Genomic DNA, 71436 nt, shown 5'->3' on the forward strand with positions numbered 1-71436 from the left:
AAGCCCAGGCAGAGGGAGGCCCACACCCACGCCGGCCCTCGCAGCCCCTCCCCGTTCACAGGGAAACTGGAAGCTGAGATGGTCCCGGAGGTGGACGCGGTCCCGGAGGCGGACGTGGTCCCGGACGGCACGCGGCGCCGCAGCGAACGTGAGTACCCCGCCGCTTGACCTCTCGCCACTCCCAAAGGGCTTTGGTTGATGCCGAGTCTTAACTGAGGTTACAGCGTCCACGTCACATCGTAACCGGACACGGTCAGCGAGGGACACTCGGTCTCCCGCAGATCGGCTCGCGCGCACAGCGTCTCTGTCCCGGGCCGTCTGCACGGACACCTTTCTTTCCAAATCCCGTTGAACGGGTGGGTGGGTTTTGTCGAGGGGCGAGAGCTAACCTGCTTTCTCCTCGTAACACAGTCGTTAAGAAAGTCTCTGCCCTTCCAGCCACATTGTTCAAGCGTAATTCGTTCATTAAAAGCAATTTAATGTTTTCCTGCTCTGTTCTCCTGCTAGGTTTCAAGGTTTGTGCTCTCCCCGCTCTTCTGTCAGGATTCTCATTAAATCTCCCCTGCTTGGGCTTCTGTTACAATGGCTGACTTTGGCATCTCCCTCCCCCCTCCCTTAACACAAGCTTTGAACTTAAAAGCCTGAAAACCTTGTTATTTGGAACAAAAGAACTCGCAGAGTCTCACATTGATCAGGTCATGTGTTACTTATGTTTTGCTTTAATTTTGCAGAACGGTTGTTCGTGAACAAGGTCTTCTGCTTCTCCGGGGATGGGCTGGTGTCCGGGTCCATTCTCACAGGAAGCAGTCATCCGCTGACCACGCGGCCATCACACGACAACCGCAGACGTCACAGACAGGAGGACGACCTCCGGGACCCGGACTGCATCCCCGACCCACTCCTCGAGCCCCGCGGCCTCTGTCGGCCCGTGGCACAGCAACCGAGAGGGGCTGGAGGGCTGCGTGATGGGCCCCGGGTCTGAGGACCAGGAGACGGGAAACATCTCGGTGAGATCCGACCCTGGTGTTTCTCTGTGCCCTCCTGCACCCGGACATGCACAAAAGGGACCGCTTTTGGGTTTTGTTGAGCCTCGGATGCTGTGGTGTCCTGCCCCCCGTCCCTCTCACCACACACGAGCAGCGGTGTTTTCAAACACAGGTGAACATTTGACAGGCGACTGGTAGGCGGACTTGGTGACCAAAGCTGACTTGGTGACTTGTCACCAAGGTGACGCCAAAGGTGACTCGGTGTCCAAAGCTAGAAAGAGCTGACGGACCAACTGGCCCGGCCCAGGGGTAAGGGAGACAGCATGGCCCGGCTGGGCGTGGCGGACCACGGTGTGGGATCAAAGTCTGCAAGAGAACCTCGACGCTGCCATCTGACCAGCTGGGTCTCAAATTCTGCTGTTCACCTTGGATAAGTTATTAACCTGACCAGAGCCTCAGCTTTGGCCAGAAAAGGAAAGATTGTACTTTATTGCTTTTTCATTCCAACTGAAACACTCCCCGTTTGCAGGAGGCCAGCAAAGGGAGCCCCAGGCAAGGAAGTTAGTGTGGGCCACCGTGGATGGCCATGAGAGCTCATGAAGTCCTCAGACATCCTCGTGTTCTCAGGGTCCCTATCTGGGCCTTCCAGGCAACCCCAGTAGGGTAGGCCGGGCAACTGCCCATTTCACAGATGCCGAAACTGAGGCTTAAGGAGTTTCCAGGAAGCTCGGGTCACTCAGCTAGAAGCAGCAGGGTAAGAGCTCAGACCCAGGACTCCCGACGCTGGCCCCGGGGCCCTGCACCCCGGCGAGGATATTAGCGGACCTTGACAGACAGTACACCTGGGCGGGGGGCAGGGGGTGGCCTATCCTGGGAGGCTCACCGGCTGGAGAAGGAGGGAACCAGGAAGACGATTGCTTTCAGCTCACCCCCCACCGGTTGCCCTGAAGAGCCCCTTCTGCCCCCAGAGTCCCTCTTCCTAGGATTCCCCAGTGACTGAGACTGTGGCCGCCTGTGCGGACGCCTTGCACGGCCGCTCACGGCCACTGTGGCGGACTAACTCCCCCTGCACCAAATTCGGGGACGACGCCTGGGTCCGCTTCAGAACAGTAATCCCCGCAGCCCTAAAACATGCAAAATGAAAATAAATCAATCACCTCATCAGCATTTCACGGCACGTTCGTCATTTTTTATTTAAATGCTTAATATCGTAAAACAAGCTTGGCACGCAGAGGGAACTGTTGATTTCACCAGAAGAAATGTCTCTCTTTTAAGTGAAAGTAAATACTAATTAGGTTATCCCCAGAGAGGAAATTAAGATGAAGGAAGCAGGTCCCAAGTTGGCCAAACCAGGCAATTATTCCCTCAAAGGCGGCAACGCGTCACAATAAAGCCTAACGACTCCCGAAGTGATGTGGAGCGCTGACTTACAGGCCACAGCGAACACCCTGTTCTCCCCGAAGTGGCCTGCAGGTTAGAGACGCCCGGGACGGGGGAGGAGCGAGCCCAGAGGGAGGAGAGCCCCTCCGCGGACCCCTTCCTCCTAACGTCCACCTCCAAGCCTCGGTCCCGGAGCTGCCTTCCTTCCTCCCTTGCTGCTCACGAAGACCCGTTGTTCAGACCTTGAAATGAGGGAAAGTGAAGCAATTAACATCTCGGCCGTGGGCAGACTCAGCCATGCGTGACCATTTTTATGTAACGTCTCCCCCAAATGCAAGACTGAAAGCCATTTATTAGTTCACACAAAGGGCATCTCTGAACAGCAAACATTCAATTATTTCAATGTTTACTGTTGCAAAAACTGCAAAAGGAAAGGTACATTCAGCAGACACGCTCTGAAAGGGCTTCTAAAAATGAGGCTTTTCCGCCATTTCAAAGGCACGTCCTGTCGCTTCGTTTGTTCGCCACAGCCACACGCCGGGTGCGATGGTAGGTTTCTGTCTCTGTCCCGCAGACTGCCCCCGTCCCCCCGTAGGTCCTGGCCGTCCGATCGGGCCGTAGTTCCACACTCATTGTTTCAGTGTCTCGCCATCACTGTCCCCGAATTAGGTATGAAGCGTCTCAGATGACGAGGAGAAATGACGAGTGGAACTGGCAGCTTCCAACGTGGAGTCCTTTTTCCCAGGAATACACGGCAAGGCTGTTGCCTTAACAGCCAGCACCGTGGCCCCCGTGTGTCCTGCTCACTCTCCGCCCCACTACGTGCTGTTCCAACCAACCCACTCGGGGCTTGGTGACTTGCTTGGGCCAATGAGGTGTTAGCGGCTGGGACTCAACCAAAACTTGAAAAGTTTCGAGCATTTCTCTTCATTCTTTGACCCTTGCCAACACCTCGAGCAGATATTCAAAGTTACGTCCCAAATGTGAGAGACGCCTAGGGAGCATGGAGGCCGTCAGACCCTCACCCCCGCCAGCGGCCCCAGGCCCGCCGTGGCTGCATGCAGACAGGAGCCCCCCAGCTGAGGCAGCTGAGCCCGCCTCAGACCAGCGTCCCAGCCCGACACCCACACACTCATAAGGCACATCAGTTCCCTCCAGCCCTCAGGGGTCGGGATGTTCTGTTACGCGGTGTCCAGGTTGCAGGTAGCTGATACAAACGTCACACATTGGCCAGTCACCAGGCACCTGCCGTGTGTCAGCCGCAGTGCCTGGTTCTTCACCGGCCTGGCTCTGGTCTGCCCAGGGACGCCAGGATGCAGGCGTCATTATTCTGATTTCCATAGATGACGGGTGTCCGCCTTACACAAGTAGAGCTCGTGAGCAGGAGGAGACGGGTTTGAACCCAGAGCAGCCTGTCCCCAAAGTCTCTCCCCGCAAGCCACCAGCCTCCACACAGCCAGATGCTCCCTCTAAGCATAAACAGGCTGGCCAGTCTCCAGCCACTCAAGCCCACAGGCTCCGAACCACGCCTCAGAGCACTGCGACATCATGCCCTGGAAACGTCCCCTGGAAATGCGGGATGAGCCCAATGCACCTGGAGTGTCTAAAAGCGGACGTGCAGGCGGACGTGCAGGCTAGGCTTCTCGGGGCTGCCCGCCCGGGTTTATCAGTGTGGCCCATCCTCCTGTTACACCGTGTAATGGGGTCTCTCCAAACAGCCCCACGCATCAGACACCGAATCCCCCCAATCCTCCTTCAGGATTACAGGATCCCGACGGTGGGGGAGTGGCTGTCACCCTCTGGGGCAAGTCTCCAAGCTGAAATCCCTCGCCTGTGACATACACAGAATTTGCCTGCATTGGATCAGACTCGTCCGATTCCTTTGGCTCTAAGTGCCTTGCCAGGCAGAGGCGGCCCCGGAGCCGAGCAGGAAGGCAGCTGCTTCCACCCTGTTTCCCAACGTGGGGGAAGCCTCACCGGGGCCAGGGGTTGGGCTTTTTTCTCTGGCACCCTTTGGGCATGGTAGTAAATGTGGTAAGTGAGTATCTCTTGAAGAATGAATAAAATCCTGTATGTACGGGAACTTTCCAAGCGGACGCTAAACTGCGTTTATCAGGGCTTTCCAGTCCAGCCGCATATTAGGATCACCTGGGGTGTTGGGAAACGTACGGATGACCAGGCTCCCTGCTGGGCTGATTGAGCAGAGGCTTGGGGGGCATAGCTAGCGCTGGCACCCCACCCCATCCCACGATTTCCGTTTAGGCAGGGAGCATTAGCCAGCGCTGTCAGGACACCGGCAAGGGGACATCATCCCCCCAGGGAGGTCGTCTATGGTGTCTCCATGAGAGGGTCCAGCAAAATGTCCCATGAGTGGAAATAAACCCCCTCCACACCTGCGACTGCCAAGGGGAATCTTGTTCACACAGGTAAGAAGTCTCGGCTCACTCATGAGCTGGCGTCACGGAGACATGGCGTGAGACCAGGACTTCCCAACCCACCGACGCCCTCTCCAACCCTGAAGCGCCCCTCGAGGTGCTGGCTCGTGGAATCCCCAGCAGTGGGCCGCCCGCGTGCCTAGCCGGCCTCAGTGAGCCCGCAGGACTGTGAGCCTCCGAGCAGAGCCCCAGCCAGCGGGACGCGCCGTCCCTGACAGCATGTAGACCGTGAGCACTGCTCCTTTCAGCCCCGTTAATGAAGCATCGGCGTCACGCCAGCTTTCATCTGTCAGATAAACACCAGCAAGCAGGGCAGACAGGCCAAGCCAGACCCTGCTTTGAAGCATGAGCGTCATGTAAATCAGGAAACGAGAACTGGAGGCTTTCTCTAGTGCAGACTCATAAGAGGACATTAGTGGACACGTGGCCGGAGCCTCAGGGCCACGCACTTCCAGTCTGAGGGGGATGCGGGGCTGTGTCCCCGACCAAGAGCCTAGAGACATCCACAGACCCTGGGTGGCTGACCCCATCTGAATCCGGGCAACTGCTGCTTGTCTCCCTCATCATGTGACCCAGCCAACAAGAAGCTATGTTGAATGACTAAAAGAGCAATTTCTAAGCAGGGGAAAGGATTGTCTGTTTTATGGAAATACCTTCCTTGGTTGGGTGAAGGGACACAGCTTCTAGGTCCACTTTCTCCATGAACTTCTCCCAGGACATTTGGCCCTGAAAATCCACGTCCGTAGCCATCTGACCCCGTTCCTCACCTGGGAAAAGAGGGCAACAGGCTGAAACGACCTACATCTCTGAGTATTCGCCATGACTGGTGAAATATGCCAAGTGCTTAGTTATTCACAAAGCATCTCATGGGTAGAAGCAATTCTCCACATGTCACTCCGCTAGCAGGTGGGGACCACCATTACCCCATTCATCAGATGAGGACACCAGGGGCAGAGAAACGAACCATGTAACGAATGAGTGGAGACTCCAGGTCCAAAGGGGTCATCCATGACCCCCATGGGGCCTCCTTCCAGCCGCAGGTCGCTGGGACTCTGCCGTTGACCGTCTGTCCCTCTACAACATGCTTCCGTGGATGGTCCCTCTTCGGTGGCACTTGTGGGAAGTGCACAGCCTACGAAGGACTACCTGCCACCAGGCATGCACACAGGGACTGCTGTTGCTTCATGATATCCAGGATCTTCCTGTTCCCCTGCGTGTTTTCATTGCCTCTTGCCGGCTACTCATGGTCAGTTGGCACTTCCGGTCCACTTGCTCCTCCTCCCTGAGTGCCGCCTGTCCCGCCAAGGCTGACAGGCTGAGAACTACATTTCTCAGAACCCGTAGCGTAGGGAGCTGGTGCTCAGAGGGCTTCCAAGATCAAGATCCCTTGCGGGCACAACAGCCTAGAGGACTGAATTCCAACAATGAAGAAAGCTTGCAAGCAGGTCCTTCCCCACGTGAGCTTGCAGATGAGACCTAGGCCCTGGGTGGAAACCAAGCCAAGCCCACCCGGATGCAGCCCTGACCCACAGGAATGGAGCGGTGCTTTGTCAAGCAGCAACAGAGAATGACCACCTCACATCCAAAACTACACATAAGATGCTGTTCTGCGGATCAGACGCTCTCATCAAGACGTGGAAGGCAGAGGGAGGGCCTCTTCTGGCTTCCTCTGCCCAGCTTCAGCCAGTGCCCTTGTGAGGTCGCTGGTTTGCCATGCGGCGATACTGGTGGTCAGGCCACAGCCCAGCGGCCTCCTGGTTAAGACAAATTCAGCAGATTCCTGAGCCTCGATGCCCAACCAAGAGACCCCTTCCCGTGTGTTGCTGGGATCGATAGTTCCAGGACGGTCTCCTGAATTCCCGCCTCCTTGCTGGTAGAGGACGGGGGCGCTGCCTGGCAGCTCATTTCTACAGAACAGGCTCTGCTATTTGTGCCCGCTGGCCGCGCTGTGAATCTCTAGAGCCCACTTCCCACACTTGCCCGGAGCTCTCATGAGACCCAATTCCCCATACGAGGTCGCCTTCTGCCTCCAACACCTGCAGCGTCTCTGTGTCCCGCACGGAGCCCTGACAGATCCGCCTGGCGTCTGGACTATTTCCTGCAAACGGAAGGGACCCCTTCGCCTACCACGCACCTGAATGCTTTTCCTCCATGCGAATGCTAGACAGTTTGAGTCTCGGTCACGCATGTATTAGACGACACAATCCTGCCTCAAGTCCATACAGAGCCTTGGTGTTTACTGAGCTGAGCTAGAGAAATAACTTTCTTCCTACCTCACAACAGTTTCCAGAGGCAGAAGACGCCCCCCGGCCCTGCCCCCTGTCAGAGACGAGGAAACCAGTGCTCGGAGGCAGCGTGTGGGGAGCCGGAGTCAGACGTGGCGGGGCAGGGCCTCCATCCAGACTCGGCACCGGTGTTAGTCCTTCCCTCTGGATGACAGCATTTCCCGGGATTTATTGTACTGTGGCTTGCTGAGTTAGGTCACACGTAAAGCCTCCAGTTTCTGCAAACGCTGACGGCCGGGGGGGGGGGGGGGAGCATCCTTAGACTTTCCTCTCAAGTCCTTGCCCACAGCGCTTGCCCAGCGGGGAAAATACCGATGTGAGAACCGACTCGCCCATTTGCTCATTTCCAAAACGTGAGCGCCAATCCCTGGCAGGGTCAGGGACAGCCCGAAGACCCTGACCAAGGAGGAGAATGGGAGCTCAAAGAGAGACACACTCTCTTGCTTTCCTCCTTTCTTCGCACAAAAATGTCGTCCGTCAGCTCAGCCTTGCCCTCATGGGTCTGTGCTCGTCCAGAAGCTCCTTCCCCATTCATCCGGGCGGATGGAGGCTTTCTCTACTTGGTAACCAAGGCTACCGCACCGACCAGGAACAGCCCTGTCCAAGCTGGGGATGCTGGTATGAACAGGATCTTGTGGAGGCCCTGGCGATATGTGACTGGCAACAAGAAGGCCTCCCAAGGTCATGGAAAGTCAAGGTCAAATGAAGGTAACGGACTCCAACACCAGCTCTGGTTGAGAGTTTATTCATAACCCGAGTGTTGTAGAGACCAGAGTTAGGAGCAGGGGGTGGAAGTGTCTGTGAGACAGACCTGGGGCTCTATCAAGTCCTCTGCAAAGTCCCTTCTCTAAAGTTAATAGGGACCCTGTTGACCTGGACCACCTGACATTTCCACAGGGAGCAGCTGTGACCTCTCTGGGAAGTGGAATCTTAGCCCTGATGTCATGGGACCTTCTAAGCCCCTTTTCTGACCCCTAGGACCCCTTGCAATGCCATCTCAAGGGCCACTGGTGGGACTGACTTTCTGGAATGATCTTCCTCCCTCCCGCCATTCCACTATGGAAACATAGGCTGAGATGTACTAGAGCCGAGCTCCTAGGCCAATGACGTCGCCTTCCAGCCGGTCTGTCCTGGGAGACAGGCAGGCCCAGAGGTGTCTTTTTCTTGCAACCAGGCAAATGCGAACAGCGAGATTCATTGTTAAAGTAAACGGCCGTGAGCCACGTAGGAGCATAGCACGAACATTCTGGAAGCCGTGAGAATGTCACTGGGTCTTTTGAATACCTCACCATCTCATCTGCCTCCGACTAGGAGGTATGGCAAAGGACTTAAAATGAAAACCAGTTGTGCCCCAGAGCCCAAGCCTATGCAAGCAAACAAGGCTAATTACCTGCCGAAGCGAATGGCTCCCATCCGAGCCGGCTGCTGGATCACTGCGCAAAGGGTGTGGGAAGGAGACGCACCCGAGGTACGGGTCGGAGCCCAGGAAGGCGAGATGCTCTCCAGAAGCAGTGCACAGGCAAGAAGTCCTTTTAAGTAACTTCTCTTTGAGCTGCTCCAAACAAGGCAGCCAGAGCGAGAGGGCTGCTTCCTCTGAAGGTACCCGGAACAGCTCAGAATCTCGTTCAAAGTGGCAGAGGAAAACAGGCCTGGATGACGTTATGCGCGCACACGCTTTGATCTCAATCAGGGCGCTCGGCGAGGAGTGGCTGGTGTCAGTGTTCCTGAGACTCTGACCCCAGGAAAGACACGCCCCACCCCCGCCTCCTCCTGCAGACGCCACCGAGAACTGGTGTCCAAAGGGCCACGTCTGCATGCCAGCAGCATGCAGGGGTCACGGCGGACCCCGTGAATTGGGGACAGCTCCTCGTAGAAACGTGAGCCGGGCTCCCTGCCTCTCACTCACCCGCCCGCCTCTCTGCTTGGTTCTGATCTCCAGGAGACATCACCCTGCCTGGAGAGAGCTGCGTTCAGCAGGGTTTGGAGTCTGAGGCATGTGATGCTGGATGAAAGGAAATGGGTCCCTGGAGCACGGCAAAACTGCCCAAGTCAGCGCTGACAACCCTCTTTCTCCACGCTCACCCCCAGCTTGGCAGCCCATCTGGTCAGCACTCCCTGGGAACAGACGGAGAACCCAAGCCTTTCTCCCCTTCACCAGCACTTCCTGGGCCCAGGCCCCCAACACCCTGGCCGTACCCACCTCAGCCGGGAGTGCAAGAAGAGCTTCGCAGGCTCTACTTAGTCGTGCGTGCTTTTAGGGGCCATCCTTCCATTCATCTGTCTGTCTGTCTGTCTATCCATCCATCCTTCCTTCCTTCCTTCCATGGATCTATCATCCACCTTCCTGTCTATAAAAATGGTCACTAACATTTTTACAGATAGAGATACCTGCCCTAATCTATGTCATTTATGTAACAGTCACTAAAATATTTTTATATGTGCCATATTTGATATAGCACATAAGAGCTCAGTCATCAGAATTTTGCATCTGTGTGCATGTACTGTGATGGCGTTAAGACACAGCCAGGGGCATAAAGAAAGAACCACGGGGCACCTGGCTGTGGGCTGAACGTGCGCCTCTTGATTTCAGCTCAGGTCATGACCTCAGGGTTGCGAGAGCTAGTCCTGCGGCAGGCTCCGAGCTCAGCGGGCGTCTGCTTCCTGTCCTCTCCCAGGGCCCCCCCACCCCGCTTGCATGCTGTCTCCATTTCTCGGTCTCTCTCTTTCAAATAAATAAAGGAATAAATATCATCTCTAAAAACAATAAAAAGAAGGAATCACGACTAAAAACGAAAGGCGAGTCGTCCCTGGTCTCCCCAGAACGGATGCCAGTGCTGAACGGACGGTCAGTCCCACCTCCTGGGACTGTCGTGGTGCAGAGATGTTCCACCAGGACCACGGCGCTGAGAGGACAAGCTGGGTGGGGAGAGTTTGCCCACGGACTGACTTTGAGGGGGTGGTTAGGAGAGGTGTAGCTGGGCCAGTGGCCCCAGGGGTGCGCTCTCTGCTGTGCTTGGATCGGGATTTTAGGTCCGGCAAGTACAAAAGGCCTCTGGGGAGTCCCAAGGCAGGTGCGCATCCAACTCTCCTGGCGGGGACCCCAGGGCACCGCCGTGCCGTCATTCTGTTACAGAAACGTCCCACAGCGCTGCCCGGCCCCGTCCGTGCCCTATTCACACTTAACCCCATGGCCTGCCTTGCCCCGCGCATCACACCTGCTGCTGGCCCGCGGGCAGGGGCCATCCCATGGTGCTCTCGGGCAGGCAGGCCGCCGCTCGGCTGGGAGCTCTCTGCGCCAGCCGCTCCCGGACCCTCCACGCTCGGGACCACTCGGTTGCTTGGTAACAGTTTTCCCGGCTGCATTAGAAGGAGAGCTCTGAGCAGAAGATTGCTTAAAACCTGACAGCAATTACAGGGAAGCCAGACCGCTGCTTTCGTTTCAGAGGCACACACCGGCTCCCATTCAGTTAGTGGTTTGATTATTAAGTGGACTTCGCATGCCGCTCAACGCAGAGGTGCGTCAGGCGACTGCACACCCCGCCCTTCCGAGCATCCCACCGGAGTGGCAGTCCCCGAAGGGAACGGGTCCCGTCCAGCAGGGTTTTCGGACTTCTCTTGGCTTCAGAGCACGTGGGAGCGGAAGCCGCCGTCCCGGAACACACAGGTCACAGCCCCTGCCCAGGGACCACCGTAGACCTGTCCCCTCCCAAGTCCTCGCCCAGCCCCTTCCCCTCCGCTCGTAGCCGCGGCCAAGCGTGAATGTCCTGGGCTAACCATGACTCGTCAAGGGCAACCATCATGGGGCTAATTACCACGCCGTGAAGCCCTGTGAAGTCCGGGCCCATAAACCTTCCTCCATAAATGCTCCCCCGGTCATGGCCAGCTGGCTTGGACGCACAGGGGTGGGTCAGAGCTTCCGTTCCTTTCAACCCGTCCAACGGGATGTCGCATTGACAGAGTCAAGCTCGCAGAGATATGGGCACGCCTGGTTTAAGAGCAAGCCCTCGCCCCATTTCCACCCTCATTTGCCTGTTCACACACTGCACACAATATGGCTACAGAACGCTGCTGCAGCCGTGCCTCTTGCGGCGGGTGTGTGCGTGTGTGCACATGTGTGTGTGAGTGTGTCTGCATTGTGTGAATGGAACGTATGCGCATGTGTGTGCATGTGTGTGCATGAGTGTGCATGTGTGTGCAGGAGTGTGCATGTGTGAGTGTCTGTATGTGCAAACATGTGTGCACATGTGTGTGTATGTGTGCAAGTGTGTGCGTATGTACAAGTATGTGCACGTGTGTGTGCATGTGAGTGTCTATTTTGAGTATGTGAGAGCACGTGTGCACGTGTATGTGTATGTGTGTGAGTGTGTGCGAGTGTGTGTATGTGCATGTGTGTGTGCATATGTGCAAGTGTTTGCACATGTGTGTGCGTGTGTACGCGTGTGTCTATTTGTGAGTATGTGCAAGCATGTGTGCACATGTGTATGTGTGTGCGTGTGTATGCATGTGTGTGCCTGTATGCACATGTGAGTGTCTATTTGGGTGTGCAAGTGTGCAACGTGCAAGTGCATGTGTGTGTGCAGATGTGTGTGTGACTGTGCATGTGTGTGAGTGTGTGTGGGCGTGTGCTGTGATCCCCACGAAGTGTCTGTCCTGCAGGGCTCTGTGTCTGGAGGTCGTCGGTGGACACCTGCAGAGCTACCCACACCGTCTGCCCACGTCAGCCGCGGTCGCTAGTCCAGACCGTTCTCCCTCCCATGGGACAAATACTTCGTTTCCTCCATGATTTCTCTCCCCACTGACAAAGCCGCCGTGGACAGACAGACAGCCTTAGCCACTCTCCGGGTGGGCAGGCACAGATGCCGCTGGAGGGCAGGTGTCCGGTGTGGAAATGCTGGTGCAGATGCCTGATTCTCCGGTTTTCCTAGGTGACCCTCCAGTCGCAAACCCTCCCAAGGACAGAGCTCCCTGCCCCCTGCGGGACTTCCTGGCTGCCCCACGCCCTTGCCTTTACCCGACCCAGACTTGTTTTTTGTTTTTTTTTTGCTTTTTGCAAGTATGATTGGTATGAGACAGTGTTCCGTTTCTGCTTACATGGTATTTCCCTGGGTTCCACTGTCGTGGACTGTCCCGTTTGTTCACTGACCTCCGAGTCCTGATGGTGTCCCCCTGCGGAGGTCTGCTGCCCTTCCCCACCCCAAGCCCTCCAAACCTGCACTTGACCCTGGGGCAAGGGTACCCAGCACCCACTTTGGTTTGGTTCCCCCAACGCGGTCCTTGAAGAGGATAAAGCAGTCGTCCCCGACATACACCGCACAGTGTTGATCTTTGTGACCGGTGCCGGGTTAATTCGCAAAGATGCGATGAGACTGAACAGCGAAGAAACCTGTCACTGCCGGACACTCACGACGCTTGGGTTCCCTGTTTTCACAAAGCCGAAAGAAAAGTAACGGGCCATCAGAGTTGGTTTTGTTGTTGTTTTTAAGGAATAAAGAAAGAAAAAAATGAACAAAAGAAAGGAGAACAAAAGGCAAGAAGTAAATCAGTCTCTCCCATGGTGCCCGACACTCGGCTTCCCCGGGTCACCTCCCACAACGCCACGGCCGCCTCCCGGCAAAGCAGCACGGACGGACCATTGATTTGTGAGTCATCGAACACTGGGCAGGGGCCTCTCTTCTTCTGTTTTCACTCCCTCCGTCTGCCGTGGAGTCTAACTGTTCTTACATAACTGAAGGTCACCTGTGGGGTGAAGGCTGTCTTCCTCCTCTGGTCCTCCCTCCTGGGTCGTCACCTGCCCACCACCTCCACGCGGCAGTTTCCTGGGGGCCCAGGTGGAGAGGGACACAGAGCACAGGGTCCCAGCCTCAGCCAGTGCCCGAATCACGAGGAGAGTTTCTAGAAACACAGGTGTGAGTGGGCCCACCCCAGAGTGTCTGATGTGGGAGGGGTGGTGTGGGGTCTGAAAATTTGCATTTTCTTTTTTTTTTTTTTTCAAAGATTTTATTTATTTACTTAACAGACAGAGATCACAAGGAGGCAGAGAGGCAGGCAGAGAGAGAGAGGGGGGAAGCAGGCTCCCTGCTGGGCAGAGAGCCCGATGCGGGGCTCGATCCCAGGACCCTGGGATCATGACCTGAGCCGAAGGCAGAGGCTTTAACCCACTGAGCCACCCAGGCACCCTGAAAATTTGCATTTTCTAAGAAATTCCCTGGCAATGCTAGACGACGCTTCGAGAACCACAGAGGAGCATCCTCTGCCTCCTGGAGACTGAGAAGCATTTGAACCCAGGTATGGGCAAGAGTGGTGAGGTTTCCTCTGTGCCCCCGGTTGGCACACTCCCCAGGACCCACCTTCTTCCGGCAGCACTGGCTTCACACACCTCCCGGAGCTCTCGTGTGTTTGAGACGCAGGGAAATAATAATTCCTAAGAACAGTAACATTCAACAGTGACGGAGGGCTCACTACCCATAAAGAACTAGAATGCACCAGTAACAATCACCGTAATAGTAACACATATAATAGTAATGACCCAAACCTGGTGTCCCGCACCGCCTTTGGGCCAAAGCCAAACCCAGCAAGCTGAGCCTGTCTTCTGATTCAGCCTCGAAAAGCCCCTGGGCGGCTGCTCCCTGTCTATCGGAAGGGAGGAGGTAAGTGGCCGAGGGCCACCTGCAGCTGAGGCCCACAGGTGAAATTCTAGTCCTGGGCTCTCTGAAGGCAGAAGCAGAGCACCGAGGGGCCACCCTGGCTACTGCGGGAGGCCGGGGTCCTGTTGCCTGCTCCAGCCAGCACCACGGCCACCCTACTGCCTCCTCGCCCCGGAGACCAGCAGACGCACGAGATCCCGGACAGAGAGACTCGTGCTGCTCCCAGGGAGAGACCGCTCCAGCCTCCCCACGTCCCAACTCAGCTCCCTCTTGCGTCTAACGCCCCTCAAAATCTCCCTTACCCACTGAGTACCCAGAACTTCCAGCCAGCAGAGAAATGGAAGATAAAACAGAACCATCGGCCACGTGGCAGCGGGCAGCTGTGGGTGTGTGGCAAAAGGGGACCCAACCAAACAGACCCCTCCATCCCTGTCAGCACAGAGGAGCCCCTCTGTGGGGTCCTGACAGAGGCCTCCCGCTTTGGCTCCCTCCCGTGTCTCAGCGGGCTGAGAGAAACGGATCCCGATCCGAGGCAACGCGCCAGCAGCAGCATGAGCGCTCCTCCTCTGGGCTCATCCGAGCTATGGCCCGTGAACTACTCTGCCGGCCAGAACCCACCTGGGGCTCTCGGGCGGGACTCGCAGCCTCCCGCCTCTGCAGGAAAGGCCCTGAAACTCTCCCTTGGGGGCTCTACCCTCCTCCCCCTCCTTCCTTTAAAAGGAACATGTATCTCCCAGGAAATTGGCAATACTTGTTAAAATATGGTTCCTTGACTTGAGATCCAGTTACCAGCAGTGCCTTCTAGAACTTGAGGAACGGGGACGGGCCCCTGGAGTCATCCTAGGTCTGTATCAAGGGAAGGGGCTTCTGCTGGCCGGGAGCTGGAGAGGCAGCCAGGGGACGGGGCTGCGACCCCACGGGGGCCGCACTCAGCACTGGCTGCGAGGTGGCAGCCTCCTGGGCTGGCCCACGGGAGCAGAGCGGTTCATCCAAGGCTGGGGCACACCCGCCTTGTCCCGGGCACTGGGGAGCCACGGCTCCACCCCCGGGCATCTGCTCAGCGCGGCCGGGCGGGTGCGGGAAACGGAGTCAGAAGGAAACCCTGGTGAGTCCTGAGAACTGGGAGGAATGCCGAGTAGGGTCGAAATGTCCGGCATCATTTTCCCTCAGATTATTTTTAACAGCTTCTTCAGGGTCATCCCAACCCAGCCTGAGAGCAGCTCCATCCCCCCCGGGAAGAGCCCTTTGGTGGTCATTCCCCGCTCCCGTCGCAGACCCGCACGTCTCCTCCGATTCCCGGAATGGGGAAATCACACTTCCCACACACGTTGCGGCTGGGTTTTTGTGCCCAGCCAGGAACTGCTGCCCTTTCGTAGACAAGGGGCAATAATAGTTTGCTTTTCTTCGAATCAACCTACCCGCATTCAAGAAGGGACCGTACGGCTGGCTTCGTGGAAGGCCAGGCCCGTCTCCCCTTTTCCTTCCCGGTCCCATCACCATCCCGAGACAAGTGGGGGCCTACGCACCGGGGGGCCTGAAACTCCGAGGAGCCTCACGTGCGTGGGCCACTTCCAGGGCCCCCTGAGGAGCCCCAGCAATATGACCGTACACTCCAACGGTTCTGTGGAATTTGCGGCACTGAGGGGGCTGACTGGCGGTGGCAGACGTCCCCTTTCTTCTGGTTCCATCAGCACCAGCCGTTCCAGGCAGAGGGCGTCTTTCAGGAATATTTCTGCCCTCCCCCATCCCACTCCTCCAATGTGTGGACACAACAGGGCAAACCCAGAAGTGATGTTGTGATGTAAACAGCCATCCTGGCACCAGACAGCAGAAGCCTGGGGACGGTGGAGGACGCCGGAGAGGAGCTGGACGCTGGTCTCTGGAAAGTTCTTCCAAGTCCTACGGCGCATATATGAAATAAACTTGATGAGGCACGTCCCCAATTTGAAAACGATCCAAAATTGGTGTATGACGTTAATAAGAACATTTTGTGCTGTGAAGAGAGGCTTCCTAGCTGTTAATAATAGACTATCAAGTCTTGATTGATGGCCATCGATTAAAGACTGGGCTACCTCCACACACGATCCATCCCTCGCCTCTGGACGCGCTCCTCCTCCAGCTATGTTGTCCCTAACGATGCACAGGGCATGCGGGGCCTCCGGACTGGACACCCCCATGTCAACGGGGGTGGTTGCTACCCTCATCGTCATGATTAACAACCTGAAATAATGCTCGTTAACTTCCAGTGTCTGGACCATGATGGTCCCCCAACTGAGTGTGGAAATTACTTAACTCGGCGTGCGTTGCAGATACCGCCAAGAGCGGGAAGGTGTTCTTGAATGCCGGCTTCTTGGTGCAGGAAGTGCTGTCTTTTCCCTCTGGTCTCTCTTCCGTGTGTACGGCTTCCCCATTATGTTCCGCCGACCTCGTTCCTCCTCTAGAATCCTGCTAGCCCTTCCTGGGTCCCACACAGTCACACAGACTTCCACGCACACCTCCCCTCCCAGGACCAGCCCCGACAGCGGTCAGTTGCTCCGTCGGCTTCCCCGGGAACAGAAAGGAGGGACACACACCTGCATTGGGGGCCCACCCACCTGTCCCGGGGAAGGTTGTCCCTAAGCTGAACGTGGCTGGCAAACACCGCCTCTCTGTGGCCGTTGATCTGTCCACCCATCCTTCCACACGGCCCGGTGCTTTCCTGTCGCAGAGAATTAATTATCTGGACTTGCCGGAAATAGCCTCGGACCTCACAGCATTACTCCCACCCATTAGCGCGAGCGGCTGCAGCCTTCCTCTCTGGAACCACTTGTGTGGAGAGGTCAAGGATGGCAAGAGAAATGAAAAGCCTTTTGCTTCAGCGCCATTAGTACACTTTGTAGATAATGATACAATGTTGCAAGTATTCCTGCCCATCGCTTCAACCGCCCAGTCTTATGAGTGAACTTTGACAACAGGAAATTGTGGGTAATTTCTGTTTGCTTGAACACCGTTTCTATAGTAATAAAAGTAATTATTAATAAAGGGAGAAAGTTGTGCTATGGATTTCAGTCAATAAATAGCCTTATTTTTTCTTTTCTAAAAGGGCTCACAATAGAGATCTAAAGCAGAAAGAAACAACTAAAGGGCATCTAATAGTCTGTCTCCGTCTGTCTGTCTATCTCTTTTTTTTAATTCTTTTTGTCTTACAGGTGAGATGTTCTCAATTTACTTAAAGTCACAAGGAGTAACTACAAGGTTATATTTCTAGCAGCAACCCCAAATCCCAAGGAGCTTGTAAATTTCTCTAGCAAAAGAAGGGGAAAGATCACTAGTGCATTTTAAAGACAAGTGTCCACCTGACCCCCATCCATTTCTAACAGTGTGTAGGACCCGTGAAAGGCTCAGTGTATCACAGAACATCGTGAGGGAAGAGACCATCTGCTATTTCTCTGATAGTCAAACAATCAGGCGCATTTGGGCCCCGAAGCCAGTGGACCCCAGAGGACCAGCATCTTCCGATTCTCTAGTTGGCTGAACACTGACGGGAGTGAGCCCACCTGCCTTTGGTCACTGTGGGTTTGCTGAAGCTTGGCAGCGTGCCGTGCATGTAGCATGCTCCAGACACAGGATGCTGTCAGGAACGTGGTAAGCGAGACCCTTCGCAGAGCCCTGGGGGAGCCCACCCACCCAGTGAGGATTAGCGTGGGAACTGCAACAGCATGACAAGGGACTCTTCTTTCGTTTAGTTTCCCCAGAAGCAGAGCCTGAAGCAAGGATTCAAGTGTTAAGAACCTTCCTTAGGAAGGAAGCCCAAGAAAGCCCAGCAGGGGAGTGGAAACCTGAGACAGGGAAGGGAGCAAGACTCTAAAGAGGAGTCATCAAGCTAGCTGCCCTGGGGACCGAGGAGCTAATCCCACAGGGGACACCCCGCCCCCAAGAGCCAGTAGACAAGGAGCACCTCAGAGCCATACCGCCTGAGGGAATACTTCTGAATGGCCTCCCAAGACGGACTGACTGAGGGCTGCTCCTGGGCCACACTAACTCCCTGGCTCTGCGGGCCTGCCAGGCGCAGTCAGGGGCCGTGAAGCCCGAGGGGGCTCTGGACAGAGGGATGCCGGGGCTGGTGTACGGAGATGGGGCTGCTGGCAAGGAGCAGGGTGGATGCGGTTCAACAGTCTCCAGCCCAGGCTCCAAAGGGCACTGGGAGCTGGGGCGCCGTGGGGACGGAGCAGGGAAGGTTTCCCGGTGAAGGGAAGGGTTGTCTGAGCCAATCCTGGAAAGACAAGTGGGCCCTCTCCAGGGAGGAGGGCTGCGTTCGCATGGGCCCAGGAGGGTGGCCGCCAGGAGTCCACCGGAGGAGTGTGGTCTCACCGGGGCCAAGGTGGACAGGGAGGGAGCCCGGGAGATGATGCACAGAGCTACACCAAGATCCCAGCGCAGGAGCTTCCTGCGACCAACGGAGCTCTAGGGAGGAATTTAAGATGCTTTGAAAGAAACTTTGACCAACACACCCATGAAAAACTGCTCCACATCACTGGGCATCAGGGAAATACAGATCAAAACCATAGTAAGTTACCCCCTCACACGGGTCAGAATGGCTAAAATCAACAAGTCAGGAAATGACAGATGCTGGCGAGGATGCAGAGAAAGGGGAACCTCCTACACTGTTGGTGGGAATGCAAGCAGGTGCAGCCACTCTGGAAAACAGCATGGAGATTCCTCAGAAAGTTGAAAATAGAACTGCCCTATGACCCAGCAATCGCACTACTGGGATTTTGCCCTAAAGATACAAATGTAGTCCAAAGGGGCAAGTGCACCTGAATGTTTATAGCAGCAATGTCCACAATAGCCAAACTATGGAAAGAACCTAGATGTCCATCAACAGATGAATGGATAAAGAAGATGTGGTATGTATATATAGATATATACATCTATATATACACAGTGGCATTGTATTACACACACACACAATGAAATTGTATTACGTGTGTATAAATACAATGCCATTGTATATATTCCATTGGGGTGTGTGTGTGTGTGTGTGTGTGTGTATACCATGTGGGGTATATATATATATACATATATACACACACACACACGCGATGGAATACTACTCAACCATCAGATAAATGGAATCTTGCAGATAGAACTAGAAGGTATTATGCTAAGCGAAATAAGTCAATCAGAGGAAGAAAATTATCATATGATCTTCACACGTATGTGGAGTTTAAGAAACAAAACAGACGATCATAGGGGAAGAGAGGGAAAAATAAAACAAGATGAAATCAGAGAGGGAGACAAACCGTAAGAGACTCTTAATGATAAGAAACACACTGAGGGTAGCTGGAGCGGAGGCAGGCTCGGGGAGGGGCCCCTGGGGGAGGGGCACGCAGGAGGACACCTGATATAACAAGCACTGGGGTGTTCAATGCCACTGGTGAATTCCTGAACTCTGCATCGAAAACCAATAATAGAGTATATGTTAATTAATTGATTTTAAATTTTTTTAAAAAGGGAAAAAAGAAAGACCCTCTGTATGTGGCATGAAGGCAGCCTAGAGTCAAGGAGGCGGTGTGGGAGCTGTGGCGGCGGCAGCTCCAGCGAGAGCCCGGCAGTGGCTGCAGGGCCACACGAGGCAATGGGTTCGCAGAGAAGATCCGTCATCAGAAGCGTCATTGTCTGTGTCATCTTCCGAGCCAGAGACATTAGCGGAGTCCAAAAAGATGGAATCTCGGGGCATTTGGGGAAGCTGAAGGGTGAGGCCCGCCAACCAGGGTGAAGGTTTGGCCGTGGCGGTGGGCACCTGGCTTCTGCGGGCCCAGGCTGTTCTCTAAGAGGGAGCAGAGCTGACGCCACAGATGAGACAGAAACACTCCACTTTCACGCCTTCCTTCGGGAACAGCCATCTGACGCCGATGCTTAGCTGCTAATCCGTCTCCCCTGCGTGTTCTCTGACTCTCCAAGGCGGCCGCCAGCATGGTCTCAGCCAAACTCACCTCCCAGGCAGCAGTTTTATTTTTAAAATGACAGTTGGAGAAGGATCCGGCCTAGCGACTTGGTTCCGAACATCATATTGCTTCCCCCCACTTCTCTCCAGAAATCCAACCGCCAGTCCTTCTGCGAGACAAGCCCGGCTAGGTGTCTCCACTCCTAGCCACGCAGCTCTCAGAGAAATAGCCCAGCGAGCTCACCAGAGCGCTTGGATTGGAAACGAGCGTGGAGCTTACACCGTGCACGAACGAATCCCCCACCCTGGCCAGTAGGAAGCCTCGGGGCCCCCCATGCTCAGCCAACCCGGAGACGCCACCAGCCTGTCTAGCACAGAAGTCACTCCATGGTGATTGGGTTCCACTGGGAGACACAACAGTCAGGGAGCTATGGGTTGTTAAGTCACTTCTAAAATGCTCCCCGCCCCTCTTGATCACGCCTATCTCATATCCACCATTGTGGAAGAATCGAGTGAGCGAGTCTTCTGTGCTTAGCGCAGCTGGAGTGAAGGATCTACGACAGGGTCCCCTGTTCCAAGTGGGGCTCTCTAGGCGTCATGCAAACCACAGCCCTGAAACCTGCCAGCTGTCGTGCCAACACACGGAAAGAGGGACGGAGTGTGTGGGGAGGTTATCTGCGGACTCGGAGAGCCAGAAGAGAAGAGCCCACAGCCGGGTCCCAGAACAGAGCCCCGGGCAGAGCTGGACCCAGAGCTGGAACCAGCAGACGCCCTTGTGTTTCTGCGTCGCATGTACAGGGCGACCCGGTGTGTCCCCCTGCAGAGAGAATTACCCTACACGGCTTCCCCCGGGGTCTCCGGACTGCACCTCCACCCCTTGCCAGCCTCCACTCGGTGTCCTGCGCGCAATCTCGTCCTCGGAGCCCAGCACGGAGCCCAGATTCACTGAGTGAATGCTTGACAAAACCCCAGACAACGTGACTTTCAGCCTCACTGATATTGGGGTGTTTGATGGAAGGGGCAGAAGACATTTCAAGAAAAAATTTTTAGGAGTCCCTTGTTTTCATTCAAAATGAAAAACAAAATAGAAACTTTATTGAACTCCATAGATGCAACGTATGCTTTTGAGTCCGGCTTACCTACATTTGTGTCAAAAGCATTTAGTGGGGGCGCCTGGGTGGCTCAGTGGGTTAAGCCGCTGCCTTCGGCTCAGGTCATGATCTCAGGGTCCTGGGATCGAGTCCTGCATGGGGCTCTCTGCTCAGCAGGGAGCCTGCTTCCTCCCCTCTCTCTCTGCCTGCCTCTCTGTCAAATATATAAATAAAATCTTTAAAAACAAAAAAAGCATTTAGTGATTCCTGGCCCACTGGCCAAATTCGTCTGTCTTGCGTTTTTGCAAATTTGAAGTTTTTGTTGGTGCGTGACCGCCGTGTTGGTTGACAGCAAGGCCTGCTTCCACACCAGGATGGGGTAGGAACCTCTGTGACCTGGGCCAACAGGCCTCCGAACGGAACAGATTTGCTATCTGGCCCCCCAAGCCAAGCCCGCCATCGGTGGACATGAGGAGACAAAGGACACCCAGAGTAGACGAAGCCACAGAATTTTACCTTCCAGATGGTGCGACCCCCAGGCCTGGTCGTGGGGGGGGGGGCAGGGAGGCTGGAGGAGCCCCAAGGCACGGCTGGGGAGTGTCCTCAGGCTGGAGCTGATGGCCCTCCAGAGGGCTGCCCAGGCTCTGTGAGGGGTCGCCCAGCTCTGCCAGCCAGGCCTTCGTTCTAACCCCCAAGCAGCAGCCCAAACAGCTCACCAACTTCGTCTGAGCTTCAGTTTCCCCATCTGGAAAGTCAGGACGTAGTATGTGCCTCCCAGCCTGCAGCCATTGTTGGGGTTAAAGGAAACACTGTGAGAAGCAAGCAGGGTATCTGCCTGTAGGAGGCACCGCGAGTATTAGTGTCACACGTCATTACATCCGCAAAACGTGTTCTCTGTTGGCAAGTGTTCAAGGGGGGAAGCTGTGATTTGTAGCTCTGGAGCCCTGGTCGTCACCGCCAGGATATCACACCCAGAGCTGGAGAGAAGCTGAATGCCAGACCTTCTGGGCCGGACTGGGCTTCTTTCCTGCAGACGTGGCGAGAGAGACCACCAGGAAGGAATTTATGCCCCGTGCATTCCGTGTTAGTCCGGCCGGAGCCTCAGCTTCCTGTCTGGGGCTCCGGGCTCCCGTCTTGCACTTGGCCTGTCCGCACCCGCGCCCTCCTGGTCACCCCCGGGCTCCGGGCACCCATCTCAGGCTGTCATGCCCCCCTGGGACTCTCTAGGGAAGACGAGGGCGGCATCTCCGCGGGGCGCATTGCAGATGACCGTGTGCGACCTCTGTGAATCGGGGACGGATGATGTGCGGTGGATTTTAGCTTTTCGGAGGACTAATGACGCAGGTAAGGTATGAATTACACGGTTCTTTTTCTCCCCTTCTACAATCTGCATTTACAGCATTTTTCATCAATTCAAAGAACTCAAATAAAGATCATCCAGCAAACCCGGGATAATTACGTCTATCAAAGAACACTCGCCGGGGCACAAAGCCCGGGGAGCGCGAAGCTGACCCTTTGTTTTGAATGCAAGGACGGGAGGGGGCCGGCCGGGCTCCGGCGCGCAGGAACCCACTCGACCGGGTTTCCTGATAATGGCCCATTAATGAAACAGCAGTTTGATTTTCAGTCATGCTTAATGATACCTTTTGTGCAACCGACAGCCTCCCCCTCTCCTCCTCTCCCTCATGCCCACCAGGCCGGTGAGTTCAAGTGGGCCATTATAGGTGGAGGGACAGAGGGGGGAGGGCTGACGGGGGGGCGCGTCTTTAGGTGAGGTTTGAAGAGAAGCAGCAACATCTCGTGGCGGCCGCCGAAACGGAGAAGGCAGGTAACCGTCGCCACGGATGCCTCAGGCCTGCTCCACGGCGTTCCGCGGGTTTGGAAACCGGGGCCGTCTGTGGGCCTCCCTTTCCACTCTCGCCTTGGAGCTCCAGGGAGGGGAAAGCAAGCCCCGAGTGTAGACCGAGGCCAGCTCCTCAGTCACGGTCCCACGCCGAGCCAATGAGACCTGGGGGGTGGGCGGGTGTCCAGGGATGCGGCGGAGCAGGAGGGGTCCCGTCTGCCGTCCTGGCGTGGACACGGAATCACAGGGGGTCCCCCTTCCAAGCTGAGCCCAGCGGCGTGTCCCTCTGCAGAAGCCGTCGCTGAGACAGAGGAAAGAGACCATCCCTGCCAGGGGCTCCGTCCGACAGCAGGTAAGAAGAGCTTCCAGGAAGCCAAGCTGGCTCCGTGGGAGGAGCCAAGCAGGGCAGAGATGGGGCGAGAGGGACAGGCCTGGGTCCCCGCACACCCTGCTCCCGGGCTGCGCCCCCATGGGACTCTGGACTGCCGACCCTCGGCTCCACCGTGTCTTCCGGGATCTTATCGTGCATTTGTCTCCTTTCCTGAGCCGCTGGCAACAACGACCCCAGCCTGGGAGACACTCCTCATGACCCCAGCCATCAGTCCCGGGGAAGCATGTCCTCAAAGCTCAGTGCCAGGAAACACAGCTCCTAACCAAGATCATCTGCCCTGGGCTTTGGGGTCACGTTGCGCCCGACAGTCTGACCTGAACAGCTGGCGTTCCTCCAGCAGGTCTGGCGGGCCTGGGACGCACTGGCACCCGCACCGCTGAGCCAGGTGGCCGCACGGGGCTTGTGGCTTAGTTGTGCTGGGGACCTTCTGTTTGGTGAACGGATTTTAAGTGGTTTTGTTGAGGCTTTCCCGACCCTCTGTCCTGAAATCTCTCTCAGTCCAATCAGTAGGACATATGAAGCCAGAGGAGAAAACCAGCATTTTAAATATTATAGGTATTACTTTGGGTCATTTTCTTTCCTTTCAATTAGAAATGGATGGTGCCATTCCTAACCTGTCCTCTGTGGTTTTCTCTCTCTGAAAACACTTCTATGGAAGCTAACATCGTACTCATCCTCTTGGGATTGTCTGAAACCAAAGGCAGCCTCGAACAGCTCAGAAATCCCTGCTCTTCACGCCACCTCATCTGTGGGCTAAGCCACGGTGCCCACCTACAGCCACAAGTGAGACCCCACTTGGCGGGGGGCAGCATCTGCTGAAACAGGGAGTTCGGGCAGTGTCCCCCAGAGCCAGGCCCTGAGCCCAGAGGCACAGCCAATGTCCCTCCATCCCAAACATCAATGGGTCGCCCAGAGGACATGGCCAGAGACGTATGTACAAGGATGTGCTTTACAGCATGGTTGATTACAGCGGAAAACTCCATATGCCCAAAATGCTCTGCAGTCAGAGACCAGTTGTAAGGAAATCAGGCAACAGCTGCACGACGGAATATGGAAGGAGGAACAAATTCGTTCTCAACAAATATTTTGAGAACATGGGAAATCCTCGTGCTGTGCAAATGCAGGGACAAGAGCCAGCCAGAAATCTGAGAGTAAAGGATGGCCTCACACTGGCACAGACACGCGTGAGCGACCCTGACGCCGGTGGGGGGCCTTGAACGAGGCCTCAGGGAAGCCTGGGATTGCCAGAGTCTTTAATTGTCTGCTGAAGAATTCCCTGTATTTTCCAAAACACATAGACGCGTGAATTTCTTGTGGAATTAGAAAAAAGAGTCCTATTTTTATAAGTAAATAAAACGTAAGAAATCCAGCATGGAAAGTCATGCTGTCAGGGCATGTGGACGTGCTCTGGGGTTACCAGGAGGAGCTCTGGGCAGACCCTGCCAGGCACCAACATCACATCTTGGAAACCCACCTGTGTAGCTAACAACTTTGAAACTCAGATGAGCCCCTGATCAGTGGTCATTCCCCAAACACGCATCTCCCATTCCTGCTGCGCGTGGTTCCCCATCCCGCCTGTGTGGGCTCGTCCAGCAGGAGGGTGGGCTCTGGGTGTCCACACGGCAGGTCCCCAGAGGAGGAGCCTGGGGGCCTCAGGGTCCCCACGCCACGGGGAGGAGAAGGGGAAGAGCCCCTCTGACACACTGCGGGGCACGGCTCACTGTGGCCGTGACCCAGGACGTGCCCCTGCTAGAGACCCCACCCTGATGGACAGAAGGGGGCTGAGGGCTAGAGATACCCCAAGCGTTGGACAGCACACTAAGGCCGCGTCTGCCATTTTCCTTCAGCATGCCAGCGTTCCTCGTTATGCCAAACTGAAGCAGTAAATGAAAACCAAGAAGGGAGCGGGTTTGGAGAAAACATTTTTTAAAATGCAATATTGCCACAATTTAAAATGCTTCTCTGACTCCGACTTAAGCGACACATTTATTTCTTTTTTCTTATGAGTTCTGGTACTCCTTAATGGAGGCACCGTCTCACACAAAATTGGGTTCTCCTTGGATTAATATCTTTGAAAATTAAGTTGATTTATAACCAATTTTCTCCTCATTTAAACAGCGACCCCCAAGGGTTCCTCTGGGGAACCCACAGGATCCGAGAAATGATGGGTTGCCAGGAAGGCTCAGTGAAGCAGACTTCTTGCAAACATGTGCATATGGCGGTGGGTGCTTAGGGAGCAAAGTAATGTATTTCCCTGTTTTACAGCCCTGCCTTAATTTTGGAGTTACATACACACTTTGCTGGGGATGGGGAAACACTAATTGGATAATTATAAAACAATGCTGCCCGACGCCCCATTTTCAAAAGAAACCGTTCCCAGTTCTCCCCGTCCTCAGGGCCATGAGCCGTGTTGGTCGTGGGTCAGCGTGTTCAGAACGCTGGACAGAGACTCCCCGTCGGCATCCGGGGAGCCCGTGACAGCCCTCCTCCACCCTGAGCTTGGGAAGGGCCCGGCGTCCCTTCTCTGCCATCAAGGTCGACAGGTGGGATGTATTTAGGGCGGCCGGCCAGATGCTATCCACAGATGCAAGACACACAGAAGCTGGTGGAGTGGGACACCCATCCCTTCTGCTGAGAAAACACCACGCTTCATTATGCCACCACGTTCGGGGGCAAATGCACCGTCCATGTGTGCGTCGTGGAAATGCAGGGGCGAAATGCAGGTGCGTGATCAGCAGGTGGGTGGGAGTCAGCGTCGGCTCCGTGCCAGGTACCGGCCCCCTGTGTGCCACCCCGCTGGCCTCCGCCGCAGTCCCCAACGCTGCTACCACACCCCTCCCCGCCCCAGGTCTGTAGATAAGAGAGCGGGGGCCCAGCAGGGGGCTGCCCAAAGGGTCCGCCGAGTGGTGCCACGGTGGTTTTTGTCTTTCCGCAGGAGCACCGTGACTGGGGCCCCTGACGTCATCTGTATTTTACTGTTGCTCAGTTCGCCGTCCCCGCATCCTGTGAAGGCGCAGGAATTTCGTTGGCTGTGCACGGGGTGTCACAGTCCCTCGCCCGGAGCCGCGCTCCATAAAGTCCTGCTTCATGGAGGAATGCACGTGCTCTCACCATCGCCTGCTGCCTAAAGCAGGTCATTCTGCTCCGCAGACTCTGCTCAAACCAAGAAATGATTTTCCAGAAGGAATGTAACTCCGGCTGCCGAGCTTCCATTGCTCTGTTCCCCACAGTCGGCAGTGCTGACCTTGGGTTTCCTGCCTCTCCGACTCTGCCGGCCCTCTCGGGCCCCGGGCCACCCCGGGCAGAGTCACTGTGGCCAGAGCCACCGTGGCCAGAGCCACCGTGGCCAGCCCCGGAGCACTGCTCTGCGAGCCATCGTGTGGGCTGCTCAGTGCCTGGGAGATCCCAGTGTCGGAGAACAGACCCACAGCTACTGAAGAACGTTTTGGAGGGAGGGACAAGCCATCCCCGTGAATCCCTCAGGGTCCTCTCCCAGCTCCAGGTTGATGACCAAAAGGAAGAGCACTTTGGAAATAATTTTGGTCTGTGGTAACTGCGTTGTTCTGGCGGGTAAGATGGGAAGGGCTTCACCTCCACCCAGAGGACACAGGCCCAGCGATGAGAGCTGAAATTTGTGCAGAGACCGGGGCCTAGCCCCCGGGGCTCAGGGCTGAGTGCCGACCCTGCCGCCAGGCAGTCCCCGGAGAGCTTTCAGTGGAAAAGGTCCGTCCATTCCTGCCAGGGCAGAGCCCATGCGGCCCGAAGACCATCCCCCATGTCAGAGCTGCCTTGGAGCCAGGCCCAACCCCTCCGCTTCCCTAGGACGGCCCCACACCCTAGTTCAGACCCAGAGGGCTCCGGCTCAAGGACAGACAGCCAAGCCATCCACATTTCCTCCACAAAACCCAGCCCTTCCTCAAATCAAAATGCACCTGCCTAACACAATTGCAGTATCTTCTTCACACCCCGAGGCCTCCAGCTGGCACTGAACTAGAGGACTGTGGGTCACTGGTAATGCAGGACCTGCTCTGCCAGGTGACCATCGAGGACCCTGAGCTCACCAGGAGCATTTCCAGGGACGCACGTCTGAGAGCAGAGCCCTCCCCAGCCTCCCCTGCACTCTCTTTCAGATGCTTCTGAAAGGCCCCCCCTTACTTAGCCTGGTTCTGAAGGATGGAGGGGCCTGGGCTGCCCCAGGGCTGCAGTGGGCTTGTCCAAGCCCCCTTTACTCGGTGCTCACAGAACAGCACCTTCCTGTCCACGGGGGAGAGAAAGCCTGACAGGCCCAAGGCCCTCTGCGCCCAGGGCCTCATGCGTAGCTGGGTGTGCGATCCTAGAACATGAGCAGGACCGCGCAGGGAAGCCGTCTTCTCACGCAGACAGCTCCATTTGGGTCGCCACATCACCACGTACATCCATACAACCATGGGGCCCTTCTGAGCCGCAGGGTCCGCCCCGGAGCCAGATGAAAAGAAGTGGCTTCCCATCTGTGACCCCACAGAGCTGCCGCGGGCACCCAGGAGACGGTGAACGCCACAGTGTTTAATGATGTCTTGAGGCACTGCGCACAGGTAGGAGATGGAGAGATGCAGGAAAATGGCTAAAAGACCCCAGAAGCGAACTCAGTCTACATCAGAGTTTTTCCATAAGACACTCCTCTGTTCTTCAGGATCATGCCATGGACTCAGACGGCCCCAAACCAAAACAACAGCTCCAAGATGAAGGGCACCTGCTTCCTGATAAAGATGTTTCTTTCACCCTCTTCTTGAATGCCTCCACAGACCTGGAGCTCCCTACCTAACAGAGCATGTTGTCCCAATGGCAGCAAGCTCTTCTTTGTGTCAAGTTGACAACTCTGATTCTATGGTGACATGGAGGAGGAAGACGTACAGCTGGGGTGGAAACCTTGAGGCAGCAACCCGTGGGGTCAAACTGGTGCCTGCCAGCTGGAATTTAGAAAACTCATTTGACCTCCCTCCGTTTCCATGCCCTCACTGTAAAGTGGAGATGGTCTAAGTGTCACTTTGATGCTCTAAGTGTCACACAGTTTAGATACTTTATATTAAGTGAAGCAAAGGCAAGGCCTTCATTTACATGGGTGGGTCTGGTTTCAGGTCTAGTTTGATCCAGGACACAACACGCCCAGGCTCCACCTCTATTGCCTGCACCTGCCAGCTCCATGTCCACCTGTGCACCGGCCATATCGTCCAGGTGGTGCTCACATGTGGCAGCAAAAGGACCACAGCCCACTCACATCTCACCTCTGTGGACCTCATGTCCCGGCAAGCACAATTTCTAACTGTTCTTGTGTCCTTGGGGATGGAGTACACTTCTCAGGGCCTGTTCTTGAAACAAGTGGAGCCAGTTAGACCCATGACTGGGTGAGCATCAGAGATGGGCACTACCAGGAAGAACCAGACTCTGAGGAAAGAACAGACAATTTTGCTATGTTTCAGCACGAGGCACTAAATGGCCCTCAAAAATGGGCATTAACACACCTTCTCACCATTTCCCTAATCTTTTACAACTAGACCCAGACCGTTGCCGGGGGAACTCAGAACAACCACAGCCACAATCCGAACTGTGGCCAGGAAGTGTCTATAAGCCCCTTCTGTGGAGCATGGCCACCACCCCCGGGGGCAGGCTGCGGTCACATCCCCACCTAGGCCCGCCGCGCATCCTGAGGAACAGTCCTGGGGACTCCAAAAGGCCCGGTCCTCTCCAAGTGCCTGGAATGGTTCAAACTGTTTGCAGGGCTGTGGAGATCCTGCAAGCTAACCACGGCCATGCACGCCAGGGAAACCTGGCTTCACTCCCAGGCGTGATAATGGGTAGCGGAGCGACAATGTTTATGCTGTTGGGTTCAGCTGTGCACCCGTATGGTAGCACATCCTGCTGGGCTGGGCTGTGGGAGGAAAAGGTGGCAGAGAGGGGTGCGCAGGAGCCCAGCTTCCCAGGTCAGGGTGGGGGTGGGGGAGAGGGCACAGGGGGCGTGTTACTCTGTTCGTTTTATTTCTCTTTGATCGAGATGCGAGCAACACTCCTGACCCGATAGGCCAAGAGTCTGGCTCTCCTTGGAGACATGGAGAATACTGTCTCTCCGTTGGCAAATATTACGGAGTGATTGCTCTGTGCTCAGCCGGTGTGCAGGGGGCAGGACTAGGAGGGGTCGCTCTAACATTCTTTTTTTTTTTTTTTAAAGATTTTATTTATTTATTTGACAGAGATCACAAGTAGGCAGAGAGGCAGACAGAGAAAGAGAGAGAGAGAGAGAGAGGAGGAAGCAGGCTCCCCGCTGAGCAGAGAGCCCAACATGGGACCTTGAGATCATGACCTGAGCCGAAGGCAGTGGCCTAACCCACTGAGCCACCCAGACGCCCCGGGAGGGGTCGCTCTAGACCCAGGCTCTGCTCTCACAGAGCTTCCACGCTTCTGGAAAGCCCAGCACAAAGGCCGAGCCTGCCATGTGGCCCCATGTCCAGCCAGGAACTGTAAGGCCGGTGGGGACAGAGAAGGAGGCTGCCGGACAGGACGGCCCTCACCACAGCTCTGCCTCCTCGCCAGGAGTGCCCAGGCGGCCCCAGGGTGCCACGGAGGGGAGGTGGGAGAGCTGGGCTGGGGAGAACGAACGGTGCGCACGCCACGGGCTCTCCGCTGACCACATCCGTTGCCCAGGGCTGCTGCGAGCACCGACCACAGGCAGGGGCCTTGGAACCACACAAACACGCTCCCCAGGTCTGGGGCCGAAGCACAAAGCCAGGATGTCGGCAGGGCTGACATTTTTGGAGGCTCGGGGGAACAGTCGCTTTCTGTGCCTCTTCCAGCTTCCAGGGGCCGCCACGCACCTTGGCTTACAGGTGCCCCACGCTCCAAGCCGCACAGAGCACCTTCCCGGCTCCCCATGACTCCCCCTGCTGCCTGCCTCTCGTGGGCCTCCAGGATGGCGTCGGGTCCTCCGGGGCATGGAGCGTCTCCTCCCTCAGGGCCTCCCCTCTACATCCCATCTGCAAAGTCCCGTTGGGAGGTGGCGGAGGTCGGGGTCCAGGGATTGGGACGTGGACGCCTTCCGGGCCATGACTCAGTGACCACACGCAGGAGAGCCTCCTCTCTCGGGCTAACTGACTTCCCATCTGGAAATATCATGATGTGTCCACATTTTCACTCCCCCGTGGCAGGAAGAAATGCATTATTCACCGAGTTTGTTGTTCGCCTTGCTAAAAAGTTAAAAAAAAAAAAAATGCAACGGCTTAGGATTTTGTTTTCACAACAGGGAGAAGGGATACCTTACAGTGGTTGCACTTAGCGTTTGGGCTTTTCAAAGTTGGTGAATCCTTTTGGGTTTAGAACTTTCCAGAGCCTTCTCTCCAGGAAGGTTTCTGAGACAGATTGCTTCCACAAGGGCCACCTGCATGGGTCGAGGGGAGCACGGATGCGCGTTCACTCTGCGGGTATCATCATTGATCAAGAGTGATCACTAGGAAAGCCCACCGTGTTGACGCCGTCTCCATGGGAACTGCCTGCACAAGGGCGGCTCAGACTCTCGGGAACGAGAAACACTTCCACAAAGCATCATTAACCTGTTCACAACTTGATGTGCTGCTGTGAGGGAAAAACATCAGCTGCTGAGCGGCAGGGGGAGAGAGAGGGGAGGCAGGGGCAGGCGAGAGGGACAACGGTGTCTGACAGAAACAGAGTCCTGGAGAGTTGGCTGGGAAGGGGAAACAGCGACTCAGACAGGCCCCCAGTGTGCCCATCAGCCCCTCATGGGTCACTGCAGCCCAGGTGTCTCAAGAGACAAGTTTTAGAAAAGAAAAGCCCATAGAGGTCATGTGGGCCACCATGGGACTGTCTCCGACCAGTGCCCTCGTCGGAGGGCCCGTCACTGGCGTAGCAGGCATCTGTCTTCCGTGGACGCAGAGTAGAGCCCGTCTGGAACGTGCCTGGTGAGGCAGAGACCTCGGGAGCCCCCGAACGCGGAGGTGACAGGTCCAGGCCTCGTGAAGGACACTGGGCTGACCCTCCCCAGCCCTGAGGGCAGACACAGGGTTCAGGACCCACGAAGCTGAGCTTCGTGTCTCGTGCTGATCAGCCAGGGGACTTGGGCCAAGATATATTTGCGTCAAGAGGCCACAGGGTTCTGACTGGGAAGGTGAAGCCAGGAGATAGCAGCCACAAGACGCAGTGGACCCTGGCTCCGTGGCTCCCAGAGCACCTGTCACAGCCGGGGCTGACAGCTCAGGCTGCTCTGCTGGGACCACAGACACGGATTCTCTCCCCATCCAGAGGCTGGAAGTCTGAGATTGAGGCCCCCAGCCAGGCAGGTGCCTCCTGATGCCCCAGGGACAGATACACACCAGCCTCTCCTGCTGGATTCTGGGGGCCTCGCCGCTGTGGCTCGTATCAGTGTGTCCTGCTCTCCACTTCACGGGGCTCTCCGCGTGCACCTGTCTGGGTCCAGATCCCCCCCTTTTCACATGGGCGTGCTGGGTTAGGACCCCCTTGTGACTCCAGTTTAACTGGATCAGTTCTGTAAAGCCCCCACCTCTGAATAAGGTCATGTTCTTGGTGCTCGGGGCCAGGACTCCAAGGAATGGAATAGGGCGGGGGGGGGGCACAATCCAAGTCATAACAATGACAAACAAAGTCTAATCGAACTCTCAAAACTAGACGGTATCCTTTCCTCCAATATACAAATGTGAAATAAGGCTTCAAAAGACGAAAATTTCCCCAGCCACGTGCCTTGTCGACAGTGGAACCCGGACTCAGTCCCCGCCCGCTCAGAGCCCCCATGGTCCCAAATACTCCCTCGGTTCCCCTTAACCTGAGAACACAGAGTCACCGTCAGCCTGCGTTCCCGGAGAGGAGCCCGTGCCGCGTCCGTGGTGAACGGAGCAGTGAGCGCCACATCTGGGGGCCGTGCGGGGGCTCCGCCGAGAGAGGAACGCCAGGTGACTGGAAACGTCACCACCTGCCCGGGGTGTCCCAGAGCCCCGGGTCTCAGTGGCGGCAAAGCTGCACATCCAGGATTTAGGACTCAGGAAACAGTTGAAAACTGAGACTCCAAATACCGATGTCTTCGGGGAGTGCGCAGGAGATGTCAGGGGGATAATGACGATTGGGGGGGGGGGGTTGCATGAAAATTACAACTTTGGGGGAGATGCAAGAAACGGAGAGGAAGCTGATCTAGCGTGAGTCAGAAGAGGGAGGACTCGTCCCGAGGACGCTGGGTCTGCTGGGGCCCCGGTCAGAGGTGCGGGCAAACCCAGGGAGGGTGAGGCAGGACCGGGCTTCGTCCCCGACCGCTCTGGGCTTGGGCACATCACGCTTTGCCCCCTGCACGCTTCCTGCTACCCACCCCAACAGAAGTGCACACGGTCACCCTGGGCACAGCTGACACCTTGTTGCACTGGAGAGAAACACAAGAATCTCTGGGTCCAAATTCCCAAGACACAATTCCGATGGCCCAGCTCGGGGCAAGGGTCTGTCCCATCAGGGCAGGTCCCGCTGGGGCCAGGTGTGAGGTCGTGAGGGGCAGACCGGGCGGCCGGGTCCAGCCAGGGTGGGAGGAAGGGTGGCTGAAGAGGGCCGTGTGCAGTGAACAAAGACCCCTCCCCCGCGAACCTTCCTCCCCTTTGGCCAATGCAACGAAGTCCAGGCTGGGTTTTCATTTTTTGTCACGGGCTGGCTTTGGAAACAAGGGGGCCGTGATAAGAAACTGCAGACATCTCCTTTGTCTGAGCACAAAGCTGGGTGCGGGGAGAGGAGCTCGGCTCTCCACAAATCAAGCATCGCAAATCCAGCGCGTGCAGCGTTTCCTCGGTCGCCTCTAAATGGGGCCGCCTGCCTCCGTACTGGTTTCTTAGCAACTAAATACCTGACTAATATTCAATTTTTCCAGGGCTCTAAGAGCTGCAGGATATTAATTCCCAACAAGACATCTAAATTGTTACTCTGGAAACTCGCGCACGCAGCCCTTCATAGATTAGGCGATGAAATGCCACATTAGGAAGACCCTCGATCACTTCACGAGCTTCCCCCTAAGTGGGGTCGTAAGTCCCTGTCCCGGGGCTGATGTGCTGACCACTGGCAGGGGTGCGTCCCCCACGTGACTCCACGTGGCCACCGCAGGGAGGGGTCGGTCAGGGGTCTTCTGCTCAGGCCAACAACTCGTGCAGAGCCTGGTTGCAGCTCAAGGTGACCTGGAAGGGTCCAGATGCTTCTCCGAGGCTCCAGGTGCCACTCTGGAACCTGGAAAGACAGTAGAGCGTTCACGCGGGGCGGGGACGGGGGCCGGGACGGGGGCAGCCTTGGGGCCCAGCAACCGACAATGGGAACAGGGCCCCTCAGGACGCAGGTATGTGTCCCGGGCGCCTGGGGTGGAACATGCAGCTTCACGGGCATTTATTGGGAAAAAAAAATTTTTGTTAAACCAAAGGACTTGCCGTTTTATGTTTCACGTGGAAGGAGCTGGGAAGTTGCCACACCCACCTGAGCAGTGAAAAGCTGAACAAACCCAGGACGTTAGCAATTCTGGCTTCACCCCAGACGGGTGGGACGCCGGGTCGGGGGCTCAGTCCTTAAGCGTCTGCCTTCAGCTCAGGTCATGATCCCAGGGTCCCGGGTTCAAGCCCCATGTCCAGCTCCGTGCTCAGCGGGGAGCCCGCTTCTCCCTCTGCCTCTGCCCCTCCCCCTGCTCGTGCGCTCTCGCTCCTTCATAAATAAGTAAAATGTTTAAAAAAAAAAAAAAAAAAAGGCAAGAGAGCGGCAGGCAGGGCAAGCTGCTGCTCCCCACACAGGCAGGCGGGCGGGGAGGGACGAGAGGAGAGGGTCAGGGTCGTGCGGTCCCTGCGCGGCATCCGCGCACGGACAGCGACCTCCAGAACTGGACCCGGCACCGTCTGCTCCTCCCCGCTTCGTCTGGGGGCGCCCCGGGCCGTCCCAGTCAGACCCCAGCGCGCTACTTACGGTACCCACGGAGATTCTAAAGTTCGCGCGCAGAGGAGCGGGGAGGAGAGCCCGCGGCGCGGGGCGGGCAGGGCTGGCGGCGGACGCTCCCCGCGAAGCCGGGGTTTTCTGTGCTTCTCTGGGGCCGAGCGCGGAGAGCGGCGGCCGGAGACGGAGGCGCCGAGCGCACGCGGGGCGCCGTCCCGGGCCTGAGGTCACGGCCCGAGCCCACATCAACAGGTGCTCAGCCCGCGGACCCCAGGCGCCCCGAGAAGCACCCGACGGAGGACGTCACCCAAAGTGCAGAAAGGACGCGGAGCCCCCGCAGCGAGCGCACAGACGGCGCAGCTGGAAGCCGGGGCAGACCGCGCCGGGCCCCCTTCCCGCAGAGGACGCGCGGACGCCGTCGAGCACCCGCACTCGCGCGCCCCGTCCGGGTCATGGGACACGTCGGCGCGGACGACAGCGAGACGCCCGCCCGGGGTCAGAAGCGCAGAGCCGCCCCGCCCACGGCACCGCACGCCGGCCGGGACGCGGGGCAGCGGGCGCGGGGCAGCGGGCGCTCTCGCGCGTGGCTGGCGGGAACGCCACGTGGCCCGGCGCCTCGGAAGGCCGCTTGGAAGGCCGCGTCTGCCACCGAGCGTCCCTGCGGCTGCGCCCGTGACCGCCAAAACTTGGAAGGGACCTAGGCGTCCTTCAGCAGGCGACGGACAGACACACGGGGGTCATCCCGACGCGGGACCGGATTCAGGCGACGAGAGATGCGCTCTCAAGCCGCGAGAAGCCGGGGAGGGAGCCGGACGCATGGCAGGGAAGGAAGCCCGCCCAGGACAGCTCTGCGACCTTCTGGAGAAGACAGGAAGCCACAAGGATGGCCCCGTGGGGACCGGGTCCCCGAGCATGGAGCCAGGTGAGACTCAGAGTTGCACACGTTCACCACACGCTACTCTGTTCACTCTGCCCCTACTTACCGTCAGCGCAGACCCCATGATTTATGGTCCGGAGCAGCTGGTTGGGCTCCAGGTGGAGAACCGCACAAAGGGCCTGGCTGCAGGTGGGATCTGGCTTCTCCTGGGGGGCGCGGAGGCGAGCCCCCACCTCCCGACATCCAGAGGCTGTGGAGTCTATAATGGGGCATGGTGAGCACCCCTGCCGGCTAGCTCAGGGCAGTGCCACATGAGCGTGAGTTCGCGCTGCCTCAAAATGGTGTCTCGATGTGCCCCCGCCTTGTCTGGTGGAGCTGACCTCATTACCCTTACTTACAGGCCGGGGCGTGAGGCCCGGGGAAGGTGGCTGTTTGCCCTGAGGCCCCCAAGCAGGGGCTGTGGCCAGCTCTCAGTAGGAAGCCACTCCTGGATTTTTGTCCGATGATCCTTCAGGTCGACAGAGGGAGTCACACACCTTTCAGGGTAGCCCAGGCCTGAGCCCAGTAAATCACTCCTTCATTCCATCATTCAGAACTGCTCGGAGCTACATCCGGGGTGCCACATTGGGCCAGACTCTGGGTACATGTCGTGAGCACAGCAGGTCAGACTCAGGCCCCGGAGGACCCTTCTGGATGGAGCTCCCGATGGAGCTGTGGAAAAGCTGCCCCCAGTGCTGGAGGACCGAGGAGGGACGTGCATGAATCTGTTCCCCCACGCGTGAGTGTCTCATCAGGTGACCTCCCACAGGTGTGTGGGTGGACAGCCCCTGCGTTCCCAGGGGCTTGAAGGCGCACATGAGCATAGCCCACGGCACTGGGCAGAGCCAACACCCGGCACGACCCCAGGCCACAGGCAGGAACCCACCTCGGCTCTGCCCTTCCTTCAGGCCCTCACAAGGTCAGGGACCCGAGAAATTCAAATACACCATCAGTGATGAGCCCTAAGGTTTTAGAACCACGTATGTGAAAATGAAGCCACCTTTTAGCCACGACCAAGAACACAGCCCAGAAGAACAGCCTTTCCGTGACCTGCGGCGATCAGCAGAAGCTGGCAGCAGAGGTCCCGAAATGTGCAAAAGGAAAGCGGCCTTTTGTGTTCGCCATCGCACTCCTGCCTCCCAACCCACTGCCCCGGCACCCCGAGGTCCAGCCGTGCGGGATCAACATGGCCTCATGAACGACAGTGCCCGCGGATCCCGAAGCAGTGGCCTAACGATCTTGGAAGCACGTGTGGAAGCTCGATTTCCAAGTGGAAAGTACAGCAGGAAGGAAGCATGTCTGTGTTTCTCAGCTCTGCCGGCGTCCCCGTCCGACGGTGTCACAACACTCCCCTAACGAAGTAGTAAAAACCACCCATGGACACCTGTAGGCAACACCATCTCCTCTGTCTGCAGTAAAATTACAGGAATGGCGCCGAAAATGCAGACCCCGGAGTGGCCCCGAGGAAGCCCCCCACCACAGTCAGTGACCGCCCGGGCATCACCCCAGATGGAGACTGGAACGTTCGGTAGCAGCGGCCATATTCTAACCACCCGGCTACCTGGTGAACTCCTAGAAGCTTCGAGCCTGCCCCAGTGAACGTGCAAAGGACTGGTATAAAATCTGCCGTGTGCTCATTTTATCTTCAAAAAGCTGTTTAACTAAAACGTGCAACCGTGAAGACGGCCAGGTGCTGGAGGGAGATTTGCCGTAATCAGAGACGCGTCCTCCAGCTCGTGCCCTGTTGGCTGACTCCGTGTGTTTACACGTGGACGCCACATGGGACACTCTGCAGGAGACAATGCTGAGTCCAAAGAAAGCGCAGAGTCGGTCGGGGAAACTGGCTCGTAGGACTTGGCCACGCCATCGCCGTGGCTCACAGCCATCGCAGAAAAGGAGGGTCCTTGAGCTTGGCCCTGGGGGGAGCGTTTGCCGGGCCTCTCACCCGGGGAGCAGGATCCCCCGTGCACCGGGCTGTCGTGGGGTGCTGCCCCTCACCCATAGGCACGCAGTCTTGGTCCCGGTCTCGGGGTGCTGCTGGGGGCACACGGGCTGACGGGAAGTCGCCCCGAGAAGCAAATGCAGGCTGGGGAGGGAGAGGCTTTGGGGTGGTCTCCCACCGCATCCAAGGTCTGATGTAAATGCTTGTCTCAAGGGCCCGGCAGGGTCTACATTGTCTGGTCTTAGACCCTCCTCGGTTCCTCTTCCTTCCTGTCACTCTGCGGTTTGGCACCGCTGGGCTCCTGTCAGCCGCGGATGCAGCCCAAGGTCAGCGTCCCCAGAGATGTCTCCCGGAGCGCCTCGCCACGGCAGCCGCATCCCCGGGGTCACCTGACTCTCAGAGCCACGGGCCCCGGACTGGGCTTCATTTTGTTTCTTCGGCTCCATTTTGTCCACAGAACCGCTCTGAGCCGCCTTTGCTGGCTGCCGTGGGCATCGTCTGTCTAGACCCCTCGCCAACACCGTGATGTGGGGTCCACACAGTGAGGACCATGAAGCCCCCTTCCGGTGGGGACAAAACAGCGCCCAGCACGTGGAGAGCCCCCTTAGCAGGCACCGGGTAAGCTAAGACTGTGCTGACACCTTGGGAACCTGATACAGGAGAAGAGGGGCGCCCTCGGGGACTGTGCCCCTACCGGGGAGAGCCCTCACCCTGTCTCCCGTGGCCCGGCATCAGCCAAGGTTGATTCATTGCTCCGAGTAGACAGCAAGCCCCAGGCCCCCCTAAGTGTATGCTGACCCAGAGACCAAGGCTTAGGTGGTCAAAGGCTGCTCTGTTGTCTGGTCTGTACACCAGCCTGGGAGGCTTCCTGTGATCATCACTATTTTAAAGATAGGGCGACCTGCTTCCCCCAAGTGATGAACAGCTGGCTTGGGATGCCCCGTGAAGGCCAAACGCACAGTGTGGAAAACTCGTAGCCATCCTGGTAGCGAAGCCGGAAGACCTGGATGGTGTTTCTGAGCCCCCGCGGGAGGAAGGAATGCACCACGTTCAACCGGCTCTCATTGTGTGCCGGGCCCTCTGGCACAGGGTCCCCCTTCATTCCTGGGGTAATCCGATGAAATATGCATGGGCCTCCCACGGCGCAGCGTCGCCCCAGGCTCAATTCTCAGGGTTGCAAGTCAACCCTCTTTCTTCCCCTCTAAGAATCACATCCACGAATACGAGGAGCTGGAAAGTCCAGCGAGAAACGCACTGGGAGGGGGATCCGCCCAACGTGTGCATTCCTGACCCGAGCCACGCCTGGAACTCAGACCCTCGGGATGCTGTTATTCCCCCATCATTAGAAATATCCTCAGAGGCTACTGAAACCTGTGGCAACTGGAATGGCTACACAGGTTATGGGCAGTTGCTAGAAACACCTTTTTAGCCCAGAAGTCCTTCACCCGACTGACATATTTGCCACTTGATTCCACTGAACTAAATTGTGTTGGATCCTCAGCAAAGCTATTAACTCGGCGAATCGACTGGCTGCGAGTCAGTTCTGCCAACCAACGTTTTAGGTCCAAATCTCTTCCTGCTCTGCCGCAGACCCCCCCACCCCCGATCATATGTTCTTCGGTGAGGAGCTCGCTTTCTGCTGCCTGCCGACACGCCAAGTTCTCTTCCGAACCTCACATCGCTGCCTTGACTCGACCAGTCCAGGGGCTGCCACGTGGCCGACTGAAGAGCGTCGCTTCCGGCACTCCCGGGTTTCCAAAGATGTGGTCTCGGAGCCAGCGCGCCCCCGTTCCCTGATGAGACGGGAAAGGCGCTGGTCCGCCGTGCCCCTCCCCGTAGGACCCGAGATCTGCCGTCCGCCGCGGGTTCCATCCCGCACCGTGCAAACTCGGATCCGGGTTTGGCTGCCGACGGGGGTTTCCCGCCAGCCCTCACGGCCCCTCCACCCTCCGTGTCCGTACAGCTGTGACTTAGGGCGCCGTGCACCAATCACCGCTTTTGGCATTCTAGCTGACAGATGTGCTCTTGAGAGATTCTAATGCAAACTGTTAGCCCACAGATTTTTGGCTTTTTTTTTTTCTCTTTTTGAAGACATGCCCGTTGTCTGGGAAGGTGCCAAGGGGCATGAACAGTATTGGACGTAGGACGCACCGGCAGGTCTTCCTGGAGGAAAACCAAGCGTCTGATGGCTCAGAGAGGGTGGGGGCGAGACGCCTGGGACCTCGCCTTGCGCGGCCACATCGGGCGCAAACCGATGCCCCACGAGCCTCAGGAATCAGTTGCCGCTGTTAGCACTTTAATGAACGGCTGCTTTTAAGAATGCTTTGGAATGAGCGTGACCATGACCACCAAATCCTCCTGAACGAGGGTCGGGGGTCACAAGGTCGCCGGCTGGGTATGGCAGGCAGGAAGGAACCCAAAAATCGTGTCAACCGGCCTCCTCCAGGCGTGAGCCCCAGGACTGTGGCCCCAAGACTGGGCTGGAGCAGAAACAGAGCAGCGGGAAGCGTGCGGGACTGAACCCCGCCGACGCACAGGTTTGCCCTGTGACCTTGAGGGCTCCCCCTGCCCTGCTGGGGTTGTTTCCTGTTCCACAATGTGGGGGTGCAGCGCGCCCGGTCCTTCTGCAAGACTAGGAGTTAGTGGGTGAGGCCGGCCTCTGAGCAGCGAGGGAGTCCCCGTGTGAGCGAGTGTGCGCACCGGCTCACTCACATCCCGAAGAACCGGACGGAAGCCGCTCCCACCGCGGGTAAAGGGAAATCCGGGAAAAGGAACTCCGTCTCTCTGCCGGCTTACCTGGGATAAACTCCCAGCGCTCTTTGCCAAATTTCCATGGCGATAAAGAGGAGGTTGGGAAGGATTCGGTGCAGCACAAAGACGCGACAGTTTGCCTTCCGTGCGCTTCCTCGGTGCAGGGAGAGCTGTCGAGGGGCCGCGCAGGGCCGGAACCCGAGCCCACATTCCTTCTCCGCGGCTGTTTCTCTCCAGGAGCCACACTTCCCCCTTCCAACACCCGTTCTGTCCCTTGAGGCTGCTGCAGCTGCCCCCACGCAGGGACCACGAGGAAAACATTCACCCAGGAGGACACACAGTCACCGGGACGAGGCCTCCCAGCTCCAAACTAGAAGACCTGGGCAGGAAAACGGGGCTGCTGGGGTGGGGAGCCCCCCACGCTCAAAGTGAGAGAGGCCAGCCAGGCTGTCACACGGGGGCCCAGGCCCACCGTGTCGTCTGGGGCCCGGGTCGGAGGTCACTGCTCCCTCAGTGCTGCTGCAGGACTTGGCATTCGCGCCGGCAAGTGATTCCGTGGCAGACAGGCTCGTCACTCAGGAACAGCGGCGAGATGCTCTGAACACACGCCGCCGCCACCGGAAACCTACACTCCCAGAGCTCCTGAGAGCTGCCCCTCGCTGCGGCCGGACCAAGCCCACCACCCCCTTCCCTCTCGGTCTGGAGCAGGTGGGGTCTTCGTGCCTGTGGCTCACCACGCAGGGACAGAGAGGCCACCATGTCCCCCCACGGCACCCGTTCCTGGAAACACGGCGGAGCCCTGCCCGACCCCTGCCTGACCCCTGTGCCCATGTCAGAGGATGGGAGACGTGTGTGGGCACATATGCACCACTGCGTGGAGAGCAGCCCCGTGGTGAGAAGGGACGGGTCGGCGGGTCCTCGGAGACGCGACCTCGACGTGCTAACGTCAGGCGGAATCTGCTTCCCGCTCCCCGGCCTCTCATTCCCACAGAGCGACCAAACATACCTGTTCATTAGCTTCCGCGAAAGTTTTAAACTGTGGTGTGAGCACATCGAATCCAAAAGCTCACGGACCGGAGAGGGGATAATATCCCAGAGCCAAAAACGTTGATATTTGTGTACGTCAAGGCAAGACCCCGCGTCCGGCATCTGCTTTCCCGGATGGAGAGCGCGAGGGATGCCGGGGGAGGGGCGCCAGGAGACGGCCCGGTGTCCGCGAGTCTGGAATCCGGACGCATGTGGGGGCACTCACGTCCCCGTCCTCTCTGGGTGTGCTAGAAACGTTCGATAATCTAAGTGTTTGGGGATTTTGGGGGGAATCTATGCAGGTACCGCACTCTTAGCTTTTTGCGTTTCTAAAAGTCAGGCGTTAAAGGACTGTTTGAAGAACCCACGCAATGAGTAAGAGGACAGCAGCAGGGAACCCGGCCACAGTTTCTAGAACCATCCTCCATGATCGCTGAGACAAACCTCCGACTCACCCAGATCTCAGAGCAGGGCTCCCGGCCGCACCGCTAGGACAGAGGGCGAAGACGGCCTCGCGCTGCCTTCCCCGGGGCTCACGCGACGACCACGTCCTCGCTCTCTGTCCCTGCCTCCCAGCACGGGGACTCCCCGTACCTTGTGACCTGGGAAGCGTGGGGCCCTTCCTCCCCAGTTTCAAGTGGCCTGAACCCACCGGCCTCACCCCATGTGCCTGCATCATGACTGGTCAGGCGGGGCTCCTGACCTCGAGGCCTTGGGACGGGAGGGACTCATCACTAATTAACCCAGGAAGGTCCCATTGTTCCAACTGGACCAGCCCGTGAGCCAGAAGATTTCCGGGACTGGCCGGGTGGGAGTGGGACCGTGGCTGTGCGTGGCAGCACTCTTGAGTCTGGAGGAAGCCCGTGGAGGAGACACCAGCCAGTGGACCAGCCCGGGGGGGCCCATTCAGAGGCCTCCGTCTGTCCCGCCAACTCCCACCCCTGACCTGGCCGTTTCTCGCTCCATGTGTGATCTGGAATTTCCAGGACAGGGGCGTCCCTTCGCCTCTTGTGGCGAATTCTCCTCTGGTAGAGTGTCTTCCCCTCAGGCACACCGCTGAGCCGTCGCCAGACGCCCTCCTGTGAGTCCCAGGAACCTGTCCCACGCGTGTCAGCTGTGTCTTGCAAGCACCTGCTGGGGCCCCAGGTCGGCCACCCTGCTTCCAGTCATCCCCATGTCCCCAGGGTGCCCTGCATGGCCGTCTACGCCAGTCACCGCCCGGAGCCTTCAGGGGCTGCGTGATAGGATCCAGCGTTTCTCGCTGTCGGACCCGGGCACCGATGCGAAGGCTCTTGTTTCCAGAGCCATGCTTTTCTAGAACATAAGGAACCGCGCCAGCCCATTAAGGGAGATGGCCGTCTGCTCCCCCTCATGCTGGACAGGGTGCACCCAGGCTGCACCCCTGAGCTTGGAGGTGGCGGCCTGGCCTCGGGGCTCTGTGCCGGCCTGCGGGCCCCTCTGCATGGCTGCCCACCATCGTTGAAACAATCTGAGTGACTTTGGCTTGCTTCATTTAGATTCCTAGGGCCCGTTCTCTCCCCCCCCCCGCCGCCTTTCCTGCCTCCTAACTTAACCGGAGCAGGTGCGTGCACACGGTTGGAACACTGCGGGTGCGGACCGAGGGCTCCACCAGCCTGCGTGTCACGACAGGACAAGCCAAGCTAACGGCTCACATGTGGACACCTGAAGCCGCTCGTCCACGCGGGATGCGGTCAGAGCAGTCCCGAATCGTGGCTGTTTGTCCCAGAGACTGCCCTCGCAGAGGGAAGAGAAGCTAGGCGTGGCTTCCCGTGTCACTGGTGCCACGGCTGTCCATGCACGGGAGCCGGGTCCCACCGCGCAGGTGGCTTCTGACTTGTCACCAGGAGGCTGTGCACAGTCCCTTCCTGAGATCTTCGCCTTGCCTGAGATCTTCATTACCCGCCTTAGGAGAAAGCGCCCGTGGCCGCTTTTGTGAGCGGTCGCACATTCACACCCCGTAATAGGGCCCTGCGCCGCCCGTAGGAGGCTGACACTCACGCCGAACCCCGTGATGAACACGGCCGCGCCGGGCCGTCAACGGGGTAATTCAGCGCTTCCCCGGATGAAAGGGGATTTCAAAGGAGTGTTTGCTCGCTGACTTCTTTGAATCCGCTCATAAAAAGAATCAGAGCTTGATTCCAAGCTTGTTCTCGGGGACGACAAATTAATGAACTGTCCTCGTGTGTCTAAAGACGGCTCAGAACTCAGGTTACCAGGCGAGTCGGCTTTTATTAGTCTCCGAATCCTGGCTCTCTGCAATTCCTGTCCTTTATTGTGGTGCCGGAGGGGGTTGTATGAGGCTGATGAGTGTTTGCTGCGGAAAGCGTAAGTCGAATCCGACTGGGTGGCTGGTTCGTCCCCAACCCTCTCCTCTCCTTCCGCAGTCAAAGGAATCCAGGAGGCAGAATTCAAGGGAAAACCAAGCGGCGCATAATTCTTCAATGCGACGGTTAAATGCCCGTAATAAGTACGGCTGCGATTAGACCAGCGCTTTTCACAAAAGGATCCGACGCTAGTCTGCCTTTGACAGGGTATGGCTCTCGGAACCTGACTTACGGGATATTCAGTCCGCAGGAGTGTGTCCCGGCTACGTTCGCCACGCGATAGCTGTCAGCTCCTCCGAACAAAGCATGTCGCTTACAATATATTTACGCGGGAGCCCACGCGGAGAAGGCTTGAATGTGCTCATGGTGCTGCCTTCAAAGCAGAGTGATGAGGAATCAGAAGACGTTTTATAAAACGGGAAGAAGGCGATCTTGCCTTCACAGGACACCTTTCAGCTCAAAGAAGCCCGTCAGAGACACTTGGAAGAGTCAGTGCCCGCGACGGCCACGGGAGTGAGGCTGGGGAGGGAGGAAACCCACGCCTGGCTGAGCCCACTCCCCGCTCCACGGCCAGGCCCGGCGGCCGAGAGGAGAGGAGGCAGCTGGGGTGAAGGCAATCACGTCCAGGACTCCAGCCCCCGGCTGCTCGGGGTCATGACGACCCCCAGCCACGGGCTCCCTCGGACGCCCGTCCTGCTGCTGGTGCTTAGGCGCTCGGGCGCTGATGTCCTTATCCTTACGCAAGCGACACACCACACAAAACAAGGACAGTATTAACCTGTTCTTTTCCTCTCTGGTGCCTGGCAGTTTCACGACAACTCTCCCCTTCGGCCTCCTTTCGATCCTAGCTTGGAAGGGCCCATCATTACACTCAGGCACTTTGCCGGCTCAGGGAGGGTCCCATGTTTCGTTCCCGTCCTGTCTGCGCCCCCTCCTGCCTCCCCGTGGGGAGCCGCACGGGCTCTACGGAGGTCGGTCGTGACCCACTCTTGTGGCCGCTGTGTGGACGACAGACAATGAGGCAGCTCCTAATTTTTGTTAGCCATACAACGGCTTCCTTGGGGGAGATTCCTGGGAGCTAAATTTATTGGATCTAAGGTTGTTGATATTGTTGCGGTTATTTTTATAGAGAGGAAAATTATTTTCACAAGGAACTACACCTGCTTATGGTGTCCTCATCCGCTTGAGGCCATAGCACACGGCGAACCCAGCCGGGCTAGCGATTATGGGTTTCTTCACAGGTTAATTTAACAGGTATTTTCAGATCTATTAATTTACTTAAGAGAGAAAGAGCACAAGTCGGGGGTGAGGCAGAGGGAGAGAGAAGCTCCACAGACTTCCCGCTGATCATGGAGCCTGACACGGGGCTCGATCCCAGGACCCATGAGATCAGGACCTGAGCAAAACCAAGAGTTGGAGGCTTAACGGACTGAGCCACCCAGGCGCGCCTGCACTTCACAGATTTTAACACCCCCTTCCTCCTTCGCTCAGCCTCAGGGAGACGCAATGTTGTCCGTCCTTACCCGCATGCTGGTGGGTGTGACGCAGCCACTCATAGCTCTTGGCCGTTTCCCTGAACGGCCATCAGCCCATTTCTTTAAGCCAGGGTTGTCCAACCGCGCGTGTGAAAACACCAGCACCCAGTCAAATTGGAATCTCACACAAACAGTCAATAAATTCTTAGCTTCGTGTGTCCTTTGAAATATTTGGGACATAGTTCTGCTAAAAAGTTATTTGTTCTCTTGCAGAAATTCAAATTTCACTGGCCTTTCTATACTTTATTTGGCAACCCCAACATAAGAGAGTATCTAGGAGGGATTGTGCCCGTACCGGATGCTGTCCCGGGTCCCACGTACACCACAAAGTGCCCCCTTGATGCCCTCAGTCGTTGGCGGACACCATCAGCGCTGTGGGTTCTGACTCCGCCCTTCACGTGCGCCTCTGTCGTCCTGGAGACATTACCCGAGACTCTCCTGGACCTTCTCTTCAGTTATTTCTTGTATGTACGTTTTAATTTGTGACGGATTTTTTTCCACTTATTTCCTCATCTCTTTTATTTCAAACTTAGGAAGGCACAACACCTCCCACAAAGTGACGCTCAGACGTCCTGTCCGTGCGTCTGGTGACACTGGCAAGGACGTCTACTGGACCCGCACTCAACTCTCCCTATGACTCCCAGTTCTGAGTGGCACTAGGTGTCAGACAGACGGACATTTTTCAGACTCAGTAAGAGCACTTGCCCTGAAACCGGCTCTTGTCCCCCTGCTGCATCTGGTCTCCGGCACAGCAACGGAGAAGGAAGAGCTTGGGCTCCTTTGTGGAACCCCTACGAGGACAGGACCGTGGACAGCGCTTCCCGGGAACCGTGGCCCATCCGGACCCCACACCTCTCAGTGGCCCCGGGAGGGAGGAGTCACAGATGCCTCACGGAGGCTGGGAGAGGTCACAGAACTGAAAGAAACGTGAAAGTGAAACTCTGTCCCTTGCCGGCCAGGCTTGGCAGTGAGGGCCCCAGAGTTTGGAGCTGGACTTCATAGCTGCCATGAGAGGCCCTGGACATGATCACACTGAAAGCAGCCCACCACGGCCACGGCCACTTCCCCAGTGACAGCGCCCAGACCGGTGGGAGTTAAGGGAATGAAGATGTGCGTGAACCCGAGGAAGCTTTATCTGGGGTCCGTGGCGTCACCCTGTGCTTCACTGGTGGGTGCGCCTGGTCGGTCGGTGCTTCATAAAGAAGCGTGTGTGGACGGGCGGAGGTTTGAAGCTCCTTTCTGAAATGCCCGTGGGACAGAGCATGGTGATCCGCCACGGGTGCGTTCCTCTGACTCCCCTTAGAAAACACCACCACAATCATCTAAAACGCGTCTTCCTGCTCTGCATCACCCACTGACGCCGCTCCCATGGAAGATCTGACCATAGGGAAACACTTGTTTTTAGCTGAAGGACATGTGTACAAAGGAGAAAGCTGGGTCTGAGGTCAGCGTGCATGACAGTGCAGTGTGCACCCGGACTGCTGATCTCGACGAGACATGTGGGCAGGAAGCGGTCCACACCCGGACGGCGTATCTGGTGACACGAAGGCCCCTGGAAACCAGGCCTGGTCATCTCACTGTGTGTCGGTCACTGTAGTGAAAATAAGTATTGCTGCAAAAGCACATAGTGCAGCTTCAACCAGCGGTGCTGGGAAGAGGGGACGCTTGTGTGCCGAAGACGGGAGCTGACCCCTACCTCACAACGTGGTCAACAACTCACCCCAGATGGATCAAAGACATAAATACAAGAGCTAAGGGACGCCTGCGTGGTGCCTTTGGTTGAGGTCATGATCCTGGAGTCCCAGCATCCAGGCCCACATCGGGTTCCTTGCTCGGCTTCTCCCCCTGCCGCTCCCCCTGCTTGTGCTCTCTCTCCCAGTCTCTCTCTTTCTCTCAAATATATGAATAAAATACATAAAAATAAATAAGCAAACAAATAAATAAATAAATTATTCTAAACAAAGGAGAGCTACGATCCAATGGATACTCAAAGTGAAACGTTGATAGGTGTTGACCACCACCAATAATCAATCAGATTTAAATGAAAAGGGGGTCCTCTGTGTTTCCTTGCCTTTCCGCTTGTCAAATACCCAACAACTGATCATATCTGTTTAGGAGGAAGCAAGAGAAATGGACAGTTTCTGACACTGATCTAAAGAATGTACCTGGGTAGAGACTTCTGGAAGGAATCTGTCGACGTGGACATCAATACTCAAAAATAGTTAAAACTTCTGAAGCTCTTCTGGGAATCTACTCACAAGAAATGATCAGGGAGAGTCACACGAAGATTTCTGTCCTAGGAAATCTATCACAGCATTACCTGTCATCGCAGAACACCTTAAATAATTTAAATATTAAAATTGGGTTAAGTAAAGTGCGGCGCTTTGATAGGATAGAATAACATCCAGCCACTTAACGAGCACGGTTTCGGAGAGTGTTTTGTAATCGGAGAGACTTTGACAGGTGAACAGCCAGCTACGACAGCACCGGGATGCATTACGTGGAATACCGACGTACTGACGCTGTAAAAAACCAGGTAAAGACATCACCACGCAGTATCCATTCCCAAAAGCACGGTTGTGACCGGTCAGCATAGCCCAGCCTTTCCGAGGGGGTCGGTGGAACAGTGGGGACCTTTCCCAGAAAGGAAGCAGAAACCTACGTACCACGACAGAGCTGGGAGGGAAGAACTCTGCCTGGACGGGGAAGGCGGTGCGGACGGCAGGCTGCCGGCTCCCTGCGTCCCTGGCTCCGTGTGGATTGTCTGCTCTGGGAGCCACGAGCCTGAGCGTTCTGCGTGAGATGCCAGGACAGAATGGACCTTCTCTCGTAAGCAAACTTTTTTTTTTTTTTTAACTCAAGCGCATCAGTGAGTGAGCAGCAGAAGATGGCGCCGGGCACATGGGGACCCGGGCTGGGACCCACGGCGTGCCGGGCGGCCAGCCACCGTGCCTTGCTTGCCAGGCCTCCGCTGTCCTCATGAAAGGTTCAGGGAAACATTTATGTGTTGGCACATAAGGAAAATGTCTTTGATAACGTCACCTCCAGAGGACGTGAGTGACCAGAAGCAAGCGCATTTCCCGACATGGCCTGTTTGATGAGGTCAAGCCGATCTCACGGCCCCAGTGCTCCTTGGGGAAAGCTGCTCTCCCCAGAACGGGAGGCCACCAGTGTCCACACCGGACTCACATCTCTCACATTAAGGGCCTCTTGTTCTAAGCAAGTCAGAATGTGTCCCCTTCCCATCGGACCCCTGCCTCCAGCCAGACAGAGGCGGGGGCTCTGCCAGGTCCCCCGGGAGTCCCCGTGGCCAGCATCTCCAGTGGTCAAGGGTCAGCCTCGGGCAACAGGGCCAAGAATCCAGGATGTCGGGGCTGGCCCTGTCCTCAGGGATTCAGCCGCACTGGCTCCCCCCGTGAGCATGTCATCTACAAAGGGAGCGCCAGGCAGGTACCCGGGGCTGTGTCCCTCCAGCAGGACTGGGTGCAGGCCCGGCGGGCCCTCCATTCTGCAAAGCGAAACCGCTCTGAAGGGCTGATCCTAGGGAATCATGTAAAAAAACATTCGAAGATCCACCTCCCAGTCCTGAGGGTCCAATCTAAAAGAAAGACCCGGATTCTGGTTCTTGCTTATTGAGAGGCTGTGTATACGCATGTGTGAGTGTGTGTTAATCTACGTTTTTAAGAATCATCTTCTATTGCCAGAATAAAGTGTTCCCATGATGAACTAGTCTTCCCGAGAGCCTTTTGTCAGAAGGTTTCTGGAAACCCCAGGCCTTGGCCTTCTCTTCTGGTGAGGGAACACAGGGTTGCCAGGAGCCCACAGACGCATCAGCTGGATCCCAGTGCTCTGCTCCATGGACGGAGCCCTGGGAGCCGTGAAGACCCTACTCCCTGCTGCATTCTTAATTCTCAGCCCATTTTTAGAGGGGAGCAACCTCCCTCAGACCCCCAGACTGGAAAAGCTTCCTAGGGCTCGTACCCCGTCTCCGTCCCACAGGGAGCCTCTCGGGCACAGTCCCAAGCATGTGCCAGAACTGGGCTTGGCTGGGCTGTGGTGGGAACGTTGAGTACACAGGGGACAAGTGTCCTGGGCACTCACCCGAGGCCAGGTGGTCTGGCCGCATCCCGAGGACCTGGAGATGCAGAGGATGGTGATGGAGGCTGTCAGGTCACCTACACCTTTGAACGAATGGCTGTGCGAGCGGGTGGGGAAGGGGCTGGTGCGTGCAGACCCGTAGGAGCTGCCCAGCCGTCCAGACAGACAATGACGCTGGGGCGTGGCGGTGAACACATCACACCGAGCGAAGCCGTCTGCACCCATCGGGGCTCAGGAACACGGCCGGCGGAGGACACCTGGAGATGTCCGTCCGCACCTTGCGTGGCTGGCAGAATGCAGGGCTGGGTCCTGGGTCCACATGTGCCCCAGACTAAAGCTCCTGGACTCTGTTCCAAAGGTGGTGGGGACCCTTTACCAGATTATAGAAGACAGTTGACGTGATGCGACTTAACACTTAGAAACTTCACCCTCTAGGCTGCGGGGGGCAGGGGGTGAGCTGGCAGGTTTCTCAAGGCTTCTATAAAAATGAATGTGTCAAATCAGTTTCTTCATCTTTAAAATGATGTTAAAAATAACTCATTTGGGTCTTGGGGAGCATATAAAATAACTATCGTAATATCTATCATTCACAGCTTGTGTAGGCATCACGCCAAAGGCTTCATCTACAAAATCTCATTTAATTTAATCTTCAAAACAACCTGCAAGATAGATGTGATTGCCTGCCTTTCACGGAGGAGAATATTAAGTATCAGAGTTGGAACATTTGCCTGCGACCATCCCACTGTTAGGACGGAGCAGGGTTCGGAACCCTCTCAAACTCCTCACTCCTGAAACACGAGCGGACAGCAACTGTCCCTTCATGTCTCACAGAGGAGGGGCTGGGACTCAGACATCTGGGAGTTCTCCCAGCCCGGGAGAGCTGCGTTTAACACCAAGCTGGTACACATCCAAAGGTGAGACACAGGTGACTCACAGCCTTGTCGCCGGTGACATCCCCAGTCCCACGAGGTTCTTCAAACCCCCGAGGTGCCGCTGAAAGGCTTTGGTCCTCAGCGGCCAGTGGTCCTGCCGGCGGCGGCCACACCCTGTGCCTCCTCTAAGGGCAAGAGCACGTGCGGCGGGAGAAGCGAGCCTCCCCAGACAGCGTCCCTCCCGACAGCCTGCTTGTTCTTGCCATTAGGCTAACAACACCTGTATTTCCAGAAAAGCCAAAGCAATTTACTGGGGAGATGAATCCAGACTCTTGCATGCACCACAAGGAAAGCAGAAACGAGATGGCCAGCGGAGGTCCCTACGTCTGGGGCTCTGACAGGTCCCACAGGCCGGGGGATGGAGGCCCCAACCTTTGCAGCCACGTCCCACCCCTGCAGCCCTCCACCTGCCCCTCTCTTGCAGGGTGGGGTAACAGGCGCTCCTGGCCTGTCCAGCGACAATGAGACCCCAGCTTCCCCCCATAAGCTGTCAGCGGGGCAGCTGCAGGTACCGCCCTGTCCCACCCCGGGCCGGCCCCACGTCACAGTGAGGTCGCTTTCCCGCTGCTGTGCTGGACACTGAGGTCACAGTCAGTCCTCCCTCCCCCTCAGCTCTTTGCCACCAAACACTGTAAACAAGAGGCTGTAAATTCAAAACAACCTCCGGGGGAGGGGCACCGCATTTATTACCCAGTTTTTCCTTTTATGACACAGCCCAATTTCAGGAAAACATAAAAAAGAAAAATGTGGATCTTTGAGTCAAGCCTAAGGAATTTGCCTTAAAGAGCATTTCTTCAACATTTTTCATTAATGCCATGGAGAGAGCCTTAAACAATCTGAAAGACTTTCCTGAGCTTCAACTTAATTTGGCTGCAGAAAACTTTCTGGGGTGGGAGCCGCTCGGGAGATGTGCAGCTGGGCTCCCGAAGGCGGTGGGCTGAGCACACCGTGGGAAGACGGACAGCCTCAAGGACAGACCCGGCCCTGACTGGTGGCTTCCTGGAGTCACCGCTCACTGGCTGAGTGGCCTCCGTTTCCCGCCAATAACACAGAGACCCTGGAAGTGGGTGGGAGCAGTGCTTGCGAGAGGTCAGCGCCTTCTCTGTGCAGGGCGCCCAGGAAACAGACGGCGTCACTGAGGGGGCACACCCCACCCCCAGCCATGCGTCAAGGAAGGGGACTTACCTTCAAGGGCCTGCGTCACCGCTGACAGTCTTTGTGGTTGGTGGAACCCTAGAAAGTTGGAGAGAGACCCCCCCTAACATCAGATTTAAGAGTGACACCTGAAAGACGAGACTGCCTCCCGTAGTACACGCCGCTGGCCAGCGGCAGCTGGAGGGGACCCTGCTGCTCCCCAAAGCTCGGGCTGGGAAACAGGACCCCGCCCTTCACTCTCCATCCTCAAACGGCTGGAACATTCCACCGGGGCTGCACACAGGGCAGAATGTAGACGCTCTTGGGAGAGCCCACCCGGCGGCGTAGTGCTTTCCCCTCAGACTGTCTCCCAGCCGCCAGCATGGAGCTGGTTCATCTAGTCTGGGCAAGGGGGGAAAACTAGTTTTAGCAACCGGTCGTGCATTTCTCTGTGCCTCTTGGTCAAGCCAGAGCACCTATTCTTGGATTCAAGATGTCTTTTCCACCAGCCTCTGAGCTCCGTGGCCTTCCGAGATCGGCTCTGAAACTCAGCCGTTCAAGAGTTTTGACCTCTTTCTTGTTCCCGACATTTCTGTGGTCTAATGCTCCCCTGAGGCCACTGCCTTGGAGCAGGGATAGCCAGGGACTGTAAGCACTGGGCAGCTTGTCCAGGGAAAAGCACTCTTGTCAGCCTTCCGCGCAGCACGTTGTGCCCACAGATGACAATTCCCTGGGCAGAGGTGGTTCCGGCTGGGCAGGTCACACAGAGAAGCATTATCTCCACAGACAAGAGACGCAGCTTCCAAACAATGGTCCAAAGACAAAAACTGATGTGTCTGCACTGTCGTCACCTTGGGAAAATTCTTTAAACGTGATATCCAGGACTCCGTCCCAGAGAGGCTGACGAGGGGCAGGAGGATGTGGGACTTCCAACGGGCATCAGACCTGAGATTCTGATGTTCAACAGGATCTAGAAGCTGTCAGAAAAGGCGAATTCTCAAAATAAATAAATAAATACATACATACATAAATAACCTTCTTAGCTTTGAGAGAAAATCACAATTTCTGAAGTTTTGCACATAACTTACTGACACAGCCAGTATAGGAAAAAGCATCTAATGAGACTGTGGGTAGGTAAACTTTCAACTTTTGGTAATTTATTAAGTTGAAAGTTCTAGACTGTGTTGCCAAAGATGAATGTTATCTTCACTTTCGCATTGTTGGTTTTGCATGAAAATGAGGTTAGTTTGGTTCTATTCTTGTACTTGCTGTTGTGGTTGATAGCATTTTAAAATTTGCAAGAGAAGTAACACGAAGTGCAAAAGTAACAGAAAAGTAGGCAGTGTGGAAAGTAGAGAACCAACAGAAGAAAGTTAAGTCACTGGTACTCTCAGCCTACATGAACCACGTTCACGTCCCCACACTCACACTTGACTTACATGCACACCACACACACACACGCACACACACACACACTCAAGGAGCATTTGTGTCCCCACACCCACAAAGGGGACCATTCCAAGCTCCACAACCAGCCGGATCATCAAGATGCTTGGTTGCCAAGAGCAAAGACCTGGGGCACCTGCGTGGCTCAGTTGGTTGGGGGTGGGTGTCTGACCCTTGATTCTGGCTCAAGTCATGATCTCAAGATCCTGGAATCGAGCCCCGAGTCGGGCTCCATGCTGGGTGTGTGGGGTCTGCTGAGATTCTCCTCTCTCCCCTCCCCGGCCCTTCCCCTGCTCGCTCACCCTTAGAAAAACAAAAAGAAGAAAAAAGCCAAGAGCTTCCTCCAGTCGTCAGTTCACTTAAGCAGGAAAGACGTTGTAGTGAACAGAACCCTAACTCCCTGAAGATGTTCCTGTTCCAATGTCCATAACTTGTGATTGTGTCATTTTACATGGTTGACGGATGAGACTACCTTGGGGATTTTCAGGTGGGAGAGAATCCTGGGTAGTCACAAAGTCCCATAGGAATAAGGCAGGAGGAGGTGAGAGTTCGAGAAGGGGAGTTGAGGACAGAGTCAGAGGTTGGGAACAGTGAAAGCGGGTGGCCCTGCAAGGTGGAAAGTCCAGGAGATGGACTCCTTCTGGGACCTCCAGAAGGAACCAGCCCTTGACTTAAACATGTAAAACCCGCTTTGGACTTCTAACCTCCAGAACCATAAGATGACACGTTTATGTCGTGTTAAGGCACTGAGTTGTGACAATCGGTTACAGAAGGAAAGGAAGCTAATGCAGACATCTTGCTGATGGGGCTCCAAAGTCAGCTGGAATGTTGGAGAACCAGGCTTTGCACGAAGAAGGAAACCAAGGCATATCCGGACCAGTGTCCGTGACCACGTCGCCAAAACTGCCGTCCCAGGATCCTTACTCCGGGGGCCTCTGCCCCCCCAACACCTGACAACAGTCTTTGCCTCCTGGACTTCCAACCTCTCAGCAGCCGGCCCAGCGAACCTCTGACTGATCCTGCGCCATCGTGGTCCCTGCCAAAGTCCACACCCTGGGCAGAAGCATCTTCCGGGCTCTCCTGCAGCCCTGGGCTCAACTTCACCGAAGCTGAAGCCAGCAGAAGGACTCTTTGGCCTCTCTGCGTGGCTGGGACCCCTGCCGTCCACCTGCTCAGGTTTCCAAAAGGAGGAAGGTCCGCCCCATTCTTGCAAGTCAAAATAGCAGTTCACTTCCCAGCTTCCCTGAATCATGAAGTATTTTCCTACAATGTAACTTTTCGTAAGTTCCTCGGTACAGATGAAACATTGACATTGTTTCCACTTTCTCTGTTGTTACTGTAGTCCAAGCTACAATGAACATCTGCTTCGTTAAATCTTTGGGCACATCTGTGATTGCTTCTTTCAGATAAAACTCTCCCAATTAGATATCTGGACCCACAATGCTGCAAAAACCCCAAGGCTTTTTTCTTCTGTGTTGCAAAGTCAGCATGGTTGACCTGCAGACAGCACCCAACATTCTGGTAGCCAAGACACATCCCAGGAAAAGTGTGCACTTACCGTTTTACGCTCAGCAGCAAAAGTTAAAAGAAAACCCTTGATTTATTAAGTGTTGTGTTTCTCCTGGCTACACGGTGGCATCTGTGGCTCTGTGTTCTGTCTTTATTTTAGAGACACAGAGTACAGAAAATTGAAATAGCGATTTCACACTCCAGCATTGGTATCAAGAAAGGTTATTATCCCAACGATAAATACTCAATGTTCAAGCATTTGTTATGTGTCGCAAATGTAACTGCCTCTTCTCTAATGGGTCTTAGAGTGGCTGTCGGAAGCACGTGGTCAAGGCAGAAGATGTCACATTTTTTGTTGGCCTTCCGCAGTGGGACAGTACAGTCTGAATGCTGTCCGTGATGCGCGGACATATATAGGAACAGACTAAAGTTTCAAGCGTGCACAATCCCAATTAAAATGTTTCACATCAAAAATGTTACCTGGGGGGCGCCTGGGTGGCTCAGTGGGTTAAGCCTCTGCCTTCGGCTCAGGTCATGATCTCAGGGTCCTGGGATCGAGCCCCGCATCAGGCTCTCTGCTCAGCAGGGAGCCTGCTTCCCTCTCTCTCTGCCTGCCTCTCTGCCTACTTGTGATCTCTGTCTGTCAAATAAATAAATAAAATCTTTTAAATAAAAATGCCACCTGGGATGGACAGAAGCTTTGTGCCCACATCACGGATATTGGATGCATTCAAGCATTCATGCAATGTCTTTGCCGCAGACCAGATCTTTCCTTCTGTCTGTCTGTCCGGACAGTCTGCTACTCACAGATAGCGTCTCCTTCCTTTCTGCTGTACTTTTCAACTCTTACCCAGGCGAGTTTCCTAGTTAATAAGAGGGTAAGGAGCAATACAACTTATACACGGGGACCTCAAAGGGGGAGGTTTTGTAATCGATTAAAAAACTCGACCTGAATTAGTATTAGATTTTTCCTATGTTTAATTAAGTCTAATTAAACAACGCCGACATCTTCTTGGCACCTGTGGTGCGATTATGTTAAATATTTAATGCTTGTGAAGGATTAGGCTGCTCTTCTAATCTATAGCTAACAATCTGTTCCCTCTCTGGAGTATTTTTTATTTAGTTCTGCTTTTGTATAATGAGCTATATTTCAAAGGAAACTGTGGAGCCCTCCGACTTGGCCAAGCCATGGTGGTGCAGGGTCGATGGGAGAGCGAGGCGTCAAGCCAGACCACATCCGTGGTAGCCCCAGGCTTGGCGGGACCACAGCAGTGCTGCCCGAGAAGACAGGAGAAGGCGAGAGGTGCCAGGAACCTTCTGTAGGGTCTCTCCGCCCCCCACGTGACCCAGGATTAGGGAACTGAGGACTCAGGAGGTATGGACGCCAAGTTCACGGTGAAACCCCCCAGAAGCTCTGCATGGGTCATACCTGCGTGTTCCCCTCCCCCACTTCCCAAAGGGCTGTGAAAAATAGATTTGAGGTTTTTGACCCCCTCTTGCCCCCCTCTCCCAGAACACACGCATCCGTCCTCCGACAAAACACAGCCACTCTGCAGAGCTGAGCACTTATTTTAGAGAAAAGGCCACGGTTATTTTTGGAAGCAAAAGCAAAAATGCTGAGTAAGGGTGTTTGTAGAATGTCATGCTTCTCCTCCAAAGGGAACCCGGTCCCTCATTATTCATCTCTGCCTGAAACGCTTCTCATAGGAGAAATTCAGTGTTCTTTGCATGTGTGATAATTGGTATAGAGACTCTTGAAACTTGAAGCTCCATTTCATTTCCCTAATGATTCCTGATATTTTTAACATATTTAGGAACAAAAGGCAGATTTATGTGATTAGTTTTCAATTGGCTCAATCTGTGTCAGCGATTTCTCAGGGCGCCGGAAGCTTCTTCCTCCTCAGCAAAGCCTGGCTGCAAGCGGCTACTTCTTCCTTCCAGGTTGGAAGGCGGATCCGGGAACTCCATTCGTCAAAGCAGGGGGACCTAAAAACAATTAAACTAGCAGAGCCAATACAAGCTCTGGTCACGAACAACTTACATCCAACATTTCGGGGCAGAGATGAAAATCAACCCCATGCCTCACAGCTCAGGCTTCAAGACTTCTGAAAGAGACCCAGAGCACCACTCGCAGGAAGGACGGCTGTCCCTCCGGACCTGCGGTCCCCACCCCAGCGGCCCTCCTAAGGCAGGGGGGACAGGCAGCAGAAAGCCAGACGTGAACTCGGCAAGCAAGCTTTGTCCGGGAACCGGGAGATGCCGGCCAGCCCCCACACCGCAGCTGAGGGGCGGAAGCTGCTGGGATCTGCAGGTCAGTCCGTAGATCTGGGCCCACCGAAGGGGCGCCTCGTTCTGGAGTGGGCGGACACGGCTGGACCTCACTTGCCCCTGTGTGGAAAATGTGAAACATTTTAATTGGGATTGTGCACGCTTGAAACTTTAGTCTGTTCCTATATATGTCCGCGCATCACGGACAGCATTCAGACTGTACTGTCCCACTGCGGAAGGCCAACAAAAAATGTGACTCCACTCTTACGAAAACGTCCCCCAAATGAAAACACGGCAGCGCCCTGGATGGCAGGGACAAGAAGCAGGACACGGCCCCGTGCCACCTGTTGGGAAGGCCTGATCCTGTGTGTTCAGGAGTGCCGCTGGATTTTCCCAAGTAACGTTACTCTTATGTAAAATTAATAGGGTGTTCATTATAAAACCCACACGGCATCTTATTAACGCTTCTTGTCACTGGAAGCGGGAGGTGGAGGTTCCTTACGCTGGGGCTGTGTTGCCCTCTAGTGAAAGAGGTCAGCATTATGCATGCAAAGTTGTTGTGATTGCTGCCTAATTAATATTTACTGGGGTGGGAGGGCGGTGGAGCCCCAGCTGGTCAGGGAGCGCCAAGCGTGTGTGTGTATACACTTGTGTGCGTGTGCGTGTGCACCTGTGTGTGTTTCCCCACCTCCCCAAACTACCCCCACCCCAACTTGCCTCAGTGAGCGTACGGAAGCCATCTCTCCTTTCCTGCCACTTCTATTTCTTGGCGTGGACGTTTAGTTTTATATGGCTATCAACAGGCAAAGATCCAAGCATAAAGAATAGATCAACAGAGCTGATCTGAGGCACAGAGCTTTAATGCATAAGTATATATTTAATGTGTCTGCTGAAAGAATGTCTAATTACCCTGTCATCGAACAAAGCACATGTTCAACTGTGATAAATTATGCCATCCTCTCCTTCTGCACAACACACTGAGCTGTGGGGACGCTGCAGCACAACCACGCAGCCACCTACCCACCGGAGAAGCCAGTACCCAGACCATCACGGCAGCGGAGGCCGGAGCCCTGGTGGGGGATGGGGAGAGCAGGTGGCATCCCAGGAACTTGACCTTAAACCAGGCTCTGGCGTGGGGCCCGAAGCAAGCCCTCTCTGAGGGGCGTCTCCTTGACCCTCTGCTCTCCTTTGTTGGCCTCCTCTTGCCACCAAACCACGGTGTCTCTCTGCTGCCATTCTGAATTCCGTTTTGCCGGAGGCTGGATTCCAACCTCCAAGGAGAAACCAAGAACCAAGTGTACGTTTAGAAAAAGGCAGCGGGTAGCTTCACACCTGGCAGCCCAGCCCCTTTCCACATGAGGCTGGAGCTAAACACGTCCTGAGTCCCTAAGAATTCTGGTCCCAAAGGGGATTCCACATAAGATGGTGACGTACCCCTTTGGGCCGCACCCGGTAGATTAATTTGCGGGGAGGGGAAAAGCGGGGAGTAGCTGTGGGTTGTAAGAGAAGAACCGCCCACTGAGGTAGCTAGCCCGTTGCGCGCAGGGATGAGTGCAGGAGAAACGTCTGAGGGGTGTTCTAGAGACCCATGGTTCCGGGCACCCTGGGGTGGAGGTCGGGTGCTGCGGGCTGGTGTTCACCCGATGTGGATTCATCTCACTAAGTGGGTCACCTCGCTCGCCCACCTTCATCCCCCACCAGCTCCCGCCCGCCCTCCCTCCGCAAGTCCTAGCGGGGACGCTCGCCCCCTGCACCGGCCATCACCGGGCCCCGGGTGCTCCGAGAGCCCGAGCGGGAGTTCGGCCTGAGAGTCCCAGGACTCAGCATTGTGCTCTGCGACGGCAGCAGGAAGCGTGCTCCGCTCTGGGACTCGGGCTGCCCTCGGTCCCGTGGACGCAGACGCGCCGGGTTTCTATCCGTGTCCGCGAGAGACGTACAAACCAGGGAGAGGAGAGGGTAAGTCCCGCCTGCGCCGGCGTCCGCTCCTCCCGAGAGATCGCCCGGAGGAGCGGTCTGTTTCCTCGATGGCGATTGTATTTCTTTCTTTCATTACCTTTTGTAACGGCGTTCTTTTATTACCGGCGTGTAAGAGGAGGTTTTACCGCGACGTCCCGTAAGACAGAGAGGCAGGAACATCAGTCCTTGGATTTGCTTTCCTGGATTGTGATCTATAGACCAAAGGGCACATGAAAAATAGAGATAAAAAATCTATTTCAGATACTGTATCGGCTCCAAAATGTCAAAGTTTTCTTTATAGTTTTAGGAGATTTGTACCCTTATTTATCTGTCTTGGCTGTTTCGAAGGCTGCCGTCTCTGTGCTCTCGGACCGGACGCCGCTTTCGCAGTCTTGATGCTTCCCCGTAGTTCACGGAGGCCTCCTAACGCGGCTGAGAAGGAAAAGCCAAGGGGCCCAGGCTGGCGGGAGATGACAGGTCGGGGTCACAGGCTGTGGCACAGCCGACCGCGGGCCACGTGCACGCAGGGGAAGCTCGCCTGAGTCACTAGTGCAGACCTGACGGGCACTCGGGGTCTGAGGACACTGGGAAAGGGGCAGAAAACACCAAGGACCCTTGGGAAGGAGCGTCGAAGGTCTGGGCTGATGCGCCGGGATGGGGGGACCCAAGCTGTTTCGCGCCATGACACGGCAGAAGAGGCCGAGCCCTCAGGCTTGGGGCCAGAGTGGGCGCCCAGCACAGCCACTTTGTCACCGTGGGCGAGGTGACCCCCTCTCAGATTCCACGTGAGAAAATGTGGCTCGTGGTAACCGCAAGTGTGTCTCAGAAGAGGGACGCGCATTCAAGCTGCCCCGCACGCTCCAGTGTCCGCTGCCGTGGCCTGCTGCTCCACTCGGCCACGGTTCCGGCCCCCGATGTCGGAGCTGGGGCATCAGACCGAGGGGGCCGAGCCTCAAGACCACTTTCTCAGATCTTGCCGCCCGCCACTTCTGGGAGCACCGAGGAGCAGGGCTTGGGTGCACCCTCCCCTGCAGCGCCCCGTCATGAGTCCTCGGCCCCCCGTGGCCGTGACCCCAGCTGAAACAGGACGAGGTGGTCCTGGCAGCTTCCATCCGCTGTCCTCACCCTTGTGCGGAGGGCCCGGCTACAGCGGGCTCTTCTCGCCAGGTTCATGACGATTTGCTGACAGGGTAGCTGCTGCAGCTACAGGAACGTCCTGGAGCCCCCTCCTCACGTCAGACAAAGCCCACGGCGCCCGTGGCGGTGGCACCTGCATGCATCCAACCGTAGTCACATCACGCCAGTCACCGCACCCGTGAGCCGCCTGGACTGTGACCGAGCTTTGGTGAGGGGCCCCGTGCGAGCTGCCTTAGCAAGCATCCTCCAGCCTGACCATTCGGCCAAAAAGTCGTAGCCTCCGGTTGGCGACCGAGTCCGCGAGCACTGCCCTTCCCTCCCCTCTGGCAGGGACAAGGAATGAGGCATCCGGGAAGGATGTCACCCAGATTCGAGCCCCTACAACCCAGTCTCTGGGTAGAGCAACCAGACGGGATTTCAGCGTCGAATGATCACCATAAACTACCCTTGGCATTTTTCTCTCGAGTAATATTCATGGGATCACATTTACATTTTCTGTGTAATAAATCAAAAGCAAGATACCACTGTTTCTAATTTATCTTGTAGACTGCTCTAGTGATATCATGCCGCTGCGAATATTGCTAATATTTCTTTAAAAATCATAAGATAAACGGGTTCTGAATGCTGAATGTGGCAGTTACCTCTGTGCCCTAAGCCTTTATTTCAAGAGGGGCACGTTCCTTATGTCTCAGCTTCTAAAGAAAGTGGTACACACATAATGTCAAGCAGGCATTAAGTGTCAACATTAAAATATTGACTTTGCTCAAACCCTGTCTTTCAAAGAGAAAACATTAACAATCGAGATCAGAAGCAGACCTAGCGTCCAAGCCTATGAATTATGAATCAAAAGACAAAAATGTGGGTTTTTTTCCCTTCTGCATAGACATAGAACAGGATATTGTAAGCCTAAGGGAAAATAAATGCTTGTGCTCTTGAAGCATTTCACCTGTTTATTCAGCAAAATGAATGTCCCCCCGTTCGTTCCTCCTCTGAGTCTGTGGCACACACAGCAGAGCCGGCCGGCGAACAAGGACCGATCTGTGGAGTGGTCACCGAAGGAGATTTTCACTAATTTGGACTCTGTTGCTTTAGGATGTGTGATGCAGGAAGGCTCTGGCTTAAAAAATACCTTTATAATCTTTGTGAGAAAAATTCGATTTAGTGGACAAGCCTTCATACAAATATAATTACTAGGGACAGGCCAGTCCCCTGCCGAGGAACACATGAGACTAGTGAGCAGGTTTGGGACATGCGTTTCCTTATGAATTCCTATTAGACGCTAATTATAAACCATATTGACCTGGGTTTAATTTCTGTTACGAAGTGGTATGGCTTCTTAGAACCGGAAACTAGTTCCAAATCATGTACCATGAACCCGGGACGGTTCCTTCCCCGTGTTTCTTAGATGGGGAACGCGGCCTCACGCTGCGCCCACCTGAGCTCGAAATGAGGACAACTTGGAAGTAACACAGCTGCCGTAAGGTAGGTGTTCCCGGATTCAGAACTTCGTGGGGGTTGGGAGGCTAGTGGTCTCCCGACTGAGCTCCTCGCTGGAGCCCTCCCGCAAGCGGGCCGTGTCGCGGGACTCCCGCAGGGTTCAGGAGGCCGTGCTTCTTGCCTCCTGAGAATGCCTGTGAGCCCCTTGCCCAGAAGGCAGGGCCAAGTGGAGGAGCAGCCTGGGGAGCACCTGAAGCCAAGAGTGAGGAGAGCCCAGGTCGCTGAGGAGCCCCTGAGGGCGTGAGAAAGAAGAAATGCCTTTGAAGTGGGGGACGGGAGGCAGCCCGAGGGAAGACGAGCCCAGTAGCAGGAAGGACGGACACCAGCAAATTTCTGAGTCATAGGGGGGAGGGGGGCCTGGGTCCTGCCCTCCCAGGGGTCATGGCCACAGTGGTGCTCCTGGGAGGCTGAGACCCAGAGAGTGGGGATCCCAGTGTCCGCAAAGGTGCACGGACCTGAGCCTGGGGTGGAAGCTCAGAGAGCTTCCCCTCCAGGGACCATGGTCTCTGGATGATGGTGCTCTCCGTGACCAATGAAGGTAACATTGGGAGGTGGCTCCCAGGTTGGACCCTGCAAACCAACCCCCAACACACACCTTATCAGTGACTTAGCATGTAGGTAGAGCTTCTGTAATGACACCACTGAATTTCCCACTGCAGGGACCTTGTGTTCCTAACAGTTCCCCAGAGAAACAGAACCAATAGGAGAGAGAGAGAGATTAATTATAGGAAATTGGCTCATATGATAAGGGAGGGTGAAATGTCATCCCAAGATCTGGGACCCAGAAGAGCTGAGGATGCTTCAGTTCAAGTCTGGAAGCAGGAAAACCAGGGTCCCAGCTCCAAAGTCATGCAGGAGGCATCCCTTCAACTCAGCGTTTCTTTTCATTCTGGCCTTCAACTGCTTGGTCGAGGCCCACCCCCACTGAGGAGTCTGCTCTCCTCAGTCTACCCATTTAAATGGTCATCTCACACAGAAATATCCCCCCAGACACACCCACAATCATGTTTTTGCCAAGTGTCTGGGAGTTCTATGGTCCATCAAGTGGACACATAAAATTAACCAGCACAGAGATCACAGATAATTTTCCTGTGTCTCAGTAAAGGGTATGTTGTAATTCACCTGCCTTCGTTTGTGGAGGAGGAGGAGGCTTTCCCAGAAACGAGTAGGTGTGCAGGGACGTACCCAGCTTCCTTGCACGTCACCAAAGGTGACACCTATGCCATGCCTTCCTCCTGCATACACCTGTCCCCTCCCCTCTAGTCTGTCCTTCCCACAGTCCACTCCCTGGGATCTGCTTCACCGTAGGAGAAGATCACAGTAACAAAAAGAAGATAACAGTAACAAAAACAAAAACAAAAAAAAATCACAGTAACAAAAACACAGTAACAAACACATCACCAAGCCTGGGAGGCTGTGGGAGGGTTTAGCTCACAGCCAGATAACATTCTGACGATAAATCATTTGCTCTTTGTAAGAATCATAGCCATATCCCACGGCTGCTTGTGGAATGAGTCGGAACTGGCCGCCAGAGTTCTAGATCACTGTCTATGGACGACCACCGTGGGCAGGATGCTGAGCCGGCCTGATGGATGGCCAGAGGCTTCTCTTTCATTTTCAGACCCTCTCTGCAGGTCTCAAGAGCAGATCTAGGAAGGAGGGGCCCAGGGAGCCATGTGCAATCTTGCCCACCCACCCACTAATTAAATCGTTTGCTCATTCAGTGATTATCTGTTAGTAGATGTGATCCTACATATGCCTGGCCTGGGCAAGTTGAACAAAATGTCTTTGTCCCTGGGAGATAATGATGGCAGACCCATGTGCCCCTTGATCCAGCCGGAGCTCCCCCAAGTTCAGAGTCAGAGTTTGGTCCCCTGTTCCTGCAATACCAGGGTCCCCCTCCCCAATACGTAGATGCCCAGGGCCTGGTATGTGCTCACAGGACTCGTGTGGGGTGGGAGCAACGGGCTCTGCACAAGGCCCTCTGACTAGAACATCTTCCAGAGCCAGGGCCGTGGTCCACAGTCAGAAGTCCGGGCAACCAGAGGAAACGGTGCTGCCAGTGCCTCTGGGGACTGTGCGCCCCCCCCGACCCCCGCTCTGACCTGGGGCCAAGGGTCCTGTCCCAGCATCTGTGACAGATGCCGAACCCCACGGGGCCTTTGGGCTCCCACAGCATGGACTGTCCAGGATCCACCCATGCTACTAGAGTGTTTAGTCCTATCAGACCCTGACCGGCGGCCAGCTTTGCCCTGAGTCTGCCCGATGCCCTGTGGCAGAGTGGCCACGGGTTCTCATCTTCCTGCCTCCCGCCACTTCCGTCTGGAGGCTTCCCCATCCCTGCAGGACACTGGCCTCAGGTCCGGCCCCTCGAGCCCTTTCGGGAACTGGGGACCCCCAGGAGGACCTCAGGGTGGTCCTCCCCAGCATGTGCACAGGGTCCATTTCAGGAGATGAAAGCTCCACTACAGAGCCTGTGGGTGTCTTAATGACCACTTACAGCCATGCCCTCCCAGGAAATCCTGAGCTCAGGGACCACCAGTCCTGCTCTGAGCCGTAAGCACCTGCTGTCACACCCTCAATTGCCACATGCCTGGGGACACTTCGAATGCCTCCATCTGTGCAAGAAAATGCCTGTGTTAACAGCTATTCTGTTAAAATCCAGCTCAGTTCACGGAAAAAACCATGCAGGGTCAAGATTTAGGGCAGGACACTGTCCAAGGGAATCAGGCCACTCTCCAGACACACTTCTTTCCATGCCACCCTTCAGAGAAGCCTAGGGCCAGGGGCCAGGCTCCGGGGCTGGCGATACGCAGTGTCCCCGTTGGGGGAAAGCACAGGTCACAGCGCAGAGTGTGGACATATTGAGCCTTTAACTGGACACACGAAAGTGCTTCACTCTGCTGCAGTGGACACTAATTCCTGGCCTCTGCACGGGACGTCCTTGGTCTGAGCACAGAACATCTGCATCTGCGCGGAGGGAGGAAATCAAGCCGTCTCCTTCACAAACTCTGTCTCCTCCATAATTAAAAAGAAGAAGTGGCCCGGCTGCCCATCAGGCCGAGCTGCCGGGGGAGGTCTGAGTACCACGCCGAGAAGAGGCCGCGAATAGCCAATAAATCACCCCAGGGACGATGATTACCATGATTAAAGAAAAGGGATCCTAATTAAAGTGTGCACTTTGGCCAGACCAACGTCCAGAGTGTCTTAAAATACCCAGCGTCTCATGACAGAGATGTCCGCGTGCTGCCATCCAGCAGGTGGCAGGGGGCGGCCCCCCAGCTCCCGGGACAGGTGGCTGGCGAGGCCACTACCCCTGGGGGTGGCAGATGAAACTCACTCTGGGGTCTCAAGTTCCTGGACAGCGTGTGCCTCTGGGAGCCAAGTGTAGGTCCATCCAGGAGGGAAGGTGCGGAGCGGAAACACCCAGGCGGTGCGGCCGCTCTCCACAGGCGTCAGCTTTGCTACGTGGCTCCCTTGTGGGATGGCAGCGTCTGGTCCTCCTTGGGGAAACGGCTTTCCCCTTTCTCCCTGTCTCTGGCTTGAAACAACAGGACATTTATTCTCTCACAGTCTAAGTACTAGAAATCTGAATCAAATGTTGGCTGGCCACACTCCGTCCAGAAGCTCTGGAAGGTTCCACCCCTCCCTGGTCTTCCTGTGCAGCTCTGAGGGCTTCTGGAGATGCCGTCTCTGCCCCCAGGGTCACGAGGCCTCCCCCTGTGTCTGTCCCATCTCCCTGCTTCCCTCCCATGACGACTTGCTGTTAGACTCAGCCCCCCACCCCCACCCCGGGTCCTTCTCCTCATGAGACCCTTGTCCCAATAAGGTCACAGCCACAGGGTCCAGGGATGTGGACATAGACAGGGGCATCAGGAGGCACCAAAATTTTGACCCACGAGAATGACTTTGCCGAACGCCCCCTCTATCTTTCCTGTCTCCATCTGTCCCTCTGGCTTTGCTTTAGAAGAGCCGAGGCCAGCGATGAAAGTGCTTGTCCACCTCCGGGTCGCAAGGAGCTTTCATCCCCCTGCACGTATGTACGGCGTATGTCATGTGCCACATGTGTTCTGTATGCTCTCTGCGTATCTGCGGACTCTGCACACCTGCGTACACGCAGGGATAGTATCACATGTCAGCGTGGATGATAGATTAAAGATTCACTCCATCACCACATGTAGACGACCTAAAACTGAGCATTTTGGTGGTTTCTGAAGCCCACGATTTGGCAGCGGCGTTGTACGACGTCACCACTGCCCACTTCCAGGACGTCCCTCGGCATTCAGCCCTCTGCTCCTCCTCGGCGTTGAGGTCATGGCGGAAGTGACCCTCCCAACAGCGTTGGCCTCACCCCGGACCCTCTGTCCGTCTGTCCCCTGTCACAGATGCAACACTTGGCGCCCAAAGACAGGCTCAGGACTGTGTGTGCGGTGAGCCGGGCGGCTCCAGGTCTCAGGGCAGCGCTCGGCACCTGCTCTCGGTACCGTCTCTTTATCACAACGAGGCTCGTGGATACGTCCTGTGCTAGTTTAGCTCTTTGGGGGCGAGCAGCAGAGACCCCACCCAAGCCCAGCAGGGTGGGGGTCTTCATCGAGAAATTGCATGGAAAGACGTACAGGGAGTCCTGAGGAGATGGAGGTGCCGAGGCTGAGGGGCCGGCGCTCTCGGGAGCCATCAGGAGGTCGGCCTTGACTCTGGACGGCTCACCCCCGCGGGCGGCCCCGGAAACCGCTCAGCCGCCAGCCCCAGGCTCTTCCCACGGCACCTGCGCTGGCAGCTCCGTGTTTCTGCTCGAGTGGACGCCTCCCTGGCTCTGGTGCTGTTTACCCCAGACCACAAAGGGTTCACGTGTGACTCAGCCAAGGGTCAGAGGCTCTGGAGTCACAGGGACTCTCGCTGCCCCCATCAGCATGGCCAGGAGAGGCAGGGTCATGGGGCATCAAAGTCCTTGCTGTCCCGCAGCTCAGGGTCAGCAGGCCTGGCACTGCACGCGCTCTTTTAAGCTGAGAGCCGGGATGGCGGCTTCCTGGCGGGCTGGCCTCCTTGTGAGCAGCATGGGCGGGGACAGAGGTATGCTGGGTTTCCAGGAGAGGAGAGACCCCCCCCAGAAGTCCCAGGAGGAATGTGTTCTCTCCAAGGCAGGCCAGGCAGATGCAGCAACAGCCCCCCCAACAATCCCGGTGCCCCCAGGGGTGCTGATGGAGGAGCCAGGCTTCTGCGAGCTGAGCCCAGCCCTGCAGACTGTCTCAGGAGTCAGCAGAGCCCATCTGGCGGCGGTGGCCCCCGAGGACAAGACCGCGTCTCTGACAAATATGTTGACTGTGCAGAATGAAGAGAAGCCGTGGGGAGGTGACCACATCTGGGCCTGGGGGTGCGTGAGCCGGAAACAGCCAGCGAGGCTGGCGGCGCAGCCCCCTGCTCCCCGGCCGTGGGGCTGAGGACCGTGGGACTACGGCTGCGATGACACAGGCCCCGCCTCCCTGTCCAGAAGGAGCATCCTCAGACTCAGGGACCAGCCCAGGAGGCAGGCGGTCCCTCCAGGAAGGGGTGCGCGCGCATGCCGGCGCTCTCTGGGACGCCCTGGGGAGGCCCCCAGATTTACGACATCTTTGGAAAAGTCAGCTGATCCCCACAGTCCGAACTGTCCACTGACTCGACCTGCAGTGTCCTGCACCCCGCCCTCCAGAAGGGTTAGGACCCGTGATGTCCGGTGGAAGCTTCTGGACCCTTTGCACATGCCCGTGCCTTGTGAACCGTGAGGGGCGCCATCGCTCACTAGAACCCCAGGGAGAAGCTCCTGTTGCGGGACCCGTCACCGGGGAGCACAGGGTCAGGCCGTCGGCAGCCACACGGGGTGCAGCCAGGGAAGCGCGAGGCGCGCTCGGAAAAAGGAAGGTGATGGCGCGCTGATGTTCACTTCACAGACCGCGCGGTGCAGAGGGCCGGGACGTACGTACTGGAAGCACAAGAGGTGGCCGTGGCCGCTGCCGGGAGCCACAGGGGAGCCAGATGCCGTGTGAGCCTCGTTACCCCGGGCACCTGTCTACACAGCAGGCCCAGCTACACCTGCCACATTTACAACCACACCAGTGGCATCACCTCCCCAGGTTCACCAAAGAGAAAGTGGCCCCATTAAGCGCTGAAAGGCGCCTCCCCTTCCATATAATGGTTCTGCATTTCTGTTCCCATTTCTAGGAGATACGGGGTGGGGGGGCAGGTGCACGAGGCAGGGCTGGATGGCATGCTCCCAGCAGGAGATACAGAATTAGCCATAGTGTTAAAATTAAAGTCAAATTCTACTCCTATATCTATCCCCAGAAGAATTGAAAACAGGAAGCCAGACACTTGCACACAAATGTTCGTGCAGTGCCCTTCACATCAGCCCAACCCTGGAAACAACCGAAGGTCTGTTGACTGGTGAGTGGAGAGTCATGGGGTCTAGCCACACGCTGCGCTGTGACGCGGCCACTGACAGCCACGGGATCCTGCCCCCTGCCTCCTCATGGGTGAGCCTCAAGGATGAGCTGAGGGACAGAAACTCAGAGGGGTGGACCCCATAGGACTGCCCTCACAGGAAGTACCTGCATGAGGAACTTCAGAGACCAAGTAGAGGAGAGGCTGCCAGGGGCTGGGGGTGGGGTGCCGAGTGGGGGGTTGTCATTTATGGGCATGGAGCTTACAACTGTGACGAGCAAGTTCTGGAAAATTGTGCTGGTCACCCCACACTGTGGGCGTGTGTCCCACGCTGGTCACCCCACACTGTAAGTGTGCATCACACACCGTGCCCTCACCGTGGGGAAGATGTCAAGTTTGCATGATAGGTTTTACAATAAGTGAGATGAGCTTAAAACAGCCCAGAACGGATGCCAGGAGGGAATGTGTTCTAGAATGTCTAGAAGTCCTAGCATGTCTAGACCGGGAGTCTGCACATACCTTCTGTAAAGGACCAAATACAATAAACACGTTAGATGTCATGGGCCATTTGGTTTTGGCCCCATATTCTTCTTTGCATTTGTTTTTTTTTCCAACCATTTAAAATGGAAACACCGTTCTCAGCTCTCAGGCTGCACAAGAGCAGGTCGTGGGGCCAAGACTGGCCTTTGGGCTGCCGTTGGCCAAACCCCTGATCTACGCTACAAAAGACTACCTTGGTTACAAAGAAGTCAGTACTTTCATGTAAATACTTTTATTAATACTGAGAGACTTCAAAATACATTACAGTAAAAACAACCGGTGAGTGTGATATGATTGTATTTACGGGAAAACAAAACCTCGTGTTCCTGGATGCCCAGCTCTGCTTGTGAGAACAGAGACGTCCAGAGCGATGAAAGCCACGGACAGGACTGAACTCCGAATGGAGTGTGGGTGAAGGTCAAGAGGACTTTGTGTGACCTGTAGTTTCGGAAATGTTTGAGTAAGTCTATAGTTGCTTCTGAAATTCAAAACAATTTTCAAAATAACACCAAAGAGGGGACTGAGGTGTTTCCCACACCCCAAGATCACATTGTAATCATCCTCTCTGCTTGAGAACCTCCGTAAGTCTCTGAATACGCCAAGGGGCCAACACTCTCCCGGACAAATCTTTCCTCCATTAAGGGGACCGCGGCGCCCGGAGCCGAAGGCGGTGATGGCATCGCCGGTTCTAAGACCGGAAGAAATTCCTGCAGGGCCCAGCCTCCACTTCCTTCTCGTCGAAATAAAATGAAGATGTGTGGGGACAAGACGGGGCATTGCCTGTGTGCCAGGATGCCCGTGGGGGCTGCCAAGACCCAGTGCTGTAGGATGTCCCTCCCCCAGGGCAGAGGGAGCCACTGACTCGTGGCTTGCCCTCACCTCCTGACCGGGGCCAGGGTATTGGGCCGACAGTCTCACAGCCAGTTGGACACAGGGTCAGAAGGACAGATGGGGGTCACACCGTGTTTCCCAGCACAAGGGCACTCCTCCTACGAGCCCTTTCTCGGGTCAGAGCTCCTCTGAGTGAGCAGTCGCCAGCTTCCCTGATGAGGAAGGACAGGCTAAGTCAGCCATTCATCCTGGGAGGGAGGGACGGATGGTCCCTTCCTGGTCTGACCCCTGCCCGGGCCCCTCACCTTCAGGGAGGACATCTCTGTCTGGACTCCGGGCCTCCAGGTCTCTAACTCATCCCATCCCCAGCGCACACCTGTGCCCTGGAAATTCTCCACAGAGAGCTGTGATGCACATGGGACAGGACAGTGAGCCTGGAGAGTCGGTGACTCGAGGGCCCAGATCCCAGTTCTGAGTCACATCCGTGTAGGGGTTCTGTGCCTGTCACCAGCAGACTCAGGGGGTAACCCCCAGCCATCAGGGACGTGGCCTTTCATAGCTTCCAGCATCTTCTTACCCAATGCTCCACTCCTCAAGACGCCCAGTGGCCTGAGACAAGTGCCACTGTCCCCACTCAACGGAGTCGGAAATGAAGGCTGCGCACTTGTGCTCCTGGACCGAAGCCACGGAGAGATGGAGCAGAGCCCGTGGTCAGCTTTTCCTTCCACCGAGCTTCCTCTTACCAACAGAGGAGAGACCCCTGCAGCTGACCCCACCTCCAGAGTTACCCACAAATGGACGATTTTCACGAACAAGTCTGTGCTGAGCTCCATGTTTTCACTCGTAAACCCCAATAACACCACCTCCCTCAAACTGCTGTTTTGAAGATTTAATGAGATAATACTTGGTGAGAACTTCTGAAAGACCCTGGGCCATTGTTGTTATTACAATTATTATCACAGAGCCCAAATTCCTGTCACCTTTTTGCAAACTAAAGGGCATCCAGGAGTCATGCCCAGCCTGATTTCTGAGCTGGTTTCTATACCCGCAGATCACCACACGTGTGGGAATGTCATTGCCCGAGGGAGTCTGGCAAAACACTCCTATTCCTTCCAGAAGGGCCCACAGTGGTCCTCGGGGGAGCTCAGTCAGGGACCTCACGACGGGACTGGATATAACAGTTACTGTCAAGTTACATGCTTTCCCACATGGGATGTGTCGTAGAGTTTGCCTGTGCTCCAGAACGACCAAGCACTTCCTTTTTCCTGGTGTTATAGGCTGTTCGCGTTTATTACAGAGTAGCCCACATCAGCTGTAACAAATGCAGGTAACATAGAGCGGGTAAAGTAAAACCCCACCTGCAGGAAGTCCTACTGCAGACATAATAGCAGAAAATTGATGCATGTGTGTGATGCACCCGGACATATTGTGGTGCGTGCACACACACATGCACACATGAGAGCACACAGAATCATGAATGCATACACGTATGCACACCCACACACATGTGCATAGAGGAGAGCACACAGAATCCCACATCCACACATGCACAGAGAGACATACACATATGCACACACACACGCACAGACACATATACACATGAGTGTACACAGAACCATGCAGCGCACACACAAGCACATACATATACACATGCACATGTGAGCACACAGTCACACTTGCACACACACATGCACATATACACACCTGCACATGTGCATGCACACAGAATCATACATGTAAATGTGCACATAGAGACACGCATACACAGCCATGCCTACACACACATGCAGATAGTCGTGTGTGCACATGCGCGTGTGACTGCAGTCATACGTGCACACGTATGCACATTCTTACATATGCACACATGCGCACAGAGGCGCAAACCTGTGTGCACATGTAGACACATGGAGAAACAAACATATACACAAACATGCACACACACACATCTACACATACAGAGAGGTACACACCCTCACACACACATAAGAAATCAGGTTTTCATACTGTAGTTTTTTTTAACAAAATTCAGGTTCTACAATCAAATCACCCTAAATTGGTGTTCCACACATAATACGCCCCGGGCCCTTCCCATGTCAGGGTGGCGGAAGGACCACATTCTTCCCAGCGCTCTTGGCACGTGGGTGGAGATGGCGCCTCCCCGTGATTTCCTGGTGCCGGCGTCGCCGCAGGGAACCTTCTCCTATTTCCAACATTGTGCCCTGGCGCCGCCGTTTCTGCAGAAGGGACCTGGTCCCTGAACGTACGGAAAGACTGGAAGGATAATCATGAACCTCGAAAGCTCTGGCCATGGGGGAAACACGGGGCTCGTCTGGCTACACTAAGTTCTCCCGAAGGTGTGGGCGCGGGACCCCGGGCTGCAGCTCCTCCCAGAGCCTCTGTGGCCCAGTGATGCTCCCACAGGCTCCCACCAGTCATGGGCCTCGGGGTAACTGCTGGACCAGCCACACGCTGCCTTCGTCTCCCCCATGCTTCGGGAGGAGGTGACATAATATTGTGACAACGTCCTGCAACACTTACGAAATCTTAATAACCAGCGCACGGCGAAGGTCATGAATCCCAGCCGAGCCCGAGCCCCGCACGCGGCCGCGTCCCTGCCCGAGACAGATTACCTCTCCTCAGGTGCAGCTGCACTTTTAAGGAAGACACTAAATCACGTTACTTCCCATCTCGCCGCACTCGTGGAACAGGGTGACATGTCTTGTCTTCGAAATATCCACCTAGAAACAGAGAGAGGGGACGATCGGAGCTGGATTTGCCCAGAGCAACACGAGACCCCCTCCTCTCTTTAAGGAATAAAATATTCCAGTTAAGCCTCGGCGACTAAACAGCACTGCCCAGGGAACTGTGCATGAGCTCACCCTCGACGACAGCACAACGTGCTCTGACCAGTAGCGGGGAGCGTCGCTCAAACTCCCACAGACGGGGGTGCGCTTCTTCCTTCCAACCGGTGAGGCACCAGATCCGTGCATGGGAAGCCTGATACGTTCTGCAAAGTGAGTGTCAACCACGGCCTGAAGTGTTTAAAAATCACTCATTCCATTTAACTAGATCGTCAGTAGCTCTGAAAATTGATATCACACCGATTGTGACACTAATGAGCTCTGTGATCTTGGGACCGATGGAGACAAGGGTCTTTGCAGGCACTTTGGGATCCGGACATTCATATGGTTTCGGAATACAGCTCTGTCTTGGCCCCACATCTGCGACTTAATTCGGGAACAAGTA

Source organism: Mustela nigripes, chromosome 7, assembly GCF_022355385.1.
Source record: "Mustela nigripes isolate SB6536 chromosome 7, MUSNIG.SB6536, whole genome shotgun sequence".
Lineage (NCBI taxonomy): Eukaryota > Metazoa > Chordata > Mammalia > Carnivora > Mustelidae > Mustela > Mustela nigripes.